Below are 72,089 nucleotides of genomic sequence, written 5' to 3'. Positions count from 1 at the left end.
ACTTCAGTGATGAATTACCTGCCTACGATTTGCTTCTTTACTTTTCTATAAATTACAAGTTCTCTTTTTAAAATGTTACGTAAAACATTTATTCAGCAAGTTTTGTTCGAAACAATCAAGTGTGGCTACTACATGCGAGAGAAGAAATTGAGAATGAGCTGAGCTGCAGCTGGAAGAATTGACAACCAGTTTTGTGACTACTATTTTCATTTCTATATTCATATGTTTGTATATGTAGCAAGCATGCGTACACCCCAGGAAAAGCAGCATCTAAATTTTAGAAACAACCTTTTTCAATTAGAAGAAAATTTTTGTAAGCGGAGTCGCCCCTCGGCAGTGTTCGGCAAGCACTCCGAGTGTATTTCTGCCATGAAATGCTCTCACTGAAAACTCATATGCCTTGCAGATGCCGTTCGGAGTCGGCATAAAAGAAGCAGTTAGCGTCCCGCCAACTTGAAGAGAACTTCGGCCTTAGATCTCTTCGGAGGTTATCGCGCCTTACATTTATTTTTTTTTTATTTATGTGTGCTTTTCCGTATTTAATCTGGTTTTATGACAGTAAACAATAGATCACATAATTACTTTGGGAACAAATATAACTTAATAAGTGGTATATGTGTACTTTTCCGTATTTAATCTGATTTTATGGGAGTATACAATAGATCACATAATTAGTTTGGGAACAAATATAACTTAATAAGTAGATGATTTTCCGTATTTAATCTAGTTTTATGGCAGTATACAATAGATCAAATATTTAGTTTGGGAACAAATTTATCTTAATAAGTGGGGTATGTGTGCTTTTCCGTATTTAATCTAGTTTTATGGCAGTATACAATAGATCAAATATTTAGTTTGGGAACAAATTTATCTTAATAAGTGGGGTATGTGTGCTTTTCCGTATTTAATCTGGTTTTATGGCAGTGTACAATAGATCACATAATTAGTTTGGGAACAGATATAACTTAATAAGTGGGGTATGTGTGATCTTCCTTATTTAATCTGGTCTTATGGAAGTATTCAATAGATCACATATATAATTTGGGAACAAATATAACTTAATAAGTGCGGTATGTGTGCTTTTCCGTATTTAATTTGGTTTTATGGAAATATACAATACATCACATAATTAGTTTGCGAACAAATATAACTTAATAAGTGAGGTATGTGTGCTTTTCCGTATTTAATCTGGTTTTATGCAGTATACAATATATCACATATTTAGTTTGGGAACAAATATAACTTAACAATTGGGGTATGTGTGCATTTCCGTATTTAATCTGGTTTTATCGCAGTAAACAATAGATCACATAATTAGTTTGGGAAAAAATATAACTTAACAAGTGGAATATATGTGCTTTTCCGTATTTAATCTGGTTTTATGGTAGTATAGAATTGAGCACATAATTAGTTTGGGAACAAATATAACTTAATAAGTGGGGTATGTGTGCTTTTCCGTATTTAATCTGGTTTTATGGCAGTATACAATATATCACACAGGCGCGGATCTACGCCTAATTTTATTTTACAAATACTTTACGTAACAAAAATTAAATTTCCAAAGAAAAAAATATTCAAATGTTCAATACTTAAAGTATTTGAAAAATAAAATTTTGTATGGAAAGTCCAAGGTGTGGAAATCAAAATATCTAGCATCAATACTGCGGGCCATTTTTTTTCAACGGAATATCATAGAGAGTAAAATTTTGCGTATGTGCTTTTCCTTGCGTGCAAAAATGTGCTCAAGAACAATTTTTAATTACAAGCAAATTGGTGTTTGAATTGTCGGTAAAAGTTTAGTTGAGGGGTCGACTGCTAATACGCTATCAAAAATATCGAGAGGGGTGTCAAAAGACGCGTATTGACCTCGACAATAATAATGTGAAAAATAAACTCAATTCAGTCAAAAAATAACATAACATACATTAATTTTTCCATTCACATTGTCAGTTTTATTTCATATAAAATAAGATTTACTGGAGCACTTACATAAATGAAATGTTAGATTTCATTGTTTGATTTGCTTACATTAACTTTTTCTAAATATGTACATTTTAAGACCTTGAATCAGCCATGGAAAACCTTCCGTGCTTCTTGGTCTGCGAATATGGAAATTACCGATTCAAAACTAATGCTGCGAGCAAGGCTGGACTCCAACGCCAATTTTCCATGGCTTGTCAAGCGATTGGGGCTCATAATAGAACGTAAACAATTTTTCACGCGAGACAATAGACTAAAAGAATGCTCCCCTTCAGCCACACTGATTGGAAGTGTGCAAAATATTCTTAATGCTATGCAGATGTACTTCCATCTTCAAGTCAGGAAATTTGTTCAGAACTTGAAATGGTGGCAGCGAATCACATCCCAAATTTGCTAAGTGGATGGCTTTGAGATGAATGATTTCATCTATTAGATCCGTATAAATATCGATACCATAAATCGTGTAGAATGCCGCTGCCTTTTCTCTGAGCTCTTCTTCCGTCAGATCCTGATACTTCCACAAAAAACTAAATTTAATCGCAATGTCATTTACGACTTCGAAACGTCTTGTCATGTTACCAATCATGCAGTCCAAACGAACGTAAAAAACTTGCTGTTTGAATTGAGTTTTGGAATCACACTCAGGTGATTCGCCAGGTAATTCATCGAACTAGCGCTTTCTTATCTTCCTTCTTTTCTCTGCGAAGGTATTCACAACTCCTATACTCCCTGCCGGAACCGTACATTCTTGAAGTATGATGGACCGTTGATCCCTGAACTTGTGGCATTTCTAGCTTGCAGTACCAGATTTCGATTGTTGATTACCGTCAACGCTTTGAGCCAAATGGAGGCTATGAGAATACACTCAAATTTCCCCATATATGCTTCAATACCTTCCAAATCCGTTACTGTTTCTGAACTCAGATTTAAAAGCTTGATTTCATCAATAGTTTTCTTGGGGAATGTGAGTTGCGAAAGGTTTCACACTACCACACGAGCAGACCATCGTGTTTGCGACATGCTGTGCAAGGAGCAATTAGTTTTTTCCTTGAGAATTTCCCATCTCTGAGGTCTTGCGCTAAGGATATTATACAATTTCTGCGTAATACCGAAAAATGTGATGACTTCTGCACAACATTCAGCAGCTTGCACTCCACATAAATTTAAACTATGACAAGCACAAGGTGCAAATATTGCCAGGGAGTTATCTCTCAGGATATGACTCTGCGCTCCTTTGTAATGACCGCTCATATTACTGCCATTATCATACCCTTGCCCACGGCAATCATCCAGTGGAATATTGTGCTTTTTTAGAGTGCTGCGAATCAGCTCAGCGATAGCTTCTCCTATTTTTGCGTTACAATCGACAAACTCTAGGAAACGTTCTTGGATTTTCCATTTTCCTGAGTCCCTGTATAATAAAACATAACGCAATATAGAAACAGTCTGCTCACTATGCTCCGAATCAGGGGTCGCATCCACTATTACTGCGTAATACTTGACGGACTTTCTCTCGCCTTCTATATTTCTAATTACTTGACTTGCACAGATTTCTATGAACTCATTTTGTATTCCATCGGACAAATAATGTGCTTGGAGACGATTCTTTTTCGTTTGAGATTCCCTCACCTTCTTCAAATGTTCGTGCAATAGGGGTCATAATTGCTGATCAGCAAGCTGCTTCATTTTTAAGGGTTTCCTCTAAGAGAAAATCCACTGAACTTGCATTTCGAATTCTCATTTCATATTGGCGCCACTCTTTATAGCAAGTTTTATGATTTTGACTATTTTCATATTCAGGAATTTTATCGTGTGACCTCTTCCAACCTTTTTCTTTATAATAACCTGAAGATTTTGTCAAAACTGATCGGGTATTTTCGAAAATTTTGCTGAAAAGCCGGCATGGAAAACAAAAAAGCGCTTATTTTGTTGCACTCCAAACGATCCAATCACGCTTTACTTTTTCTCCGTTTTTTTAGATTAGTATGGAGTGTGATTTGAAGGAAATGGCGACCACTTAAGTCGTTGGGAATTCGAAATAAAATGTGATTTTAAGTTAGTTGAAGCACTTTTGACAGATAGCGCTTATAAAATTGTGTCAGAAACGTTTATCTAACTTAAAATCATTCCTCTCCGCGGCCCTGAAAGTATTTAAAAACAGAATACAGACATACTTTCGAAAATACTTTGAAATTGAAAGCTTACATTTTGGTATTATTAAGCGCTGTATGCAGATCCAAAAACATTCAAGAAAAATTTTGCATTTTTCTTGAGCATGAAAATAGCAGTAGCCACAAAATTTTGGCATTTCACGATGCATGGCAATTTATACATGAATACCGCTTTTATAAAAATAAAAGAAATTTCTGAAACTTTTTGATACCGTATGTGTGCTTTTCCGTATTTAATCTGGTTTTATGGCAGTAAACAATAGATCACATAATTAATTTGGGAACAAATATAACTTAATAAGTGGAGTATGTGTGCTTTTCCGTATTAAATCTGGTTTTATGGCAGTATACAATAGATCACATAATTAGTTTGGGAAAAAATATAACTGAATTAGTGGGGTATGTGTGCTTTTCCGCATTTAATCTGGTCTTATGGCAGTAAGCAATATATCACATAATTATTTTGGGAACAAATATAACTTAATTAATGGAGTATGTGTGCTTTTCCGTATTTAATCTGGTTTTATGACAGTAAACAATATATCACATATTTATTTTGGGAACAAATATAACTTAGTTAATGGAGTATGTGTGCTTTTCCGTATTTAATCTGGTTTTATGGCAGTAAACAATAGATCACATAATTAGTTTGGGAAAAAATATAACTGAATTAGTGGGGTATGTGTGCTTTTCCGCATTTAATCTGGTTTTATGGCAGTAAGCAATATATCACATAATTATTTTGGGAACAAATATAACTAAATTAATGGAGTATGTGTGCTTTTCCGTATTTAATCTGGTTTTATGACAGTAAACAAAGATCACATAATTAGTTTGGGAACAAATATAACTTAATTAGTGGGGTATGTGTGCTTTTCCGTATTTAATCCGGTTTTATGGCAGTAAACAATAGATCACATAATAAGTTTGGGAACAAATATATCTTAATTAGTGAGGTATGTGTGCTTTTCCGTATTTAATCTGGTTTTATGGCAGTAAACAATATATCACATAATTAGTGTGGGAACAAATATAACTTAATTAGTGGAGTATGTGTGCTTTTCCGTATTTAATCTGGTTTTATGGCAGTAAACAATATATCACATAATTAGTTTGGGAACAAATATAATTTAATTAGTGGAGTATGTTTGCTTTTCCGTATTTAATCTGGTTTTATGGGAGTATACAATAGATCACATAATTAGTTTAGGAAAAAATATAACTGAATTAGTGGGGTATGTGTGCTTTCCGTATTTAATCCGGTTTTATGACAGTAAACAATAGATCACATAATTAGTTTGGGAACAAATATTACTTAATTAGTGAGGTATGTGTGCTTTTCCGTATTTAATCTTGTTTTATGGCAGTAAAAAATAGATCACATAATTGGTTTGGGATAAAATATAACTTTGTAAGTGGAATATGTGTACTGTTCCGTATTTCATCTGGTTTTATGGCAGTATACAATAGAACACACAATTAGTTTGGGAAAAAATATAACTGAATAAGAGGGGTATGTGTGCCTTTCCGTATTTAATCAGGTTTTATGACAGTAAAAAATAGATCACATAATTAGTTTGGGAACAAATATAACTTAATTAGTAGAGTATGTGTGTTTTCCGTATTTAATCTGGTTTTATGACAGTAAACAATAGATCACGTAATTAGTTTGGGAACAAATATAACTTAATTAGTGAGGTATGTGTGCTTTTCCGTATTTAAACTTGTTTTATGGCAGTAAACAATAGATCACATTATTGGTTTGGGATATAATATAACTTAATAAGTGGGGTATGTGTGCTTTTCCGTATTTAATCTGGTTTTATGGCAGTAAGCAATATATCACATAATTATTTTGGGAACAAATATAACTTAATTAGTGGGGTATGTGTGCTTTTCCGTATTTAATCCGGTTTTATGACAGTAAACAATATATCACATAATTAGTTTGGGAACAAATATAATTTAATTAGTGGAGTATGTGTGCTTTTCCGTATTTAATCTGGTTTTATGGGAGTATACAATAGATCACATAATTAGTTTGGGAAAAAATATAACTGAATTAGTGGGGTATGTGTGCTTTCCGTATTTAATCCGGTTTTATGACAGTAAACAATAGATCACATAATTAGTTTGGGAACAAGTATAACTTAATTAGTGAGGTACGTGTGCTTTTCCGTATTTAAACTTGTTTTATGGCAGTAAACAATAGATCACATAATTGGTTTGGGATAAAATATAACTTAATAAGTTGGGTATGTGTGCTTTTCCGTATTTAATCTGGTTTTATGGGAGTATACAATAGATCACATAATTAGTTTGGGAAAAAATATAACTGAATTAGTGGGGTATGTGTGCTTTTCCGCATTTAATCTGGTTTTATGGCAGTAAGCAATATATCACATAATTATTTTGGGAACAAATATAACTTAATTAGTGGGGTATGTGTGCTTTTCCGTACTTAATCCGGTTTTATGACAGTAAACAATATATCACATAATTAGTTTGGGAACAAATATAACTTAATTAATGGAGTATGTGTGCTTTTCCGTATTTAATCTGGTTTTATGACAGTAAACAAAGATCACATAATTAGTTTGGGAACAAATATAACTTAATTAGTGGGGTATGTGTGCTTTTCCGTATTTAATCCGGTTTTATGACAGTAAACAATAGATCACATAATAAGTTTGGGAACAAATATATCTTAATTAGTGAGGTATGTGTGCTTTTCCGTATTTAATCTGGTTTTATGGCAGTAAACAATATATCACATAATTAGTTTGGGAACAAATATAATTTAATTAGTGGAGTATGTGTGCTTTTCCGTATTTAATCTGATTTTATGACAGTAAACAAAGATCACATAATTAGTTTGGGAACAAATATAATTTAATTAGTGGAGTATGTGTGCTTTTCCGTATTTAATCTGATTTTATGACAGTAAACAAAGATCACATAATTAGTTTGGGAACAAATATAACTTAATTAGTGGAGTATGTGTGCTTTTTCGTATTTAATCTGGTTTTATGGCAGTAAACAATATATCACATAATTAGTTTGGGAACAAATATAATTTAATTAGTGGAGTATGTGTGCTTTTCCGTATTTAATCTGATTTTATGACAGTAAACAAAGATCACATAATTAGTTTGGGAACAAATATAACTTAATTAGTTTGGTATGTGTGCTTTTCCGTATTTAATCCGGTTTTATGACAGTAAACAATAGATCACATAATTAGTTTGGGAACAAATATTACTTAATTAGTGAGGTATGTGTGCTTTTCCGTATTTAATCCGGTTTTATGACAGTAAACAATAGATCACATAATAAGTTTGGGAACAAATATATCTTAATTAGTGAGGTATGTGTGCTTTTCCGTATTTAATCTGGTTTTATAGCAGTAAACAATATATCACATAATTAGTTTGGGAACAAATATAATTTAATTAGTGGAGTATGTGTGCTTTTCCGTATTTAATCTGATTTTATGACAGTAAACAAAGATCACATAATTAGTTTGGGAACAAATATAATTTAATTAGTGGAGTATGTGTGCTTTTCCGTATTTAATCTGATTTTATGACAGTAAACAAAGATCACATAATTAGTTTGGGAACAAATATAACTTAATTAGTGGAGTATGTGTGCTTTTCCGTATTTAATCTGGTTTTATGGCAGTAAACAATATATCACATAATTAGTTTGGGAACAAATATAATTTAATTAGTGGAGTATGTGTGCTTTTCCGTATTTAATCTGATTTTATGACAGTAAACAAAGATCACATAATTAGTTTGGGAACAAATATAACTTAATTAGTTTGGTATGTGTGCTTTTCCGTATTTAATCCGGTTTTATGACAGTAAACAATAGATCACATAATTAGTTTGGGAACAAATATTACTTAATTAGTGAGGTATGTGTGCTTTTCCGTATTTAATCCAGTTTTATGCAGTAAACAATAGATCACATAATTAGTTTGGGAACAAATATAATTTAATTAGTGGAGTATGTGTGCTTTTCCGTATTTAATCTGATTTTATGACAGTAAACAAAGATCACATAATTAGTTTGGGAACAAATATAACTTAATTAGTGGAGTATGTGTGCTTTTCCGTATTTAATCTGGTTTTATGGCAGTAAACAATATATCACATAATTAGTTTGGGAACAAATATAATTTAATTAGTGGAGTATGTGTGCTTTTCCGTATTTAATCTGATTTTATGACAGTAAACAAAGATCACATAATTAGTTTGGGAACAAATATAACTTAATTAGTTTGGTATGTGTGCTTTTCCGTATTTAATCCGGTTTTATGACAGTAAACAATAGATCACATAATTAGTTTGGGAACAAATATAACTTAATTAGTGGAGTATGTGTGCTTTTCCGTATTTAATCTGATTTTATGACAGTAAACAAAGATCACATAATTAGTTTGGGAACAAATATAACTTAATTAGTGGAGTATGTGTGCTTTTCCGTATTTAATCTGGTTTTATGGCAGTAAACAATATATCACATAATTAGTTTGGGAACAAATATAATTTAATTAGTGGAGTATGTGTGCTTTTCCGTATTTAATCTGATTTTATGACAGTAAACAAAGATCACATAATTAGTTTGGGAACAAATATAATTTAATTAGTGGAGTATGTGTGCTTTTCCGTATTTAATCTGATTTTATGACAGTAAACAAAGATCACATAATTAGTTTGGGAACAAATATAATTTAATTAGTGGAGTATGTGTGCTTTTCCGTATTTAATCTGATTTTATGACAGTAAACAAAGATCACATAATTAGTTTGGGAACAAATATAACTTAATTAGTGGAGTATGTGTGCTTTTCCGTATTTAATCTGGTTTTATGGCAGTAAACAATATATCACATAATTAGTTTGGGAACAAATATAATTTAATTAGTGGAGTATGTGTGCTTTTCCGTATTTAATCTGATTTTATGACAGTAAACAAAGATCACATAATTAGTTTGGGAACAAATATAACTTAATTAGTGGAGTATGTGTGCTTTTCCGTATTTAATCTGGTTTTATGGCAGTAAACAATATATCACATAAAAAGTTTGGGAACAAATATAATTTAATTAGTGGAGTATGTGTGCTTTTCCGTATTTAATCTGATTTTATGACAGTAAACAAAGATCACATAATTAGTTTGATAACATATATAACTTAATTAGTGGAGTATGTGTGCTTTTCCGTATTTAATCTGATTGTATGACAGTAAACAAAGATCACATAATTAGTGTGGGAACAAATATAACTTAATTAGTGGAGTATGTGTGCTTTTCCGTATTTAGTCTGGTTTTATGGCAGTAAACAATATATCACATAATTAGTTTGGGAACAAATATAATTTAATTAGTGGAGTATGTGTGCTTTTCCGTATTTAATCTGATTTTATGACAGTAAACAAAGATCACATAATTAGTTTGGGAACAAATATAACTTAATTAGTTTGGTATGTGTGCTTTTCCGTATTTAATCCGGTTTTATGACAGTAAACAATAGATCACATAATTAGTTTGGGAACAAATATTACTTAATTAGTGAGGTATGTGTGCTTTTCCGTATTTAATCCGGTTTTATGACAGTAAACAATAGATCACATAATTAGTTTGGGAACAAATATAACTTAATTAGTGGAGTATGTGTGCTTTTCCGTATTTAATCTGATTTTATGACAGTAAACAAAGATCACATAATTAGTTTGGGAATAAATATAACTTATTTAGTGGGGTATGTGTGCTTTCCGTATTTAATCCGGTTTTATGACAGTAAACAATAGATCACATAATTAGTTTGGGAACAAATATTACTTAATTAGTGAGGTATGTGTGCTTTTCCGTATTTAATCTTGTTTTATGGCAGTAAAAAATAGATCACATAATTGGTTTGGGATAAAATATAACTTTGTAAGTGGAATATGTGTACTGTTCCGTATTTCATCTGGTTTTATGGCAGTATACAATAGAACACATAATTAGTTTGGGAAAAAATATAACTGAATAAGAGGGGCATGTGTGCCTTTCCGTATTTAATCAGGTTTTATGACAGTAAAAAATAGATCACATAATTAGTTTGGGAACAAATATAACTTAATTAGTAGAGTATGTGTGCTTTTCCATATTTAATCTGGTTTTATGGCAGTATACAATATATCACATAATTGGTTTGGGATAAAATATAACTTTGTAAGTGGAATATGTGTACTGTTCCGTATTTCATCTGGTTTTATGGCAGTATACAATAGAACACATAATTAGTTTGGGAAAAAATATAACTGAATAAGAGGGGTATGTGTGCCTTTCCGTATTTAATCAGGTTTTATGACAGTAAAAAATAGATCACATAATTAGTTTGGGAACAAATATAACTTAATTAGTAGAGTATGTGTGCTTTTCCATATTTAATCTGGTTTTATGACAGTAAACAATAGATCACGTAATTAGTTTGGGAACAAATATAACTTAATTAGTGAGGTATGTGTGCTTTTCCGTATTTAAACTTGTTTTATGGCAGTAAACAATAGATAACATAATTGGTTTGGGATAAAATATAACTTAATAAGTGGGGTATGTGTGCTTTTCCGTATTTAATCTGGTTTTATGGCAGTATACAATATATCACATAATTAGTTTGGGAAAAAATATAACTGAATAAGAGGGATATGTGTGCCTTTTCGTATTTAATCAGGTTTTATGACAGTAAAAAATAGATCACATAATTATTTTGGGAACAAATATAACTTAATTAGTTGAGTATGTGTGCTTTTCCGTATTTAATCTGGTTTTATGGCAGTAAACAATGGATCACATAATTAGTTTGTGAACAAATATAACTTAATTAGTGGGGTATGTGTGCTTTTCCGTATTTAATCTTGTTTTATGGCAGTAAACAATAGATCACATAATTGGTTTGGGATAAAATATAACTTTGTAAGTGGAATATGTGTACTGTTCCGTATTTCATCTGGTTTTATGGCAGTATACAATAGAACACATAATTAGTTTGGGAAAAAATATAACTGAATAAGAGGGGCATGTGTGCCTTTCCGTATTTAATCTGGTTTTATGACAGTAAACAATAGATCCCGTAATTAGTTTGGGAACAAATATAACTTAATTAGTGGGGTATGTGTGATTTTCCGTATTTAATCCCGTTTTATGACAGTAAACAATAGATCACATAATTAGTTTGGGAACAAATATAACTTAATTAGTGGGGTATGTGTGCTTTTCCGTATTTAATCTTGTTTTATGGCAGTAAACAATAGATCACATAATTGGTTTGGGATAAAATATAACTTTGTAAGTGGAATATGTGTACTGTTCCGTATTTCATCTGGTTTTATGGCAGTATACAATAGAACACATAATTAGTTTGGGAAAAAATATAACTGAATAAGAGGGGCATGTGTGCCTTTCCGTATTTAATCTGGTTTTATGACAGTAAACAATAGATCCCGTAATTAGTTTGGGAACAAATATAACTTAATTAGTGGGGTATGTGTGATTTTCCGTATTTAATCCCGTTTTATGACAGTAAACAATACATCACATAATTAGTTTGCGAACAAATATAACTTAATAAGTGGGGTATGTGTGCTTTTCCGTATTTAATCTGGTTTTATGCAGTATACAATATATCACATATTTAGTTTGGGAACAAATATAACTTAACAATTGGGGTATGTGTGCATTTCCGTATTTAATCTGGTTTTATCGCAGTAAACAATAGATCACATAATTAGTTTGGGAAAAAATATAACTTAACAAGTGGAATATATGTGCTTTTCCGTATTTAATCTGGTTTTATGGTAGTATAGAATTGAGCACATAATTAGTTTGGGAACAAATATAACTTAATAAGTGGGGTATGTGTGCTTTTCCGTATTTAATTTGGTTTTATGGCAGTATACAATATATCACACAGGCGCGGATCTACGCCTAATTTTATTTTACAAATACTTTACGGAACAAAAATGAAATTTCCAAAGAAAAAAAAATATTCAAATGTTCAATACTTAAAGTATTTGAAAAATAAAATTTTGCATGGAAAGTCCAAGGTGTGGAAATCAAAATATCTAGCATCAATACTGCGGGCCATTTTTTTTCAACGGAATATCATAGAGAGAAAAATTTTGCGTATGTGCTTTTCCTTGCGTGCAAAAATGTGCTCAAGAACAATTTTTTTGCACGGTTTTTGCAACAATTTTAAAAATAGAAATTTATTTCACTGAAATAAAAAATGTTCTCTTAAAGAGTTTTTAATTACAAGCAAATTGGTGTTTGAATTGTCGGTAAAAGTTTAGTTGAGGGGTCGACTGCTAATACGCTATCAAAAATATCGAGAGCGGTGTCAAAAGACGCGTATTGACCTCGAAAATAATAATGTGAAAAATAAACTCAATTCAGTAAAAAAATAACGTAACATAGATTAATTTTTCCATTCACATCGTCAGTTTTATTTCATATAAAATAAGATTTACTGGAGCACTTACATAAATGAAATGTTATATTTCATTGTTTGAGTTGCTTACATTAACTTTTTCTAAATATGTACATTTTAAGACCTTGAATCAGCCATGGAAAACCTTCCGTGCTTCTTGGTCTGCGAATATGGAAATTACCGATTCAAAACTAATGCTGCGAGCAAGGCTGGACTCCAACGCCAATTTTCCATGGCTTGTCAAGCGATTGGGGCTCATAGTAGAACGTAAACAATTTTTCACGCGAGACAATAGACTAAAAGAACGCTCCCCTTCAGCCACACTGATTGGAAGTGTGCAAAATATTCTTAATGCTATGCAGATGTACTTGCATCTTCAAGTCAGGAAATTTGTTCAGAACTTGAAATGGTGGCAGCGAATCACATCCCAAATTTGCTAAGTGGATGGCTTTGAGATGAATGATTTCATCTATTAGATCCGTATAAATATCGATACCATAAATCGTGTAGAATGCCGCTGCCTTTTCTCTGAGCTCTTCTTCCGTCAGATCCTGATACTTCCACAAAAAACTAAATTTAATCGCAATGTCATTTACGACTTCGAAACGTCTTGTCATGTTACCAATCATGCAGTCCAAACGAACGTAAAAAACTTGCTGTTTGAATTGAGTTTTGGAATCACACTCAGGTGATTCGCCAGGTAATTCATCGAACTAGCGCTTTCTTATCTTCCTTCTTTTCTCTGCGAAGGTATTCACAACTCCTATACTCCCTGCCGGAACCGTACATTCTTGAAGTATGATGGACCGTTGATCCCTGAACTTATTCAACTCATCAATCAGGCTACGTATATTTTCTGTTTCCACGCCCACTGTGGTATTTCTAGCTTGCAGTACGAGATTTCGATGGTTGATTACCGTCAACGCTTTGAGCCAAATGGAGGCTATGAGGATACACTCAAATTTCCCCATATATGCTTCAATACCCCCCAAATCCGTTACTGTTTCTGAACTCAGATTTAAAAGCTTGATTTCATCAATAGTTTTCTTGGGGAATGTGAGTTGCGAAAGGTTTCACACTACCACACGAGCAGACCATCGTGTTTGTGACATGCTGTGCAAGGAGCAATTAGTTTTTTCCTTGAGAATTTCCCATCTCTGAGGGCTTGCGCTAAGGATATTATACAATTTCTGCGTAATACCGAAAAACGTGATGACTTCTGCACAACATTCAGCAGCTTGCACTCCACATAAATTTAAACTATGACAAGCACAAGGTGCAAATATTTCCAGGGAGTTATCTCTCAAGATATGACTCTGCGCTCCTTTGTAATGACCGCTCATATTACTGCCATTATCATAGCCTTGCCCACGGCAGTCATCCAGTGGAATATTGTGCTTTTTTTGAGTGCTGCGAATCAGCTCAGCGATAGCTTCTCCTGTTTTTGCGTTACAATCGACAATTTCTAGGAAGCGTTCTTGGATTTTCCATTTTCCGGAGTCCCTGTCTAATAAAACATAACGCAATATAGAAACAGTCTACTCACTATTCTCCGAATCAGGGGTCGCATCCACTATTACAGTGTAATACCTGACGGACTCGCCTTCTATATTTCTAATTACTTGACTTGCACAGATTTCTATGAACTCATTTTGTATTCCATCGGACAAATAATGTGCTTGGAGACAATTCTTTTTCGTTTGAGATTCCCTCTCCTTCTCCAAATGTTCGTGCAATAGGGGATCATAATTGCTGATCAGCAAGCTGCTTCATTTTCAAGGGTTTCCTCTAAGAGAAAATCCACTGAACTTGCATGTCGAATTCTCATTTCATATTGGCGCCACTCTTTATAGCAAGTTTTATAATTTTGACTATTTTCATGTTCAGGAATTTTATCGTGTGACCTCTTCCAATTGATGAGTGCTTTAGTACAGGGTAGTTTTCATACCTATTGGTGACTAGGGTCTCAATATATAGGCCAAAATGTGGATCAGGGTAACACAAGGGTGTGTGGGTAATATGGATATCAAATGAAAACTGTTGCTGAGAGCTTTAAAGTAGTTTTCATTGTGATATTCTATTTAGTCGCACCAACCTGGGAAAACTGATAAATATGAATGCGAAGCCGAAATTCTTTATTCTTTATTCTTTAAACACACACAACAACCAATGGTTATATTTACAGTTCATGATATCTTGCACACTAACATTTTAAATAAAAATTTATAATATTGAAACTTATTCATGTAGGCCTTCATATCGGGTTACCTGGTTAATAAGTGATAATTTCACACAACACATGCAAATACTCAAATATAAAATAATCATTAACCAGTTAAGTAGATAACTAAGCTGAAGTTTATAACGAGAGAATATTTGAAGAAAAACAATATTCCGAGTACTTAGAATAGATGAAAAACATATATGTACAATGAAGAAATAGAGAGAGAGGTATACAAATCATTTGGCAAAGTGTTGCATAATTTCGTGTTTGAACCGGGTTGTGTTTTTCAAAACTCTAATCGCTATTGGTAGATTATTCCAAAGGCGAACTGTGAAAACAAAAAACTGTCGCTCGGTAACCGAGCAAGTATATTTCATACTACAGATAGCGAGTGATCGAGAGGATCTCATGAAACTAAAACGCTCCTTCAAATAATGTGGCTCATGTGTAACTATGACTTTATGTAATAATGTTAAGCATCTGAGTTTTAAGAGATTTTCAAATGAGATGGAAAATATTTTTAGAGCAAAAATTGAAATGTGATCATAAAGTGACATGAATTAATAACAACGACCTACCTATTTACATACGTCCCATTCGATTTTCCTGAAATTTGGTATATAAATTTGCCTATGTTAGTATTTGTATATTTATTTATTTATTTGTTTCGTAGTAATCTAGAAAATGTAAAAAAATAGACACAAGTATTTAATCGTAAATACTAAAAATTAACTAAAAGTTTACGTACATTTAATATCGATTTAAACATATGTTTTGTGGAGGAAAAGTTCAGACCCACAGGATTTGAAACATATTAAATTCCTTTAAAGCTCTTAAAATCGGAGCATTAGACGCGTAATTTGTGCTAACCGTGTCCAGCCAGAAAGTATCGTGATTGCGTAGACAACTCTGTGGAATATTGAAACAAATTCTGGCTAGCAGAAATGGACAGTCAATCGCTCTACTTATCAAGTCGAACACAACGGTGCGAGACAGAAAAGAACGTCTGCTGTTTAACGATTTTAGGCTTATAAGCAAACAGCGACTACTGTAAAAAGGAATCGGGCCATTGAAGTGCAACGACCGTAAGGCAAAGCCAACAAAAACTTTTTGCACACGTTCAAGCCCGGTAATGTGACAATTATAGTATGGGCTCCAGATAAAAACAGCGTATTCAAATTTAGACCGCACAAGAGAGGTGTATAGCAATTCTAATGTGTAAGGATCAGTAAAATCAGAGCTAAAACGTTTAATGAATGCAAGTGTTGAATATGCTTTCGCAATTATGTAATTCAAATGGGTTTGAGACAAAAATTTACAATCGAATACGACACCAAGATCAGTAATTTCACTTAAAGTGGATAATCGAAGACCATCGATTTTATACGATGTGGGTAGCGGACAGCGAGACTTTGAGTAGCAAACATGTGAGCACTTTTTTATACTCAGAGGTTGCACACAGAGTATATTAACTTTGATTGGATAACGGTTGGTTGTACAGGTATAAAGGAATCGAGATAGATATAGACTTCCATATATCAAAATCATCAGTATTGAAAAAAAAAAAAAATTGATTGAGCCATGTCCGTCCGTCCGTCCGTCTAACACGATAATTTGAGTAAATATTGAGATATCTTCACCAAATTTGGTACACGAGCTTATCTGGACCCAGAATAGATTGGTATTGAAAATGAGCGAAATCGGATGATAATCACGCCCACTTTTTATATATATAACATTTTAGAAAACACAAAAAACCTGATTATTTAGTAAATAATACCCCTAAAATGTTGAAGTTTAACGCCTAGACTGATATTGAGACTCTTAACAAAAATTTTGCAAATTTTTTTAAAATGGGCGTGGCACCGCTCACTTGTGATAAAATTAATTTTACAATTATTATTAATCATAAATCACAAATCTGTAAACCTATAGTAACAAAATTCAGCAGAGAGGTTGCCTTTACTTCAGGGAATGCTTCGAAGAAAAATTAACGAAATCGGTTAAGGACCACGTCCCCTTTTATATAAAAGATTTTTAAAAGGGTCGTAGACGAATAAAATAAGCTATATCTTTGCAAAAAAGAGCTTTATTTTAATGATATTTCATTTCTCAAGTGTATTTATAACAATAAATAGTAAAAACTTCAAATTTTAAAAAATGGGCGTGGCACCGCCCCTTTTATGACTAAGAAATTTCTATGTTTCGGGAGCCATAACTCGCAGAAAAATTAACGGATCGTAATAATATTTGGTACACAAATTTTCCCTATAGCAGGAAATATTTCAAAAAAAAAAATGGACGAGATCGGTTAAAGACAACGCCCACTTCTTTATAAAATATTTTTAAAAGGGTCGTAGACAAAAATAATAAGCTATATCTTAGCGCAAAAAAGCTTTGTGTCAATAGAATTTTACTTTATAAATTGAAATATAACATTAAATTAAAAAAACACTAAAATTTTGTGTGGCACCGCCCCTTTTACGACTAAGCAATTTTCTATGTTTCGGAAGCCATAACTCGAAGAAAAATTAACATATCGTAATGAAATTGTGTACACATATTTTCCTTATAGCAGGAAATATTTCTAGTAAAAATGGACAAGTTTAAAAGGGTCGTAGACTAGAATAATAAGCTATAAATTAACAAAAAATAGTTTTGAATCAATGATATTTCACTTATCAAGTTCTATTGTAAGAGGAAATGGGGAGACATTTTTTTTAAACGGGTGGTGCCAAGTGTTATTTAGAAAAGTAATTTTTCTGAACTGGCGGCCACCGTGGTGTGATGGTAGCGTGCTCCGCCTATAACACCGTATGCCCTGGGTTCAACTCCCGGGCAAAGCAACATCAAAATTTTAGAAATAAGATTTTTCAATTAGAAGAAAATTTTTCTAAGCGGGGTCGCCCCTCGGCAGTGTTTGGCAAGCACTCCGGGTGTATTTCTGCCATGAAAAGCTCTCAGTGAAAACTCATCTGCTTTGCAGATGCCGTTCGGAGTCGGCGTAAAACATGTAGGTCCCGTCCGGCCAATTTGTAGGGAAAATTAAGAGGAGCACGACGCAAATTGGAAGAGAAGCTCGGCCTTAGATCTCTTCGGAGGTTATCGCGCCTTACATTTATTTTTTATTTTTTAATTTATCTGAAATGAAATGTACAATTGAAGCTCACGCTGAATATATAATGTTCAGTTACACCCGAGCTTAGACACCTTTACTTGTTATATTAAGATTCAACTTATTACGTTTACACCAGTCGGCAACATTATATATACTAGATTGTAGGCTTATCATGTCTTCATTGCTTGTAATTATCGAAAAAATCTTAAGATTATTAGCATACAACAGAAAATTTGCGTAATTGAAAGCTGGTTATATCATTGATGAAAATTACAAAGAGAAACGGGCCCAATATGGTACCCTGTGGAACACCGGAAGTCGCAATGAAAGGATCAGATGATGCCCCGTCAATAGTAACCACACATTTACGAGAGGAGAGATAGGATTCAAGCCATTTTAAAAGAGTGGAATGAAATCCTAGAGCTCTCAGTTTTCAATAATAAAATTGTGTGATTCACCTTGTCAAAAGCTTTTGAAAAGTCTGTGTAAACTGAATTAACTTGGAGGCGATTTTGAAACGCAGATATACAGTATTCTGAGGATATCTTTGAAATTGGCCGACAATTCGCAATATTGTGTTTATTACCACTTTTAAACACTGGAGCGATAGAACTGACTTTCCAGGTATCAATAACCACTCCCCGTTCAAGTGATTTATTGAACAGAACCAACAATGGGGAAAGAAGGGCATAACATTTTTTTAATAGGTATGAAGATAAATCATCTACATCGGTTTTAGTAGACGTCTTCAGTTGTCGGATCCCTTCTTCTATATCAGCGAGCGTTAGGGTTAGCGATACAAAATTTATTGGGGAATTTATGTTCGTGGAACACACCTGATCAAGGTCAGCTTCGAAGTTTGACTTGAAGAAATGAGCAAAGAGATTAGCAGCATCAATAGTAGAGTGCGCTTGGTTCTCATTGAGATAGACAACAGAAGGTATACCCGAACAGGATTTTCTGGAATTGACATATCTCCAAAATGATTTCGAATTTTGTTTTATATCCGATTCCTACTTAAGAGTATAACTACGCTTCAAATCCCTGTTCAAGGATTTAAATTTACTTGAATAAAACAGAAATTTCTCATTATATATAACAGATTTGGATAATTTAAACTTCTTGAAATATTTGTTTCTTAAATTTTTAAGTTTTAACAATCGTTTTGTATACAAAGGTATTTTATATCTGGGTTTCTTTAGGATTGGGATATGCTTAGCGCAGATCTCATCTAACTTATATTTAAAGATTCCAAAGCAGTTGGCAACGTAAACGTTAGAAAATATTCAATTCCAATCAATGGCATCAACTGCAATGTTAACCATATCGACATCCATTCTACTGAAGCAAAAACTAGTAGCTTCTTCATCATGAAAGGCGCGTTAACCTCCGAAGAGATCTAAGGCCGAGCTTCTCTTCCAATTTGCGGCGTGCAACTCTTGATTTTCCTACAAATTGGCCGGACGGGACGTACATGTTTTATGCCGACTCCAAACGGCATCTGCAAGGCAGATGAGTTTTCACTGAGAGCTTTCCATGGCAGAAATACACTCGGAGCGTTTGCCAAACACTGCCGAGGGGCGACCCCGCTTAGAAAAATTTTCTTCTAATTGAAAAACCTTATTTCTAAAATTTTGATGTTGCTTTGCCCGGGGTGCGAACCCAGGTCATACGGTGTGCTAGGCGGAGCACGCTACCATCACACCACCGTGGCCGCCATAATGAACCGAATTAAACTCATAGAATTCGACCTTTAAAACGAACGGTATATGATGAATACCAGGAGTAGATAAAGGATCAAGGCGTTCAAATAAAGAAAAAATGTACATTATCATTGACAAAAATTAAGTCTAAAATACTAGAAAGCCGATTCGGAAAACCATTTATCTGAGAAAGGCCGTAACTGGATAAGTTATCAACCAAGTAGGATTCAGATATACTATTTACGTTATTTTCGTATAGCACATTACTATCATCAATATAAGACCAATCATTATTGCGCAAGTTGAAGTCACCCATGACACAGATACTAGGGGGCCTCATGAAAGCATATAAACTTATAAGGTGTAAAATTATATCCATTTGCACACGCTGTTATATGAACGCACCTAATAATATTCTTGATAAACTTAATTGTTTATAAGCTGTATTATTGGCAAACAAAATTTTTTGATTGTTATACAAATTAAAAAATGCCAAGATTAAGTGAAAAATCAAAACTAAAACGTCTTTACTAATACTAATACTATATACTTGTAAATAACTTGCTGATGTTGGAGATTTCTAATGAAAATGCCTGCTGTAATGTCTGCAAGATTGCATTCCGTTGAGTTTACCGCGTTTACACCAGGGATGCACCTTAACGTTAAGCTAATCGTTTATCAAAAAATTTCCACCGTTTCCGTTGAAACACTTCGAAATATTATCGATAAAGAAATTATCAAGATAAATTGTATCTCGTTTTTAAGCGAAACGAAAAGCTTTTGTTAACGTTAAAAACGTTAACGAAAACGTGATACTTTATGTTTGAATTGTGCTGGCAATGCTATAGCCATGGTGAAGCCGTAAGGTGGCAACAACGAGCGCACATACACACACAAACTCTATGTAATTTGTTTGTGTAATTCGTTGGTGGTAATGTCAAAAATACTCTGAGAAATGTTCGTACTGTCAAAATTCATGAGAAAAGTTGCAATCAGCTTGGATAATGCTTTCACCTTTAATGACTCCGCCATCAATCAGCTTTGCCAGCATAGTTTGAAATTAATAATCAACATAAACGATTTGATTTCGTTTTGATATGGCAGAAAACGAAACGAAATCATTTCGTTAATTTGACGATCTTAACGTTAATAAACGAAACGAAATGACTTCGTTTCGTTTATTAACGTTGATTATCGTAACGAAATGATATCGTTTCGTTGGTTAAGCATGCCTGGTTTACACAATGAAATGTGCGCTTAAATTTATACAAATTGTGCAAATGATTTTTCATACAAAATTTGACAGCTCGTTTACGCACTAGATAGATTTATACGCTTACACATTTTATAAGGCATTTATAAGGTTATATGAGTCCCCCTACTATCGTTATTATGACTAGATGCTACTGCTGAATATTGTCCACATGTGCTCGGTGTAGCATATCGTTGCTAGTCGGAGGAATATAAGATGCGCAGATTAAAATATTTGAAACGCCTTTTACTGACACGCAGAGCTGATCCAATAGTGTATCATCATTCTTCAATGTCACCAGCGACGAGCGAAATTTCCGATTAACTGCTATAAGAACAGCTCCGCCTCTACTGTGATCAGTTTTAATATAATCATAAAAATAAATGCAAGGCGCGGTACCCTCCGAAGAGATTTTAGGCCTAGCTTATCTTCCAATTTGCGTCATGCTTGTTTTAATTTTTCCTATAAATTGGCGGGACGACACCTACATGCTTTAAAGCCGACTCTGAAAGGCATCTGCAAGGCAGATGAATTTTCACTGATGAGCTATTCATGGCAGAAATACATTCGGAGTGTATGCTAAACCCTTCCGAGAGACGACTCCGATATGAAAAACTTTTTTCTAATTAAATATTTTCTTCATTTTTGATGCCACTCTGCCCGGAAATTGAACCCAGAACCCTCGGGGTGGTAAGCACCTTAACACCCCGGCGGCCGCCTCGATCAACTTTAGCTTGTGTAAATTTTTGGGTGATATAGGAGCCTAATAAGCCTATTTAATTAATAACTATAATGGAAATTTTTAATTAGCTAAACAAACGGAATTAATTTACGCATATACCAGCGAAATGAAATGAACGTGGCTTTGAGACCGCATTTTGCTATATGTTTACGCGGCGTAGGCTGCCACCCGTTCCATCTCCCTCTTGTACATACGTATATCTATGAATTTATTTATAACCCGTAGTTTGTATTATATTCAATTACATTGAATTGTATTGTACATATTGAATTATATATTATATTGAATTATATCTAATCATACTCCCCAAAAGCAAAGAATATAATTTAACGTTAAATTTCTCACTGGGAACCCTCATGGACGTGTGGCAGCCTCCACCGCGTAAATCCACCAATTTAAATTCGCCGCAAGTACAGGATGGCGATCCGGCATGATCGCCACCTGTCAGAAAACCACCACCTTTTGTATCTTTGCTAAATTGTTATTATTATTGTGGTAATTTTTCTGCTCAATAGTTATATTTTTCGAGAATTTGCTCCGTATAAAAGAAAAAGAATATAAAAAGTACACAGTTTTCTCTTTAATTTATTATAATTAACGTAACCTTTGTGATTCAGTCAATTTGGTAGTTGATGAAATCTCCTGTACAAAATACATGTTCTATGCGAATAAAAGTGAAATCAAAATTCCATGTAAATGAATACAATGCTTTGTTAATTCAATTAAACCAGCATACAAATATACCGGGTCTCCTTGAGGCATTTTTCATCGGAGCTTTCATTGTGAGTATCTCATTCCTTGCAATATCTACGGCGGTTTTCGCTTACATCGAACCGACTTCGGGTGCTTTGGACACATTTTATTATTGCTTCAGTGCACTGACTACGATTGGTCTGGGTGGTTATATTCCCGGCAAGGGTGTTACTGTTGACAATCGTTCCATATCTATAAGCTAGAGAAGCGGTTATTTTATTGGTGCGAAAACATTTGGAGTGGGATTTTGCAAAACATCCGAACCACTACATCGGAGTTGCGCGCGATCGTGGTTTCAGTAAGAGACGCATCCAACACAGCGCCAACGAAGTGTCCACATAGCAGCATCCCCACCATCACCACATCATCACCAAACATCTCCACAAAGCGGCAACTATCCAAAAATTCAAGGTAACTCGTACTTAACTAATGGTCCTTCGTCGCCATTTGGGGACTCCCTCGGGGTAATTTGGGGGACATTCTGGGATAGTTTTGGGGACTCCCTCGGGGTCATTTGGGGGACATTCTGGGATGGTTTTGGGGGCTCCCTCGGGGTAATTTGGGGGACATTCTGGGATGGTTTTGGGGACCCACTCGGGGTAATTTGGGGGTCATTCTGGGATGGTTTTGGGGACTCCTTCAGGGTAATTTGGGGAATATTCTGGGGTGGTTTTGGGGACTCCCTCGGGGTAATTTGGGGGACATTCTGGGATGGTTTTGGGGACTCCCTCGGGGTCATTTGAGGGAATTCTGGGATGGTTTTGGGGACTCCTTCGGGGTAATTTGGGGGACGTTCCGGGATGGTTTTGGGGACTTCTTCGGGGTAATTTGGGAGACATTCTGGGATGGTTTTGGGGACGCCTTCGGGGTAATTTGGGGAACGTTCTGGGATGGTTTTGGGGACTCCCTCAGGGTAATTTGGGGGACGTTCCGGGATCTTTGATGACTCCCTCGGGATCATTTGGGGGTCATTACAGCATCTTTTTGGGGACTTCCTCGGTGATTGGGGATGGTTGGGATGACCACTAAATGTCGCCGGGACGACCCGATGGAGTCCCGAAGCCATCCCGGAATGACCCCCCAATGATCCCGAGGGAGTCCACAAAACCAGCCCGGAACTACCCCCAAATGACCCCGAGAGAGTCCCCAAAAAGATCCCGGAACGACCCCTAAATGACCCCGGGAGGACCTGATGGAGTCCACAAAACCATCCAGGAATGACCCCCAAAGACCCCGAGGGAGTTTCCAAAACTATGCCGAAATGACCCCGAAAAAACCCTGCGAATTATTTTTTCCTATTCCCATTTCGGAGTTAGCAGCATAAAATGAGACATATCGCTCCTATGCGTAGCACGTTCCACTTTTGATTTCCTTGAAAAAGCCATGATTTTAAAATATTTGTTACAAAAAATAATGAAGAATATTTAGTTCTTACGTTTATTTCATTTCGCGATTGTTGCACTAAACAGCTGATTTCTGTTTACTTTATTTAGGTCACCACAGTATGATCAAAAGCACAGGTCGTAGAGCTTTTTAGAATTGTCAAGTTATGCATAGAATAGAAATATTTGTCAACTTGATAAAAATCTTGATTACTTGTCAACTTATTGACAATTTGTCAAGTGCACAGAATAGGGCCGTAAGTATATCCCCCGAATAAATTTTGGTGGCTCCCGCCAAATACAAATTTCTCCCGCCAGAATTATATTTTCCTGCCAAAAATACATTATATATATATATTCTCACCCCAATATACATCTGTACATAAAAGCAGTGCATTAAAAAATTTCGAGGCAAATCCTACACACACTTGCACAAAGTTAGCTCATTGCCCTTTAACACTTGTGTCCCTTGCGGTTTAATTTAAATACATATCCCCACATCTGTGGTATTATTCGTGATACCCAGCAGTAAATTAGGTCACATTTACCTTGCTTGAAATACCCAGCAGTAAATACTGCAGGTCATCCCAACTGGCCCAGACTACTCCCAATTCAGTCTAACTGGTCCTAGCCTACTCCACTATCGACCAACAGGAAAGATTCTGCCTTTGGTATTCCTTCATAAATAAACACCAAGCAGTCCCCAAAAATTCCCAAAATAGCTAAAGTGAAATTAAGCAAGTCCCTTTTTAGAATGGCTACCGTGGTCGCAAATAAATTTATATCCGAAACGGATCTCTTTTAGGATTACTGCGCTCGGTTTGGCACGACCGACATCCAAGATAACACCGAGGCATCCCTAAAACTAAAAGATAAAAATATCGATGTGTTCTGGGAAAGGGTACAGAGCGCATATGACGCCGTCGTAGAGTCAGATTTCAACGACCTTCCCGAAGACTTTAAGGCATCAGCTTTCAACAAATAATGCGCTCCACTAAGGGTACTAAGCAATCCCGTCCCCGCTACAAACACCACTCCCCAAGAAAGTTCCGGGATGCACCTCAAAGTACCCGCCTGTTACACCGAAGTCTTTTACGGGAGTTATGATCAATGGCCGTCTTTCCGTGATATGTTCACGGCGGTCTATATCAACCACCCCAAACTCGCTAGCGCCCAAAAACTGTACCACCTCAGGTACAAGACCCAAGGAAAAGTGGGCCAAATAGTGAAGCAATTCCCACTTAGTGATGACAACTTTGCTCTGGCGTGGGAAGCCCTGAAATCCCGATATGAAAATAAAAGAGTCTTGGTCGATAACAAAATAAAAGTCCTCATGAACCTCAAGGCCATTCAGACTGACAACAGCGAAGACATCCAAAGATTGCAATCTTCCATTAATAACTGCCTCCAGATATTAGCAACCCAACAAGTCTCGACAGATAGTTGGGATCCCATATTAATATATCTAGTAACCTTAAAACTCCCAGAAAACACTGTTGCGCTATGGGAACAATCATTAAGTTCGCGAATAGACCTACCGAACTGGTCCCAAATGGATCAATTTCTGACTACTCGCTACGAGATAGTGGAAAGGGTGGATCAATGGCTACCAGCCAAACCCCGATATAATCCACCCTCCACAAATATCTCAAGGTCTCCCCCAAGTCAGAACAGCTCCCAGTTCAGGCAGGGTCGAATCCAAATCCAAAGCCGCAACCCCCCGCACAATAGCAACTACTCCCAAAATCGAACAAATGCTCATGTGGCAGAGCATCAAAAAATCTACGCCTGCAGAATGTGCAAGCAGTCCTCCCACACGCTACAAAGCTGCTCTCGTTACAAGAAGCTGACAATTCCTGAGCGAAAAAAATTCGTGAAAGGTAACAACCTTTGCGAAAGTTGCCTATCTCAAACCTACCTCTTAAAAGACTGCACAAGCACTAGAACGTGTCTCTACTGCCAAGGTCGCCACAACTCCACCCTCCACGATACCGGACTATCTCACCAAACCAATGGGCCTCGAAGAGCGGCATCCCAAGTAGCAACTAGTCAGGACGTTACCAACCCAGAACCCAACGGAGAACTTCCCACCACCTCAAACGCTGCCCACATCCATTCGTTTCATGCAGAAAACGATAGCCAAATCATCCTCCCTACAGCGATAGTGTCGATATAACACCGAGGGGACTGCTTCAGGCTCAGAGCCTTAGTGGATCAAGGGTCAGAACGTTGCTTCATCTCTTCAAAAGCTCAAATCAAGCTAGGCCTCCCATATACCCACTCCCTATTTGAAATATCGAGCATGGGAGGCGGAGTAGTACAAACCTCCAACAAGTTGTGCTCACTGACCCTAGTCTCAAATGACCACAAGATGAAAATAAAGGCCCAGGCAATCGTGCTACCTCGCCTCACTAGGCAACTGCCAACTATCAGGCTAACTAACGTCCAAATGCGTAAATAGTCCCACCTCAAGTTAGCAGACCAGAATTCTCAGAACCGCTCCCAAATCGATCTGGTGTTAGGCAGCGATCTCATCCCTCAAATCATGCTAATGGTATAGAAAAGATCTCGCCCACACTGCTAGCCCAAAAAACACAATATTTGGGTGGATAATAAGTGGCCAAACCCCCGAAAAGGTCGGATCACACTCCTCTAAAGCGTGGGCAGTGACGAATGTCCAGCTGAATGAACAGCTAAGGCAATTCTGGGAAATCGAAGAGATACCCAGAGTGCGGGTGGAAACCCCAGAAGATAAAATGTGCGAAGACTTTTATCAAAGCACAACCACTCGCATGTATGACGGTCGATATATAGTTCGGCTCCCCTTTAAACCAACATTCCCGAACGATATCGACCTAGGCCAATCCCGTACTGCAGCCCTACGACAGTTTCACGGCATGGAACGTACCCTCTCAAAAAAGGGCGATCTCAAGCAGCAATACAACCAGGTACTCGAAGAATATCTATCCCTAGGCCACATTGAAGAATGTAGTCCCACAGAAGTAGAATCTCGAGGTAAATACTGCTCATTCTATCACCCTCACCATGCAGTCGTAAGGCCAGACAAGAAGACAACAAAAGTCAGAGTTGTATTCAACGCCTCTAAAAAAGTCGGGTTCCGGTCACTCCCTTAACGATGTTTTATGTACCGGACCAACCCTCCAACCCGATCTCCGACTTATGTTGTTGAAATGGCGAACATAAAAATATGTGTTTAATGGCGATGTCGAGAAAATGTACCGCCAAATTCTCTTGCACCCGATGACCGAGACTACCAACGGATAATATTCCGAACCCCCGAACACAGTCCAATAAAGGATTACAAGTTAAAAACGGTCACCTTCGGGGTTAACTGCGCGCCTTTCCTGGCTATTCGCACTCTACACGGGCTGTCGAAAGATATAGCCGATTCCCATCTACGCGCAGCCCCAATGCTAAAATCCGAGACGTATGTTGACGATATTCTATCTGGCAGTCATGATCTCCAATCAGCCGAGCAATCCCTAACATAGACTATAGATGCTCTCAATTCAGCCGGATTTCCCCTAAAAAAGATCACGGCAAACCATCCCGACATCCTCCAAAAAATACCGAAAACGGATTTGCATGAAACCAACTTTCTCGAGTTCGAAAAGACTAGCACCGCCAAGACCCTGGGCATCTAGTGGAACGCCCTAACGGATACATTCTCGTATACCGTCGACACAAATCCGGCATCCACTGCAGCCACGAAGCGGTAAATCCTCTCCACCATTGCGAAACTTTTCGGACCCCGCAGGGTGGCTGACGCCCACAATGATCCAAGCGAAGATGCTCATGCAAGCATTGTGGTTAGACGGGACCGAATGGGACGAGGAGGTTAAACCCAACCATCTAGCCAAATGGGCGCAGTTCTCTCAAAATCTTCCCTCTATCTCAGCCATCCAGATACCCCGATGGATGAATTTTGCGCCCGATCAATATGCTGAGCTCCATGGATTCTGTGACGCCTCAGAAAAGGCGTATTGCGCAACTTTTTACCTAAGAGTACCGTCGGTACTCAGGTCCACTCTCACCTTATAGTGTCCAAGGCAAAGTGGCTCCTCTCAAAACTATTAGTCTGCCACGCCTGGAGCAATGCGGAGCGCTCCTATTAGCAATATTAGTCGCAGTAGTCCAACCCCATCTCGGCCTAAGTCAAAAAAAATTAATCATGTGGTCCGATTCGGAAATCGTGCTACCTGGCTGGAAAAGCCACCCCACTCGTGGAAAACATACGTCTCCAACCGAATAGCGCAGATCATAGACCTCGTTGGAAATATCCCTTGGCGACATGTGCGAAGCAAAGACAACCCCGCGGATCTTGGAACCAGAGGATGTAACCCCGACGATCTCGCTAACTCATTTCTATGATGGAATGGTTCAGAGTGGCTTTCCCGACCCCCCGAGGACTGGCCAACACCAACGGCCAGAAGAGTCAGAAGAGGTCTTTTCACGGTTTTCCTCCTATCCACGCGCCTTACGCGTAACAGCGTACGTGTTGAAATTTATAACTCAGCTTAGAAATGCCGTAGGAGGCAATGTAAAGTCTGCACCATCCATAAGCGACAAACGTAATCCCAAATAATGGCAGCTTTACCCCCCGAACGATGTACTTACGCTCCCCCCCTTTACTACAACTGGCGTAGACTTCGCCGGCCCATTTCAAATAAAAGTTTCGATGCTCCGATCTCCAACCCTCGTAAAAGGCTATGTGGCCGTTTTCGTTTGCTTCACCACCAAGGTGATCCATCTGGAATTGTGTTCGGATCTCACAAGTAAGGCTTTTCTCGCTGTCTTCGCCCGGTTGATAGGCCGTCGAGGGTACCCGAAAAAAATGATGAGCGACAACGGCACAACATTCATTGGTGCTAAGCGAGCTACCGAAGTAGAGTTCGTCACCTTCCTCAACGAAGTCTCGCCAGATATTGTACAAAAGTACGCTCCATAAGGCATCGAGTGGAAATGTATACCCCCGGCGCACCCCACATGGGCGGATTATGGGAATCTGCCATCAAAAGCTTTAAAATCCATTTTAAAAAGGTCGCCGGAACACAAAGCTTCACCTTTGAGGAATTTTCGACTTTATTAATTTGTATAGAGGCCGTACTCAATTCTCGTCCTATCTCCCCGCTCTCTCAGGACCCAGCGGATCTCATCGCCCTCACACCTGGCCAGTTTTTCCGAGGCGCACATCTTCTCGCCATCCACGAACCGAACTATGAACACCTCTCTATGATCTACCGTTGGGAACGCTTGAAAGTTTTACATCACCAATTCAGCAAGCGCTGGAAGAATGACTATCTCATGGAGTTGCACAACATCCGAACCACTACATCGTAGTTGCGCGCGATCGGGGTTTCAGTAAGAGACGCATCCAACACAGCGCCAACGAAGTGTCCACATAGCAGCATCCCCACCATCACCACATCATCACCAACCATCTCCACAAAGCGGCAACTATCCAAAAATTCAAGGTAACTCGTACTTAACTACTATACGTTTTCAAAAGAAAATTTTCTAGGAATTGTTTGTTTATATACGAGTATATGTATATTTGCACAGTTGAATTGTGTTATCAAATTGATATCTGTACAATGGCTGTATTTTTAGTGAATAAATACAGAAAATACAAAGGGTTTACTTAATTAGTTTTATCTGTTTTCAAACTGCTAATAGTTTCTATTGTTTACTGCGAAAAAACCCTAGAGTTGGGAAAAGTGCACGCAATTCTGAGCAACAGCACTGCTCGTTAAGTTTTAATAAGGCGTTAATTTTTTGTGGATTTAAACGTCTGTTCATCTTTCACATATTCGTAAAACAAGCCTAAAACAGCGTCCCAGTCCGCACGATATGCCAAGATATGATCTTGAAAAAATAACGAGGTCATCCAGAAAATAAATAGTACCAACAAATCGTGAAATACTTGCAGTCGCGGAGATAAGCAAAAGGTGATATACAGAAGGTAGGGGTTCCTTAAAAAGGAGGATACAAGCTTCCACTGAAAAACTTTTTGTTTTAGGCGCATTTCTGGATGGATTTCGGGATCCGTCCGGGAGCTAGTCAGGGTAATTTCGGAAATTTTTCAGGATCATTTGGGTACCCTTCCGCGACTATTTGGGTAGTCTTCCGGGAATCGCGCCTTTGTCATTTCAGGGATTTTTGGGGGACTGTTCTGGGATCATTTGGATATCCTTCCGGAAGCATTTCTGGATGGTTTTCGGGATCCGTCCGCGATACCGTCGGAGCCATTTCCTTTCAATCGTTAGGGGACCCTATCAGGCTATCAGCTCATTTAGTTATTTTTTTTTACTCTATTACAAATTCAAACAAATTCTAGAGTCACCCTGGTCCACCTTTATGGCGATATCCCGAAAAGGACCACCCATAGAACTAAGGCCCCCTCCCTTTTAAAACACTCATTAACACCTTTCGTTTGATACCCATATTGTACAAACAAATTCTAGAGTCACCCCTGGTCCACCTTTAGGGCAATATCTCGAAAAGACTTCCACATATAGAACTAAGGCCCATGCCCTCTTAAAATACTCATTATCACCTTTCATTTGATACTCATATCGTACAAACAAATTCTAGGGTCACCCCTGGTCCATCTTTATGGCGATATCTCGAAAAGGCGTTCATCTATAGAACTCAGGCCCACGCCCTTTTAAAATACTCATTAACACATTTCATTTGATACCCATATCGTGTAAAATAAATTCTAGAGTCACCCCTGGTCCACCTTTACGGCGATATCTCGAAAAGGTATCCATCTATAGAACTTAGGCCCACCCCAATTTAAAATTATCATTAACACCTTTCATTTGATAGGATAGGATAGGATAGGTTAGGTGGTAGCTTCCCTGATAAGGATAGCTCACTTGGACAACACGAAGGTCCGTTGTGATACCACATACACCAAAAATAACGGTGACCTAGATCCAGCTACTTAGAGAATCGTTGGGTAGCAACGATAAAGCTCCGAATGATACCGATCTCAACTTTGGATATATCCTCGGGAGATCCAAGTGAGTCGCGACCGAAGTACTTTCGCCTAATTCTGGCAAAAGCTGGACAATCAAGCATAAAGTGATTTGGTGATTCCACCTCATCATCCTCCATACAGCTGCAGCAGGATGGAGTTTCCAGTATATTGAGACGTACCGCATGGATACCCATGGGACAGTGCCCTGTCAAAACCCCAATGACCATTGATAGGTGAGCCTTAGTGAACCCAATTATTTCAGCAGACCTCCTGCCATCCACTTTCGGCCAGAAAGATCTTGCTACCCTGCAAGACGTGGTATCCGCCCAACGTTTGCTGAGCTGATTCGAGGCCCAGCTATGGAGGAGCAATCCACAGGTGGCCAGCGGGATCCCGAAGTCCCTACAGCCATCTTCATCCGGTTCAGTTGTACCGATGCGGGCTAAGAGATCCGCTTGACAGTTACCCGGGATATCACTATGGCCCGGGACCCAGATAATCTTAATTGTAAAATAATTCGATGCAATCGCAAGCGAGGTCAGGCACTCCCAGACCACCCTCGATCGCACTGTAGTTGAGCTCAAGGCCTTGATAGCCGATTGGCTATCAGAGTAGATGTTAAATTCCCTAACCGTGGTAGCACTGGATAGCATTCCATCCACCGCATCCTTACTCGCAGCAATTTCCGCTTGGAATACACTGCAGTGATCAGCCAACTTAAACTTGCGGCTTAAATTTAGCTCTTGACAAAAGACCCCCCCACCAACCTTTCCATCCAGCTTTGACCCATCCGTGAACAAGTTAACCGGTCCCATGCCCCAGATAATTCCTCTTCCCCAATCCTCTCTCTCTGGAATAACTGGGGTGAAGGTTGTATAGGGAGCTGTTATCGGCATACAGTAGTCCGTTCTGTCCGGGATGAAGTCGAAACTGGTAAGAAGGCTAGAGTGTCCGCGGTCAGAAAGTCTATATCCCATATCACGAAGCCTGACCAACGACCTTGCCGCGGCCGCCTTTCCCGCAATATCTACTGGGTATATGTTCAGCATGACGTTCAGTGCCAAGGTAGGCGTTGTTCTGAGAGCGCCACTGATACCGATCAGCGCCGTCCGTTGCACTGACACTAACATTTTGGAGGTGCTCGCCGTGTCCAGTGCTTTCCACCAGACCAGCACCCCATATAGCAGAATCGGTTTGACCACCATCTCATAAAGCCAGTGTACTATTCTTGGCGAGAGTCCCCATCTCTTTCCGATAGCTCCTCTGCAGCAGTACAAGGCAATGGCGGCCTTCCTGGCCCGATCTTCCGCATTGGGTCTCCAGGACAGTTTCTTGTCCAAAACAATCCCCAAATATTTAACCCTATCAGAAAGTACCAACGGTACCCCTGCAATCGAGGGAGTTCTGAAATCGGGCACCTTATATCTTCTTGTGAAAAGGACCAATTCCGTTTTTCCCGGGTTGACCGCCAACCCACATGATTCAGCCCACCTAGCCACAGTATCCAGGTAGCCCTGAAGAACATCGCGCAGGGCGCCCAGAAATTTGCCTCTGACTAGGATAGCGAGGTCATCTGCATAGGCAACCACCCGACAACCATTGGCTTCCAGCTCCACAAGAAGCTCGTTGACTACCACAACCCAGAGGAGAGGAGATAGGACACCCCCCTGTGGCGTGCCCCTGCACACCTTCCTCTTAATTATGGCCCCTCCCCACTCCGCTGCGACAATTCTGCCGCATAGAAGTTTGCTAATAAATTCAACCAGAGCCGCCTCGACTCCTAAACCCACCAGAGCTCTTTCGATTGACCCCGGTAAGACATTGTTAAAAGCTCCCTCGATGTCTAGAAAGGCACCCAGAGCATACTCTTTGTGTTCTAGGGACCCCTCTATTTGCTTTACAATCGAATGGAGAGCCGTTTCCGTCGATCTGCCCTTGCAGTACGCATGTTGTGAAGCCGACAGTAACCCCCGAGGTATCCTTTCCCGTAGGTACAGGTCAATCAACCGCTCAAACGTCTTAAGAAGAAACGACGAGAGACTGATTGGCCTGAAATCCTTAGGTGATACATGAGAGCTTCTGCCGGCCTTCGGAATGAAAATAACCCTAACCGTGTGCCAAGACTTCGGGATATAGTTAAGCCTGAGGCAGTTAGTATATATGATGGCCAACCAGCGGCAGGAAATCCCCAAAGACCTTTGAAGCTGCGCAGGAATGATTCCATCCGGGCCCGGAGACTTATAGGGCTTGAACGACCCTATAGCCCAGGTTATCTGACTTTCCCGTATTGGAATGGCAGGCACTTCTGCATGGCCAACGACCGCCGACCATGCAGGCGAAGATCCCTGCGCAACTCGGACATCGGGAAAATGATTGTCCAGTAAAAGCCTTAGGGACTCCTCGCTACTCATCGACCAGTCCCCACCATCATCTCTCAGATACCCCAGAGGAGCGGGGTTCCTAGAGAGTATTTTTCTAAATCTCGCGGATTCATTGCAGCCTTCTACGTTTTCGCAGAAGCTTCGCCATGCATCTCGCTTGGCTATCCTTATTTCATATTTATAAATCCCCAGACTCACCTTATAGAGCTCCCAGTCCGAGGGTAATTTACTCCTCCTGGCTCTGTTGAAGAGCCGCCGACTGGACGCTCTTAGGTCGTCAAGAGAATCCGACCACCAGGGCGGCTTGCCCTTCCCCCTGTAAGTTTTCAATGGGCAGGACAGCTGAAAGGCGCTATTGCTTGCCGAGGTGAAGTTTTCCACCAGAACGTCTATCTCAGATTCGGACAGGCCCGAACTAATGATAGGCACCGCAGGCAGTAGCTCTCCCAGCTTCCTACAATACAAGTCCCAGTTAGTACTTTTAGGGTTCCTAAAAGATATTTTACCGGGACGTTCTTCGTTCACTGAGAACTGAATATATCGGTGATCAGAGAAGGAGTGCTCGTTGAGAACCCTCCATCCAGATATCCGACCTTCCAGTTCTCTACTAACCAGGGTGAGGTCCAGGACCTCCTCCCTTAACGCAGTAATAAAAGTCGGGTCATTCCCCCTATTACATATACAAAGTCCCTCATCTACAATAAAAGTAAATAAAGACTCACCTCTAGTGTTGGTATCCGAGCTTCCCCAAATGCTATGATGGGCATTTGCATCGGCACCGATGATCACGCCAACACCTCTCCGCCTTGCTTCAGCGGTGATTTCACCCAGTATCGCAGGTGGTGGTCCCACTACGTCCCCGTGGGGCATGTACGCTGAGACCACCCACATTTCATTACTTCCTCGCTCGAGGCAGACCGTGGTTACGTCAGCATTGCTGAAATTAGAGAGAATAAAAGCTTTAATCTCTTTTTTAACAAGCACACAGGATCTAGGCCTACTTGCCTCCGCATGCACCAAGGTGTTGAATTTTCCAGTCCTTAATCCAGAAATCTTACTGCCGTTACTACTCAGCCACGGCTCCTGGACAAGGACTATATCCACTCCGCCTTTTTCAAGGCAGAGCAACAAATTTGCGGAAGCCGCCTTAGAGTGCTGAAGATTGATTTGACGGATTTCCATCAAAAGCGCTCTTCTTCCGCACCCCATCCTTGGCGGATTCGTATTAGTATTGTCCATTCTAAAAAAAAGTCCCCCCTCAAGGCCGCTATCCGGAGCCGATTGTGTAGTCGCCCTTTAATGATCTCGTGGTTATCTATGCTACGCAGGGAGGCCACGCGAGGGTTGACGCATTACCTTATGAGTAATGCGTTCAGAGCCAGACCGGACGCGAAGCGGGAAAATCTTCAACCGCACCTACACCACCAACTTAACGGCGACGGAGCCGGAACGTACCTTGAGGCCCGCCACGGTTTTAACGGGACGTGGGCAGGTGCAGCATTAGCCTACCAGCCATTTTGGTAGGGTTTCACCCCGACCTACTAAAGTGGCAGAATACCGCACCTACCAGCCCAATGTCATCAAGTCAAAATGTAAAGTGAAATCAAAGTCCTTAAACAGTCCAGTTCGTCACCGTTGTGTACCGATCTTGACTCTCCCTCCCCTGAGCTCGGCACAATGACTCAAGGGGTGCGGGTTTTATCGAGTTGTCCTCTCTAGATCCGCCATTATCAGTAGAAGCAGGGGCACCTCGTGCAGGACGTGATAACTAATCACGCGTGACATTCGTCACTATGGCCGGTCTAAGACTGATATCAGTCCCTGATCCAGAGCCTGAAACCACTTATGATATCCAAGCCAAGTATCTTAGCCCCCATTTGATACCCATATCGTACAAAAAAATTCTAGAGTCACCCCTGGCCCACTTTATGGCGATATCTCGAAAAGGCATCCACCTATAGAACTAAGGCCCACTCCCTTTTAAAATACTCATTAACACCATTCATTTGATACCCATATCGTACAAACAAATTCTAGAGTCACCCCTGGTCCACCTTTATGGCGATATCTTGAAAAGGCGCCCACCTATAGAACTAAGGCCCACGCCCTTTTAAAATACTCATTAACACCTTTCATTTGATACCCATATCGTACAAACAAATTCTAGAGTCACCACTGGTCCACCTTTATGGCGATATCTCGAAAAGGCGTCCACCTATAGAACTAAGGTCCACGCCCTTTTAAAATACTCATTAACACCTTTCATTTGATACCCATATCGTAAAAACAAATTCTAGAGTCACCCCTGGTCCACCTTTATGGCGATATCTTGAAAAGGCTTCCTCCTATAGAACTAAGGCCCACGCCCTTTTAAAATACTTATTAACACCTTTCATTTGATACCCATATCGTACAAACAAATTCTAGAGTCACCACTGGTCCACCTTTATGCCGATATCTCGAAAAGGCGTCCACCTATAGAACAAAGGCCCACGCCCTTTTAAAATACTCATTAACACCTTTTATTTGATACCCATATCGTACAAACAAATTCTAGAGTCACCCCTGGTCCACCTTTATGGCGATATCTTGAAAAGGCGTCCTCCTATAGAACTAAGGCCCACGCCCTTTTAAAATACTCATTAACACCTTTCCTTTGATACCCATATCGTACAAACAAATTCTAGAGTCACCACTGGTCCACCTTTATGGCGATATCTCGAAAAGGCGTCCACCTATAGAACTAAGGTCCACGCCCTTTTAAAATACTCATTAACACCTTTCATTTGATGCCCATATCGTACAAACAAATTCTAGAGTCACCCATGGTCCAACTTTATGGCGATATCTTGAAAAGGCGTCCACCTATAGAACTAAGGCCCACGCCCTTTTAAAATACTCATTAACACCTTTCATTTGATACCCATATCGTACAAACAAATTCTAGAGTCACCACTGGTCCACCTTTATGGCGATATCTTGAAAAGGCGTCCACCTATAGAACTAAGGCTCACGCCCTTTTAAAATACTCATTAACACCTTTCATTTGATACCCATATCGTACAAACAAATTCTAGAGTCACCCCTGGTCCACCTTTATGGCGATATCTTGAAAAGGCGTCCACCTATAGAACTAAAGCCCACGCCCTTTTAAAATACTCATTAACACCTTTCATTTGATACCCATATCGTACAAACAAATTCTAGAGTCACCACTGGTCCACCTTTATGGCGATATCTCGAAAAGGCGTCCACCTATAGAACTAAGGCCCACGCACTTTTAAAATACTCATTAACACCTTTCATTTGATACCCATATTGTACAAACGCATTCTAGAGTCAACCCTGGTCCACTTTTATAACGATATTCCGAAAAGGCGTCCACCTATAGAACTAAGGCCCACGCCCTTTTAAAATACTCATTAACACCTTTCATTTGATACCCATATCGTACAAACAAATTCTAGAGTCACCCCTGGTCCACCTTTATGGCGATATCTTGAAAAGACGTCCACCTATAGAACTAAGGCCCACGCCCTTTCAAAATACTCATTAACACCTTTCATTTGATACCCATATCGTACAAACAAATTCTAGAGTCACCCCTGGTCCACCTTTATGGCGATATCTTGAAAAGGCGTCCACCTATAGAACTAAGGCCCACTCCCTTTAAAATACTCATTAACACCTTTCATTTGATACCCATATCGTACAAACAAATTCTAGAGTCACCCCTGGTCCACCTTTATGGCGATATCTTGAAAAGGCGTCCACCTATAGAACTAAGGCCCACGCCCTTTTAAAATACTCATTAACACCTTTCATTTGATACCCATATCGTACAAACAAATTCTAGAGTCACCACTGGTCCACCTTTATGGCGATGTCTCGAAAAGGCGTCCACCTATAGAACTAAGGCTCACGCCCTTTTAAAATACTTATTAACACCTTTCATTTGATACCCATATTGTACAAACGCATTCTGGAGTCAACCCTGGTCCACTTTTATAAAGATATTCCGAAAAGGCGTCCACCTATAGAACTAAGGCACACGCCCTTTTAAAATACTCATTAACACCTTTCATTTGATACCCATATCGTACAAACAAATTCTAGTCACCCCTGGTCCACCTTTATGGCGATATCTCGAAAAGGTGTCCACATATAGAACTAAGGCCCACGCCCACTTAAAATACTTATTAACACCTTTCATTTGATACTCATATCGTACAAACAAATTCTAGAGTCACCCCTGGTCCATCTTTATGGCGATGTCTCGAAAAGGCGTCCATCTATAGAACTTAGGCCCACGCCCTTTTAAAATACTCATTAATACCTTTCATTTGATACACATGTCATACAAACACGTTCCAGGGTTACCCTAGGTTCTTTTTACAACATGGTGATTTTCCCTTACTTTGTCTCCACAGCTCTCAACTGAGTATGTAATGTTCGGTTACACCCGAACATAGCCTTCCTTACTTGTTTATTTTCCCCTTGGGGACGGGGCCGCGGGTAAAGGCTAGTAATATTATAAATGCGAATGCTTTGATGTTTGAATGTCTGTGTATCCAGACGTTTGTCTTTGTGACTCAATCACGCAAGAACGGCTACACGGATTTTGAGGAAATTTGGGACACAGATCGACAATAGCCTACTATCTAAAAATTTTTCGAAAATGGGAAGAATGGGTGAGGGCGTCGACGACCCCTCGAAAAATTACTTCTAAATAATTTTTACACATTGTAACTTTCAGTATACTGACCTTCACCAATATTACAAACTCGATGGGTGACACCCTTATTATTATACCTCAATATAAATTTTCTCCTACATCAATAATTTTTGTTATCGGGCTCGTATAGATCGCGATCTAAATAATTTTGGAAAAACGATCAGTGGTGCTCTCCTTCTCCTTCCGCCATCCGCCATCCTTCAATTGTTTTTGCTAGGACGCTTTTATTAGCTTTACCTGATGTTTGTTTTTAACTCTTCATTCGCTTCAACGCGCCTGTTGCTTTTTAACATGCTTCGATAATTAGCTTCACCTTATTTGTAATCCCGTCAGGGTCATATCGAACCCCTTCCGAGATCATTTCTGGATGGTTTTCGGGATCCGTCCGGGGACCCGTCGGCGTAACTTCGGGACTTTTTCGGGACTATTTTGGGATCATTTTGGGACTCTTCCGGGATCATTTCTGTATAGTTTTCGGATCCGTCCCGGATCCCGCCAGGGTTATTTTGGGACTTTATCGGATTATTTGGGGACCCTTCTGGCATCCATTCGTTTGGTTTTCGGGATCCGTTGTGAATTCCGTGAGGGTTATTTTGGGACTTTTTCGGGAGTATTCCGGTATCATTTCTGGATGGTTTTCGGGATCCCGTCTGGGTTATATCGGGACTATTTTGCGATCATTTGGGGACTCTTCCGGTATACTTCCCGGATAGTTGCCGGGATCTGTCCGGGTATCCCTGAGGGTTATTTCGGGACTTTTTCGGAACTATTTCGGAATAATTTCTTATACAAAAACCGTAACGACCCCCAAATGACCTTCAAATGACCCCAAAGGAGTACCCAAAACATCCCGGAACCGCCCCCAAATGACCCCGAGGGAGTCCCCAAAAGCATCCCGGAATGTGCCCCAAATGACCCCAAGGGAGTCCCCTAAACCATTCTGAGGGAGTCCCCAAAACATCCCGGAACGACCCCCAATATTTCCCGGCAGTACCCCGAGGGAGTCCCCAAAAACATCCCAGAATATCCCCCTCCCCCCCAATGACCTCGATGTAGTCCCCAAAACCATTCCGAAATGACCCCGAGGGAGTGCCCAAAAACATCTCGGAACGACCCCAAAATGATTCCTAGGGAGTCGCAAAACCATTCCGAAATGATACCCGAATACCTCAAAATCATCTCAATATTACTGTAAGAAGCTTCAGTACTACACGCGAACTGTTTCCGCATATGGGTATATTTTCACGGCATCTCGAGGGTTTATTTTTAAACGGTTTTATTTAGGTTGACTTGACAGGCTGCATGGCCGACCGGCCAGCGCGAATTTTGTAATTAAAATTTAAGAAACTTCCTGATAAGCTATAAGCTTGAAACTTGGAATATAGTTCAGAACTCGATGACAATGCAATAATAAAAAAAAATCGCCGCTAGGTGGCGCAAGGATCGAGATATTCACACGTATTTGTGGTCCGATTTCGCTCATATTTGGAACACATAATACATACATGAATAGAAAGCGGCCTATAAAAAATCGCCATTAGGTGGCGCTATGATCGAGATATTCACAAAAATCGTATTTGTGGTCCGATTTGCTCATATTTGGAAATCATATTTGACATACAGAAATAGAAACCGCTTTAGTAAAAAAAATTCACGCTAGGTGTCGCAAAAATTGAGATATTCAAAAAACTCGTACTTATCTGTCCGATTTGGCTCTTTGAACAAACATTATATACAGTCCGGTAGAAGTGACATCAAAATACTTTGGAACACATAAATAAAAGCGTTAGACGCGTGAAATTTCTAAAAATGTGAGGCAGAGCACATAACCTTATTAACGTTCAGTTGATCTTATATATGACTATCAACAGAAATTTTACGCGTCCAACGCTTTTATTTAATTGTCTAATGAGGAGTGGGATGACTAGTACCTAATTCTTTTCTATCTTTTAGTATTATTACTACTTAATGTAAGTATTTTTTTTTCAATAAAACCGTTTAACTTAAACAATTTTTTTTAATTACTTTATTTAATTTTTGAATAACCGAGTAAAAATTTAAATTTTATTTTATTCCATATTTTTAAATGATGAAAGATAACTCAATAACGATTTGGCTCATATTTGGAAATCATACTTGACATACAGAAATAGAAACCGCTTTAGTAAAAAAAATTCACGCTAGGTATCGCAAAAATTGAGATATTCAAAAAACTCGTACTTATCTGTCCGACTTGGCTCTTTGAACAAACATTATATACAGTCCGGTAGAAGTGACATCAAAATACTTTTGAGCACATAAATAAAAGCGTTAGATGCGTGAAATTTCTAAAAATGTGAGGCAGAGCACATAACCTTATTAACGTTCAGTTGATCTTATATATGACTATCAATAGAAATTTTACGCGTCCAACGCTTTTATTTAATTGTCTAATGAGGAGTGAGATGACTAATACCTAATTCTTTTCTATCTTTTAGTATTATTACTACTTAATGTAAGTATTTTTTTTCAATAAAACCGTTTAACTTAAACAATTTTTTTTTAATTACTTTATTTAATTTTTCAATAACCGAATAAACATTTAAATTTTATTTTATTCCATATTTTTAAATGATGAAAGATAACTCAACCCTTAACTTAAAATTTACAAAAATCACTCACGATAAAATGTTATTCATTATTCAAGAAATGCTTCAATAAAAAATACCTTGTTTTTCATCAATCAGAAAATTCAAAATGATGAATCATTTTTTATTTTGATTTCTTTTATTTCAAGATCTGTTAGCATGCCCCATCGCATATCCTATAAAAGCTTTAACATCATTATTATTTATACTTGTATATATAGCCGGATAAAAGCGGTCCAAAGGTTTTACCATAGTTGATAGCACCGCATAAAGTTTATCTTCCGCAACGGCAGGTGCACCAGCATCTCCCCAACACACAGCACTTTTCTCTGCCGGATCTTTTAAACAAATTGCTGTTTTGGGAAATTTGTCCTTGCTTCCGCATAACGAGGCGCATAACAATCCCTACATTGGTTGATTGGGAATACTTCAAATTCAGCAAATTGGAGTATAGGATAAGCGGCCTCAATGTATGGATGCATCGAACCCCATCCACTAACTCGCAATTTTACGCCGGGGCTTAAGTCAGTTTCGCATAAAGTTATTGGTTTTATTAATGAGCTCTCGTAATAAGGTTTTTTCACTGCAATCACAGCTAAATCTATTTCTACGAATTCCGGATTAAAATCACATGGACGAAATATACGCCCCGCTTTGCGTTTTACTCCTTCTCCTGGTTGTAAATTGAATGTACCAGCTATAAAAGTGAAGTGATCTCCGGGTGAAGCTCCAACGCAGGATTTAGATGTAAGCACCCTCTTTGTGGAGATTAAAGTGCCAACACAACGATATTGTCCGTCATATAATATTGCCACTACATGCCTGCTATTCTGCATATCCCAATTAAAAAAGCCGCCTACAATGCGATTTTCCGAAAGCGTATTGTTCAAAAGACTGACAAAAATGGCAAACATCAAACAAATGATCGCGAAAGACTTGCGTAAATACATTTTAGTTCAATAAGATTTTCAATTGGTTTTTAAGTGTAAAGTGAAGGAAGTTGGAATTTGTGGGTGCTATTTATACAAAATTTTGTTGTGTAAATAAAAATTAGTTTTGAATTGAAAAAAAGTCAGCCTACTAAATTTGTGTGATTGTAGCAGCATAAGTGTGACACGAAAAACTTTTAATTTAGGTACATTTGATTATTAAATACAAAAACAAAAACATTAACACAGCAATATATCGGCACTCTGATGTTTGTGAGTGTACCCAGCCTGTAGTAGCAATATAGAAGTATGACATATATGTACATACATATGATAATTGGCGGGTGCCGTGGTGCGGGTGTAGGGTGCTCCGCCTATCACTCCGAGGGTCCTGGGTTCAACTCCCGGGCAAAGTAACATCAAAAATTTAGAAACACATTTTTTCTAAGCGGGGTCACCCCAAAGACTTGTTTTTATTTACACGTCTGTTGGCCATAGTGTATAACCTATAGTTGAATCGGTTGCGGTGAATAGTGGACACACTCCATTTGTAGATGTAATACATAGAGGTAGTGTAGAGGTAAACCATAGACAAGTATTTCAGTTGCATCTGAGTATAGTAATGCGTATTGAAATTGTGAGGCAATTAACAAACCTTCATTCATAATGTTTGACAATGTCCTCGCCCCGCTGCGCTCGCAACGTTTGTTGATTGTTGTTTGGAATAACGACATATTTATTTATTTTTTATATTTTTCTTCTTTGTTTCCAATTCAATCCAAAATCATCAAAACAAGTAAGGAAGGCTAAGTCCGGTGTAACCGAACATTACATACTCAGCTGAGAGCTTCGGAGACAAAATAAGAGAAAATCACCAGGTAGGAAAATGAACCTAGGGTAACCCTGGAATGTGTTTGTATGACATGGGTATCAAATGGAAGGTATTAAAGAGTATTTTAAAAGGGAGTTGGCCATAGTTCTATAGGTGGGCGCCATTTCGGGATATCGCCATAAAAGTGGACCAGGTGTGACTATAGAATGTGTTTGTACGATATGGGTATCAAATGAAAGGTGTTGATGACTATTTTAAAAGGGAGTTGGCCTTAGTTCTATAGGTAGACAAATTGGAACCTTTAGTAATTAAAATATCCAGAAATTAGAATCAACTTTTTCAATACATTACACGTTCTGAAATTAGAATCGATAATTCTAATTTCTGAGCGTACTTTATTATACTCAGTTGAGCAGAGCTCACAGAGTATATTAAGTTTGATTGGATAACGGTTGGTTGTACATATATAAAGGAATCGAGATAGATATAGACTTCCATATATCAAAATAATCAGGATCGAAAAAAAATTTGATTAAGCCATGCCCGTCCGTCCGTCCGTCCGTTAACACGATAACTTGAGTAAATTTTGAGGTATCTTGATGAAATTTGGTATGTAGGTTCCTGAGCACTCATCTCAGATCGCTATTTCAAATGAACGATATCGGACTATAACCACGCCCACTTTTTCAATATCGAAAATTTCGAAAAACCGAAAAAGTGCGATAATTCATTACAAAAGACAGATAAAGCGACGAAACTTGGTAGATGAGTTGATCTTATGACACAGAATAGAAAACTAGCAAAATTTTGGACAATGGGCGTGGCACCGCCCACTTTTAAAAGAAGGTAATTTAAAATTTTTGCATGCTGTAATTTGGCAGTCGTTGAAGATATCATGATGAAATTTGGCAGGAACGTTACTCCTATTACTATATGTACGCTTAATAAAAATTAGCAAAATCGGAGGACCACGCCCACTTTTAAAAAAAAAATTTTTTTAAAGTAAAATTTTAACAAAAAATTTAATATCTTTACAGTATATAAGTAAATTATGTTAACATTCAACTCCAGTAATGATATGGTGCAACAAAATACAAAAATAAAAGAAAATTTTAAAATGGGCGTGGCTCCGCCCTTCTTCATTTAATTTGTCTAGGATACTTTTAACGCTATAAGTCGAACAAAAATTAACCAATCCTTTTGAAATTTGGTAAGGGCATAGATTTTATGACGCTAACTGTTTTCTGTGAAAATGGGCGAAATCGGTTGATGCCACGCCCAGTTTTTATACACAGTCGTCCGTCTGTCCTTCCGCATGGCCGTTAACACGATAACTTGAGCAAAAATCGACATATTTTTAATGAACTTAGTTCACGTGCTTACTTGAACTCTCTTTATCTTGGTATGAAAAATGAACGAAATCCGACTATGACCACGCCCACTTTTTCGATATCGAAAATTAAGAAAAAAATGCCATAATTATATACCAAATACGATAAAAGGGATGAAACATGGTAATTGGATTGGTTTATTTACGCGAAATATAACTTTGGAAAAAACTTTGCAAAATGGATGTGACACCTACCATATTAAGTAGAAGAAAATGGAAAAGTTCTGCAGGGCGAAATAAAAAGCCCTAGAAATCTTTGCAGGTATTACATATATAAATAAATTAGCGGTATTCAACAGATGATGTTCTGGGTCACCCAGGTCCACATTTTGGTCGATATCTGGAAAATGCCTTAACATATACTACTACCACCACTACCTTTTAAAACTCTCATTAACACCTTTCATTTGATACCCGTATCGTACAAATTAATTCTAGAGTCACCCCTGGTCCACCTTTATGGCAATATCTCGAAAAGGCGTCCACCCATAGAACTAAGGCCCACTCCCTTTTAAAATACTCATTAACACCTTTTATTTGGTACCCATATCGTACAAACAAATTCTAGAGTCACCCCTGGTCCACCTTTATGGCAATATCTCGAAAAGGAGTCAACCCATAGAACTAAGGCCCACTCCATTTTAAAACACTCATCAACACCTTTCATTTGATACCCATATCATACAAATTAATTCTAGAGTCACCCCTGGTCCACCTTTATGGCGATATCTCGAAAAGGCGTCCACCTATAGAACTAAGGCCCACTCCCTTTTATAATACTCATTAAAACCTTTCATTTGATACCCGTATCGTACAAATTAATTCTAGAGTCACCCCTGGTCCACCTTTATGGCGATATATCGAAAAGGCGTCCACCTATAGAACTAATGCCCACTCCCTTTTATAATACTCATTAACACCTTTCATTTGATACCCATATCGTACAAATTAATTCTAGAGTCACGCCTGGTCCACCTTTATGGCGATATCTCGAAAAGGCGTCCACCCATAGAACTAAGGCCCACCCACTTGTAAAATACTCATTAACACCTTTCATTTGATACCCGTATCGTACAAATTAATTCTAGAGTCACCCCTGGTCCACCTTTATGGCAATATCTCGAAAAGGCGTCAACCCATAGAACTAAGGCCCACTCCGTTTTAAAACACTCATCAACACCTTTCATTTGATACCCATATCATACAAATTAATTCTAGAGTCACCCCTGGTCCACCTTTATGGCGATATCTCGAAAAGGCGTCCACCTATAGAACTAAGGCCCACTCCCTTTTATAATACTCATTAAAACCTTTCATTTGATACCCGTATCGTACAAATGAATTCTAGAGTCACCCCTGGTCCACCTTTATGGCGATATCTCGAAAAGGCGTCCACCCATAGAACTAAGGCCCACCCAATTTTAAAATACTCATTAACACCTTTCATTTGATACCGATATCGTACAAATTAATTCTAGAGTCACCCCTGGTCCACCTTTATGGCGATATCTCGAAAAGGCGTCCACCTATAGAACTAAGGCCCACTCCCTTTTATAATACTCATTAAAACCTTTCATTTGATACCCGTATCGTACAAATTAATTCTAGAGTCACCCCTGGTCCACCTTTATGGCGATATCTCGAAAAGGCGTCCACCCATAGAACTAAGGCCCACTCCATTTTAAAACACTCATCAACACCTTTCATTTGATACCCATATCATACAAATTAATTCTAGAGTCACCCCTGGTCCACCTTTATGGCGATATCTCGAAAAGGCGTCCACCTATAGAACTAAGGCCCACTCCCTTTTATAATACTCATTAAAACCTTTCATTTGATACCCGTATCGTACAAATTAATTCTAGAGTCACCCCTGGTCCACCTTTATGGCGATATCTCGAAAAGGCGTCCACCCATAGAACTAAGGCCCACCCAATTTTAAAATACTCATTAACACCTTTCATTTGATACCGTTATCGTACAAATTAATTCTAGAGTCACCCCTGGTCCACCTTTATGGCGATATCTCGAAAAGGCGTCCACCCATAGAACTAAGGCCCCCCCCACTTTTAAAATACTCATTAACACCTTTCATTTGATACCCATATCGTACAAATTAATTCTAGAGTCACCCCTGGTCCACCTTTATGGCGATATCTCGAAAAGGCGGCCACCTATAGAACTAAGGCCCACTCCCTTTTATAATACTCATTAACACCTTTCATTTGATACCCATATCGTACAAATTAATTCTAGAGTCACCCCTGGTCCACCTTTATGGCGATATCTCGAAAAGGCGTCCACTCATAGAACTAAGGCCACCCACTTTTAAAATACTCATTAACACCTTTCATTTGATACCCGTATCGTACAAATTAATTCTAGAGCCACCCCTGGTCCACCTTTATGGCAATATCTCGAAAAGGCGTGCACCCATAGAACTAAGGCCCACTCCCTTTTAAAATACTCATTAACACCTTTTATTTGGTACCGATATCGTACAAACTAATTCTAGAGTCACCGCTTGTCCACTTTTATAACGATATCCCGAAAAGGCGTCCACCTATAGAACTAAGGCCCACTCCATTTTAAAATACTCATTAACACCTTTCATTTGATACCCATATCGTACAAACAAATTCTAGAGTCACCCCTGGTCCACCTTTATGGCAATATCTCGAAAAGGCGTCAACCCATAGAACTAAGGCGCACTCCATTTTAAAACACTCATTAACACCTTTCGTTTGATACCCATATCGTACAAACGCATTCTAGAGTCACCCCTGGTCCACCTTTATGGCGATATCTCGAAAAGGCGTCCACCCATAGAACTAAGGCCCACCCACTTTTAAAATACTCATTAACACCTTTCATTTGATACCCATATCGTACAAATTAATTGTAGAGTCACCCCTGGTCCACCTTTATGGCGATATGTCGAAAAGGCGTCCACCTATAGAACTAAGCCCCACTCCATTTTAAAACACTCATCAACACCTTTCATTTGATACCCATATTGTACAAACGCATTCTAGAGTCATCCCTGGTCCACCTTTATGGCGATATCTCGAAAAGGCGTCCACCCATAGAACTAAGGCCCACCCACTTTTAAAATACTCATTAACACCTTTTATTTGGTACCGATATCGTACAAACTAATTCTAGAGTCACCGCTTGTCCACTTTTATAACGATATCCCGAAAAGGCGTCCACCTATAGAACTAAGGCCCACTCCATTTTAAAATACTCATTAACACCTTTCATTTGATACCCATATCGTACAAACAAATTCTAGAGTCACCCCTGGTCCACCTTTATGGCAATATCTCGAAAAGGCGTCAACCCATAGAACTAAGGCGCACTCCATTTTAAAACACTCATTAACACCTTTCTTTTGATACCCATATCGTACAAACGCATTCTAGAGTCACCCCTGGTCCACCTTTATAACGATATCCCGAAAAGGCGTCCACATATAGAACTAAGGCCCACTCGCTTTTAAAATACTCATTAACACCTTTCATTTGATACCAATATTGTACAAATAAATTCCAGAGTCACCCCTGGTCCACCTTTATGGCGATATGTCGAAAAGGCGTCCACCTAGAGAACTAAGCCCCACTCCCTTTTAAAATACTCATTAACACCTTTCATTTGATACCCATATCGTACAAACAAATTCTAGAGTCAGCCCTGGTCCACCTTTATGGCGATATCTCGAAAAGGTTTCCACCTATAGAACTATGGCCCACTCCCTTTTATAATACTCATTAACACCTTTCATTTGATACGCATGTCATACAAACACATTCCAGGGTTACCCGAGGTTCATTTTCCTATATGGTGATTTTCCCTTATTTTGTCTCCATAGCTCTCAACTGAGTATGTAATGTTCGGTTACACCCGAACTTAGCCTTCCTTACTTGTTTTTTGTTTCAAAATAGATATAAAAAGGGGAATCCCCAATTTATTCATGCTTGGGTATATGACTCATTGGGTTTTCGATAGTTGTTGATGTAGTTGCTTCATCTTGCGGTGTAGAGAATGGTGGATTCATTGTAAACTTTTTGATTTGGAATGGTCACTTCACTTATTATTTTTTTGAAATATTTCTTTATCTGAAATTAGCACTTCACACTTTGAGTTCTTCACAACGACTTAATGCATTCACAAAAACTGTTGCGTTATACATATGTACATATATGGTCTACGAGACGGGGTAATAAGAATGAAATGGTAATTTCAATTCTACCTGCTGTGTCTTGTGGTGGCTTAAAAAAACAACACAAGCAATTTTACGACCTGCAATTGTGTCACAGTGATACCTTCATTTTTTAAAACGGTTGAATAAAAAACCCACATAATTATGTTTACGACATGCAAATGCATCACAGTGATGCCTTGGTTTTAAAAAGGTTGTAAAAACGCTAATTTCTAATAATTTGTTTAAATTTCTTTTCTATTACTAAGTTAAATTAATTTTTAGCACGCTTTTATTAGCTTGGCCTGTATGTAACGGAATTTTTAAGCTTAATTTTCGCCGGTTTCTAGAAGTCTGATTAATTTGAAACTTTGCATACGTATCAGGGACCAATGACAATGCATTAATGTGATGGTGTGGTGACATAAGGTCAACGACCATAAGGTCAATTGGCCTTATCACCACTTTGAATGGCGATAAATCTGATTGCAACTTTGCACACCTATCAAGGCTCGAGGACAATGCATTAATGTGATGGTGTGGTGACATAAGGTCGACGGCCATAAGGTCAATTGGCCTTATTACCACATAGCCATTTAGCTGATTTTTTCATGTAAAGTGCAAAACCGGCGATTTTTTGAAATGTTTGTATGGTGAACCCCCAGGGGGGTTCCAGGGGGTGTGCCGCTGGCATCGGCGGGTCGGGCCTCCAAAGTTAGTGGGAGTCGGTCATACATTTGGACTCGATTGGAGCACTCTAAATGGGTCAAAGTGAATATGATTTTCACAGAGCAATGGGCGATTTTTTTGCCTCCCCACAAATCGACCCGGCCTAATATACATATATGTATATTTAATAAAAAACATGTTATATGCATTGTACGGGCGACCGTGGTGTGACGGTAGCGTGCTCCGCCTACCACAATGTATGCCCTGGGTTCGCACCCCGGGCAAAGCAACATCAAAATTTTAGAAATAAGGTTTTTCAATTAGAAGAAAATTTTTCTAAGCGGGGTCGCCCCTCGGCAGTGTTTGGCAAGCGCTCCGAGTGTATTTCTGCCATGAAAAGCTCTCAGTGAAAACTCATCTGCTTTGCAGATGCCGTTCGGAGTCGGCATAAAACATGTAGGTCCCGTCCGGCCAATTTGTAGGGAAAATCAAGAGGAGCACGACGCAAATTGAAAGAGAAGCTCGGCCTTATATCTCTTCGGAGGTTATCGCGCCTTACATTTATTTATTTTATGCATTGTACGGGATTGTTATTTTATGTTTTTAAAGTTTTATACAAATAAAAAAAAAGTCCAGGAATTAGAAATTTTCAGAAATTAGAATCACCCTAAAACAAAGTGGTTCTAATTTGTGAGCGTCTATTGTATCGTCATAAAGGTGGACCAGGAGTGACTCTAGAATGTCTTTGTACGATATGGGTATCAGATTTATATATTTTATTTATTTTATTTATTTACAGTCTTGTAGACTTAATTTCTTAAATTTCTAAAATTACATCTATGAGATCTCTTTATGTTATTGCAATTGCTTTTTGTGTTTATATCATTAAATTATCTAAAAGGCATTGTTTTGCAGTAGTTGAACAATAATTTCTTAAATTGATTGCTATTTCGACATTGTTTTATATCATTTGGTAGCTCGTTGTATTCTCTTATTCCATCGTAATATATATTTTTTTGTCGAATTCCGATCTTACAGCTGGCAAATGAAAATTGTTCCTATTTCTCGTTTGATAAGCATGGACCTCATTATTATATAACACCCGGTCGTTCAAATATGTCGGCAGGTTACCTAGTTGATATTATGTATAAATTTTAAAGTGTAATAAACAGTGAGTTGTTTTACACTCAGCCAAATGAGGCTATTAAGCATTTAATGTATTGGAGTGTCATATCGTTTTTTGAGGATGAACCGCATATCTTTATTTTGCTTCACCTGTAGTTTTGTAATGCTCGAGTCAGCTAACGTAAATAAAATTGTAGGGCAGTATATGAAGTACGGTTCTACAATAGACCTATAGACCATTATTTTGTAATATTTGCTCACGTTCTTGCACGTTCGGAACATAAATCCAATTTTTTTTTGATATTTTTGCCTCTATAATTTGAATTTTGAAATGTCAAACGAGTAAGACGTCTTTTTGTGGTGCTCCTAAATAATTGTGTTTTTCCTCGGAAAGTATCTTTAAAAAATTTCCAAATACTGTGTAATTTGAAGTGGTCATCTGCTGTGAGTTGTTCCTGATATTTTTCCTGCTAGCTGACTTACCTTACTTGCATAAGCGCCAGCTTTTATTTACATTATGTCGGAACGAAAAAATTCTCTACGAAAACCAACAACAACACCCTCAGAAACTCCCCTCACAGCATCATCAGCTATGTCCTAGCGATCAAAGAAGATAGTGGAAAAGGTAATCGAGAGAAAATTAGAAGAGCTCAGAATCTCCATAATTGAAGAGCTGACGGCGGTAATGCAGAAATCTGAGGAAAGAGTTATGCAGAAGTTTGGTGAGTTGACTGCAAATTTAAAACTTTCACTGGCAGCATTTGTAAAAAGAGTATCTCAGGTTGAGAGCACGTGCTCTGATATTATTTCTCTTCGTGGTGAGCTGCACGCCGCTCAGACTCAAATCAGTAGGGCTGACTACATTCACGACGGCTGTGTAGCCGCCACATTTGTCATAATATTTTTACACATGTTCCTATGAGCGTTGTTATTTTCGGCACGACAGAGCAGCACGACAATCAATCACGAAAGCCGTTGCAGCCAAATTGAACCTAATTCTATTTTTGGGAAGCGACAATGAGTGGCGTCTTTTTTATTTTATCAATAAAAACTAAAATAGAAATAAGTAACAGATAATAAAAGCTAAATCATTCTTTTGGGTATTTTTAAACATAATTCATATTTTTTTCAAAATTTTTCGCTACTGTTTGCTGTAATTTATATTGGTGGCTGCCGCTTTCAAAGTAATCTAGAAGCCAATGCTTGGCTACGGTTGTCGTCAAGCTTTGCTTTATTGTCGTTGTGGTCTGTAGACGCCGTGTTGAATGTGATCAGCCCTAGTGCATTAGAAAGCAGCGCAGTTTCAACGGACATTGTAGCAAAAGTTTTGGAATATAAAGATATTGCATGCGCGAACTTCGGTGGAAAGCAGCGGAGCGTAACAAAATTCTAGTAGGTCACTTTCACCACACCAAAAACTTTAACACAATTTTTAACATAATTTAAGCACAGAAATACACTGATTGGAGTTTTAGAGAGTAAAAGTTAAAATTCTGAACACATTCGCTGAATAAAAAGTGTACAAATAATTGTTAAATAACAAATACAGACAGTGGTAGTTTAACAAATTCTGCTGTGGTAAGTGGTGAATGTGACCTACTAGAATTTTGTGAAGCTTGCCTCACACTATTTTTCGTCTATGCAATGTATCTATATTATATCGTTTCTGATTGTAGTGAACGGCATCCCGCATGAAGCAAATGAGTGCCTGTCTAAAATTTTTGAAAAGGTCTGTAATGGAGCGCAGCACAAACCACCACCTCTGCGAGATGCATTCCGGCTGCGAAGTGCAGCAAGCAACGACGGTAAAAATGCCCCCCTAATTTTCAAGCTCTTCTCTCCTCATGAGCGCAATCAACTATTAAAGTCCATCGCTGTTTTTTGCAAAGCGAAGAAGAGGTCACTGGCTTTATTTGATGTTAATTTGCCTGGATATGGCTCTATTTATGTTCACGAGAGCTTAACTAAGACTGGTCGCGATCTGGGGGCCTACTCTGTATTGCGATGCGAAAGCAAAAATACGCGAAATCGCAAAATCGGTACTATGTATCTTGACATTCGCATGCATATTTTGACTTTCGCATTCACAATTTGCCCATTCGCAATTTTTCTCCCTTTTCGCATTGCCGGCACTCTGTATTGCGAAAGGGAATGTCAAACAGCATTCATTTTCGCATTTTTCTTGCTACAAGTAATAGGCATTCGCATTGTACAAATATGTAAGTATTAATTGATGATTTTATAAATTGATATCTTTATATTCATTGTACATTCTTTTGAAAATATATAGGACAACTCAAAAAACAAAACAAACACAAAAGCAACAATTCGAACTCCTAGTGGACTTCATGGCAATATACCCAGATTTGGCCAAAGGGTTACTTAAAACACCCAACGCGAAAACAACGGCCAATAATTTGGAGTTGTCCCTTATAATCCTCCTATCAATTCTTTCTTCATTTAAATCGTCCCATAATGCTACAGAATCCATTTTTTAATTTGTTCAAGAAAAATTAATCGTTAGCCGAAATTGTAATCGCCTTGTTTGTTTTGTTCTCTTTCTTTGACTTTGGTCAGTGATGCATACTCAAGCAAAAAATTAGCGAAAAATAAAAAAGCGACACTGTTAGCAATGCGATAGCGCTACAGAGTTCCAATTACCTTTCGCATCGCAATTTATTTTCGCATCGCACTGCCTTTCGCATCGCAATACAGAGTAGGCCCCCTGATGTCATATGTCTCTGATCAGAGACGTAAAAGAAAATTGGCCTCTGCGTTCTCCAAACGTGGCAAAATTTATGTGCGCATTAAAGCTAATGAGGAGCCAAAGCTAGTGAGCAGCAGATCCGAGGTGAATGCTTTTATTAGCACTCACACCCAATAGCAAAAATTAATATACATATGTATGACTTCCTTAGGCAGTATTATTCTCTGACCATGATCTTCTTTTTTGTGAATTTGATGTTGCGTTTAACTATTCTCCTGAAAATGTTAACTTTTTGTATCGTGATTTGATAAATGTTAACGTTGGTGTACTTTTCAATGACCTGTCTAATATTAACTGGGGTGATTGCTGGTTTCTACCGTCACTAGATGAAAAACTTGATTTTTTAAATAAGACTTTAAACAATGTTTTTTGTAGTCATGTTCCTCTTCGTAGTGCTCATGTCAAGAATATGTCTTGTCCCTGGTACAATCATAGTGTTAAATTAGCTATTAAAGTGCGTAATAGGCTTCGCTCAAAGTGGAGCAGAATCAAAACTGATGTTGCTTGGGCACAGTACAAGGCCGCCCGAAGCAGAGCTACTGCCATAACCAGAAAGGCCAAGCGTAAATTCTGCAATTTTAAGTTGAACCCTTCGCTTTCATCTAAAGATTTATGGCGCAATCTTAGAAACTTGAATGTACATGGAAGACTGAAGTCAGAATGTAGTATTGATCCCAATGTACTAAATGAATATTTTAATAGCGCAAGTAAAAACAGTGAAAGTCCTCCGGCGCAAGACTTCACAGTGCAGCATGAGCTGAGTGAGGAGTTCAATTTCGTTGGTGTCACTGAGACAGAAGTTGTTACTTCAGTCATGGCTATTAAGTCCAATGCAGTTGGAGAGGACGGAATTTCCTTAAAATTCGTCAAGCTGGTATTGCCTTTCATCCTGGCAACGCTAACACATGTAATTAATCATATTTTCACTGTCTCATCTTTTCCTTCTGCATGGAAAATGGCTATCATAATCCCTGTTGCGAAGAAGAATACTCCCATTAACCCTTCTGATTACAGGCCGATAAGTATTTTGCCGACCTTTTCTAAAGTGCGTGAGTCTTTAATGGCCTCTCAAATATTGTCGTTTATACAAAGACATAATCTTTTGTCTCCTTTACAGTCAGAGTTTAGACCTAAGCATAGCTGTGCTACAGCTATGATGAAAATAATGGACGACATTCGTATAAAATTTGATGATGGAGATCTGACTCTTCTTTGCCTTTTGGATTTTTCTAAGGCATTTGACTTGGTTAGCCATGATCTACTTTGTAAAAAGCTGAAATACTACTTTGCATTTTCAAATAGTGCCGTTAAACTTATGGCCAGCTATCTTACAGGGAGATCTCAAAAGATAAAGGGTAGAGCTGAGTCTTCGTTGTCAAGTGGTGTTGGATCCGGAGTTCCACAGGGGTCTATACTTGGTCCGCTCTTGTTTAGTCTTTTTGTTAATGATGTGTTCTTTGTGTGCCAGTATGTCAGTGTGCATGCCTATGCTGATGACATTCAGTTGTATTTGTCCAGTCGAATTGGTCTTGTCGAGGATTTGTGCTTTAAAATAAACTGTGATCTGCTAGCCATTTCCGAATGGGCCCGGAAAAATTGTCTCCGTCTAAACGCGTCCAAGTTGTATGTGTTACCCATCAGTAATAGTACTGTCCATGTTGAAGATATTCCCAAGCTTTTTGTTGGTAATAACTGTCTCATGTTTACTGACAAGATAAAAAATTTGGGTTTTATTATGAATTCTTCGCTGAGCTGTTCGAACCATATAAACAAAGTTGTAAGCAACGTGTACACTGTTTTGCGCAGGCTAAGTATGTCAGCCTCTCGTTTACACCGTTAGACATAAGAAAAAAATTAGCTGTGCAATTAATTCTACCTCATATTACATATTCCGATTTTGTATATAGTAAGCTGGACTCTGTCTCTTCTCATAAAATTCTAGTGCTGTTCAATAATGTTACCCGCTACGTCTACGGCTTAAAGCGATACGACCACATCTGCTTGTGGAAGAATAAACTTCTGGGATGCAGTATCTTAGATTATCTTGCAGCTAGGAACTGTATATTCCTGTATAAGCTTATTGAATTCAAAACTCCTAGCTATCTTTACAAGAAGCTAAAATTCACAAGATCTAGTAGGCATCATAATTTAATTCTCCCTAAGTACTCCTACTTATCTTCTTCGCGGTTGTTCTTTGTTCATGCTGTGAGACTATGGAACTCCATTCCTGAATCTATTAAGGCAATCATAAATCGAGGTAACTATAAGATCGTTATACAGAATTACTTTGTAACTAATGGGTAAATGTAACTGCGGTTTAGCTCCATCCTATTTCTATTTGTATCTCAGTGTGCTATTATAAGTCCTTACTTCTTTGACGTAAAATCTTATTTTCTCGAACAAATACCATATTTAATTCTCATACATACGCAATTAGTTATATATAAATATTTTTAAGTTATTATTTTTTATAATTCCTGTATTTACCTATAAGTTGATGTACTATAAAAGACTATGTCTTAACGATACAGCCATTCTTTACTATATAAATAAATAAATATATATTTCAGATACCCATCAAACTTGAGTTTATCATCAATTATATGATTATATGACATGGCTGCTTTCCATTCCGTTATTACCAAGTTTATGGCAGTTTCACAAGAGTGTTTAGACCTGAAGCCCGATTGCTCATGTATTATAATTTTCTGATTGTTCAGGCACCCTAGAAGCTGGTCCTTCACGATTTTCTTTATAATTTTTTCATCGCTGGGCAACGTATTAATGGGCCGTATTTCCTCCAGGTTTTCCGTCCCTTTGACTTTTTCAACTGGTACAACGGTTGAGATTTTCCAACTTGTCGGAAAGACACCTTTTTTAAAGTTTTCATTGATAATACACGTATATGCGTATCCTAAGTATTCCATACTGTCTTTAAATACACCTTCAGATACAAGCTTTTTTCCTCCATACTTATTTTTAAATTCGCACTTGTTCTCATGAGCTGCTCCATGTTTATTTGTTTAAATTTAAATACACTTCTAATACTATCCTCTGTGGTTTCATCTGGTGTAGTTGATTCAATATTATTGCAAATTGTTCTTATGCTCTCGACGAAGTAAAGGTTTAGTTAGCTTGCAATTTCCTAGTCTTGTTCAATGATCATATTATTTATAACGATGCGTTTTATTTGGGATGCGTCACTGTTCAAGTTTATGGCATCTTTTAGACATTTCCACATTAGTCTTTGATTATTGTAATTTGCCGCTATTTTATTTTCCATAAATTGTTTCTTTTTTATTTTAATTAATTTCTTATAATGCCGTTTTGTATGATTATAATTGTGCCATTCATTTGTATTTTTCGCAAGCTTGAAAAGCTCATATTTTAATTTGTTAAGTTCAGTTAGTTCCCGTGAAAGGTGTTAGTGAGTATTTTAAAAGGGAGTGGGCCTTAGTTCTATACGTGAAAAGCTTTTCGATATATCGTCATAAAGGTGGACCAGGGGTGACTCTATACTGTGTTTGTACGAAATGGGAATCAAATGAAAGGTGTTAATGACTATTTTAAAAGGGAGTGGGCTTTAGTTCTATAGGTGGACGCCTTTTCGAGATATCGCCATAAAGGTGACTCTAGAATTTCCATGTACGATATGGGTATCAAATGAAAGGTGTTAATGAGTATTTTAAAAAGGAGTGGGCCTTAGTTCTATAGGTGGACGCCTTTTCGAGATATCGTCATAAAGGTGGGCCAGGGGTGACTCTAGAACGTGTTTGTACGATATGGGTATTAAATTAAAGGTATTAATGAGGGTTTTAAAAGGGAGGGGCCCTTAGTTATATATGTGAAGGCGTTTTCGAGATATCGACCAAAATGTGGACCAGGGTGACCCAGAACATCATCTGTCGGGTACCGCTAATTTATTTATATATGTAATCACGCGAACAGTATTCCTGTCATGATTCCAAGGGCTTTTGATGTCGCCCTGCAGAACTTTTTCATTTTCTTCTACTTAATATGGTAGGTGTCACACCCATTTTACAAAGTTTTTTCTAAAGTTTTATATTTTGAATACGCGAACTAAGTTTAGTAAAGATATATCGATTTTAGCTCAAGTTATCGTACTAACGGCAGAGCGGAAGGACAGACGGTCGACTGTGTATAAAAGCTGGGCCTGGCTTCAACCGATTTCGCCCATTTTCACAGGAAACATTTATCGTCATAGAAGCTATGCCCTTACCAAATTTCACAAGGATTGGTAAATTTTTTTCAACTTATGACATTAAAAGTATTCTAGACAAATGAAATGAAAAAGGGCGGAGCCACGCCCATATTGAAATTTTCTTTTATTTTTCTGTTTTTGTATTTTGTTGCACCATATCATTACTGGAGTTGAATGTTGACATAATTTTTTGTTAAAATTTGACTTTTAAAATTTTTTTTAAACAGTGGGCGTGTTCGTCATCTGATTTTGCTAATTTTCATTTGACACGTATACAGTGATAAGAGTAACGTTCCTGCCAAATTTCATCTTGATATCTTCAACGACTGCCATATTACCGCTTGCAAAACTTTTAAATTACCTTCTTTTAAAAGTGGGCGACGCCACGCCCATTGTCTAAAACTTTACTAATTTTCTATTCTTCGTCATAGGGTCAACCCACCTGCCAAGTTTCATCGCTTTATCCGTCTTTTGAATTATAGCACTTTTTCGGTTTTTCGAAATCTTCGATATCGAAAAAGTGGGTTCAAGTGTACAGCTGGGTATGTAATGTTCGGTTTCACCCGAACTTAGACTTCCTTACTTGTTGCATAATCGAAATTTTTTCCTGGAGAACGTTTTGCCTTTTTGGCCATCGGAAAAAATAAAAATAAATACATACTGCCTACATCATGTTATAATTAAATATACGACATAAAATAATGAAGTAAAAAACCCCCGGAAGCACAATCCTAGATCCACCACTGACGGCTATTGTACACATTTCTAATTAATAACACAATTCAACTCTGCGAATACATATATAAATAAGTCATTACTAGGTAATTTTCTTTTGAAAAACTAAAGCAAGTGTTTTGTTAAAGCTGAGCTCATTTCATTTCGCAGAAATATACCTTAAAAAATATGCTTGTTCAACAAATTAAAAAAAAAACAAGTAAGGAAGGCTAAGTTCGGGTGTAACCGAACATTACATACTCAGTTGAGAGCTATGGTGACAACATAAGGGAAAATAACCATGTAGGAAAATGAACCGAGGGTAACCCTGGAATGTGTTTGTATGACATGTGTATCAAATGAATTTAAAGAGTATTGTATGAGGGAGTGGGCCATAGTTCTATAGGTGGACGCCATTTAGGGATATAAAGGTGGATCAGGTTTTACTCTAGAATTTGTTTGTACGATATGGGTATCAAATGAAAGTTGTTAATGAGTATTTTAAAAGGGAGTGATCCTTAGTTCCATAGGTGGACGCCTTTTCGATATATCGGCATAAAGGTGGGCCACGGGTGACTCTAGAATGTGTTTGTACGATATGGGTATCAAATTAAAGGTATTAATGAGGGTTTTAAAAGGGAGTGGTGGTAGTTGTATAGGTGGTCGCCTTTTCGAGATATCGCCATAAAGGTGGACCAGGGGTGACTCTAGACTTTGTTTGTACGATATGGGTATCAAAAGAAAGGTGTTAATGAGTCTTTTTAAAAGGGAGTGGGCCTTACTTCTATAGGTGGTCGCCTTTTCGAGATATCGCCATAAAGGTGGACCAGGGGTGACTCTAGAATATGTTTGTACGATATGGGTATCAAATGAAAGATGTTAATGAGTATTTTAAAAGCGAGTAGGCCTTAGTTCTATAGGTGCACGTCTTTTCGAGTTATCGCCATAAAGGTGGACCAGAGGTGACTCTAGACTTTGTTTTAAAAGGGAGTGGCCCTTAGTTGTATATGTGAAGGCGTTTTCGAGATATCGACCAAAATGTGGACCAGGGTGATCCAGAACATCATCTGTCGGGTACCGCTAATTTAATTATATATGTAATACCACGAACAGTAATCCTTCCAAGATTCCAAGGGCTTTTGATTTCGCCCTGCAAAACTTTTTCATTTTCTTCTACTTAATATGGTAGGTTTCACACCCATTTTACAAAGTTTTTTTCTAAAGTTATATTTTGCGTTAATAAACCAATCCAAATACCATGTTTCATCCCTTTTTTCGTATTTGGTATAGAATTATGGCATTCTTTTCGTTTTTGGTAATTTTCGATATCGAAAAAGTGGGCGTGGTCATAGTCGGATTTCGGCTATTTTTTATACCAATACAAAGTGAGTTCAGATAAGTACGTGAACTGAGTTTAGTAAAGATATATCGATTTTTGCTCAAGCTATCGTGTTAACGGCCGAGCGGAAGGACAGACGGTCGACTGTGTATAAAAACTGGGCGTGGCTTCAACCGATTTCGCCCTTTTTCACAGGAATAAATTATCGTCCCAGAAACTAAGCCCCTACCAAATTGCACAAGGATTGGTAAATTTTTGTTCGACTTATGGCATTAAAGTATCCTAAACAAATTAAATGAAAAAGGGAGGAGCCACGCCCATTTTGAAATTTTCTTTTATTTTTGCATTTTGTTGCACCATATCATCACTGGAGTTGAATGTTGACATAATTTACTTATATACTGTAAAGATATTAAATTATTTGTTAAAATTTGACTTAAAAAAAAAAATTTTTTTAAAGTGGGCGTGGTCGTTCTCCTATTTTGATAATTTTAATTAAGCATACATATAGTAATAGGAGTAACGTTCCTGCCAAATTTCATAATGATATCTTCAGCGACTGCCAAATTACAGCGTGCAAAATTTTAAATTACCTTCTTTTAAAAGTGGGCGGTGCCACGCCCATTTTCCAAAATTTTACTGATTTTCTATTCTACGTCATAAGTTTTAAGTGCCTTAGAAAAGGATTCACTTAAATAATATCTTTAAGAAATTAATTTTTACACAATCGAATATTTTCTGAACAACTAAACTTTTTTTTAATCACCAAAAAAATCTTTTCAATATTTTTACAGAAAACTCTTAGCATATTTGTTCAAAAGAAATAATATAAAAGTACAGTGTATTGACAACAAGTATAGGCGCAGCACTACTTCCCCGCCAGACTACGGCAAGTAAATTTAAAGCTAGTTGAATTATGAATAGATTCGTGGGACTATTGATCGAAAGTAGTTGATAAAAATGCTGGCTTTAGACGATCTAGTGAAACATTGACTGGCTTTCCTTTAATAATAATTGTGTAAAATTTCGAATAACGTTTTTTTGACCTTATGCGGACCTCATACGGTGGAGTAAGTGCAGGAGAAATCGCATCATTTCGAACAAAAACATGCGTGGAATTCATTAAATTTGAATTGACAAAAGGCTTTTTAACAGTATGATGTGTGTGATTCCAAGAAGTTTTGATAACTCAGTAAAAACTGTGAATGTAAACTGCCTTCCTTGATCGCAAGTAATGCGAAGTGGTACTCCAAACCTTGAAAACCAATCACTTACGAGTTTGCTTGCCACAGTTTCCGCGCTGATATCAGTAATTGGAAAGGCTTCAGGCCATCTTGAGAACCGATCAGTAACAGTAAGACAATAACGATATCCATTTGATGGGGGTAAAAGACCAATTAAATCAATATTAATGTGCTCAAAGCGCTGAGATGGAAGTACGTACCGATGTAAAGGTGTCGATGTGTGTGTTTGTATTTTTGCGCGTTGGCAATTGATGCAGTTTTTAACGAAAATTGCTATATATTTTTGCATGTGCGGCCACACGAAACGTTTACGAATGGTTTTAGAAGTAGCTTTGATACCGGTGTGTGCTAAGTTGTGTATTTTTGCGATTAAATTGTCTCTGCAAGGACGTGGTATGAAAGGCCTTACATAAGATGTCGAAAAGTCGCAAACGATAGGATTGGACAACTGCGGAAAGTTAAAAGGTTTGAGCTGAAGAAAAGTTGTTTTAGACTCAAGAAAAGCTTTTAGTTCCGCGCATTTGCGCTGTTCTTTTGCTATAGTATCAAAATCTATAACTGTACTCATCGATTGCAAAGCATTTACTCGGGATAATGTATCAGCTGTAATGTTATCTTTTCCCGGAACCTGTTTAATGCATGTTGAGAATTGGCCAATGAAATCTAAGTGACGAATTTGACGAGGTGTTGATGAGTCTTGTTTTTCAAGAAAGCAAATGTTAACGGTTTTTGATCTGTCCAAATGACGAAATCGCGTCCTTCTAAAGCATACCTAAAATCTTTTACAGCTAAATATATTCGCAATAACTCACGATCATATGTGTTATATTTTTGTTAAGCAGCAGATAGTTTTTTCGATAAGAAACCAAGTGGCTGTGGTTGATTTTTGACAATTTGATGTAAAGCCGCACCAACGGCCGTGTTACTAGCATCGCAGCATAATACAATTTCTGCTTTGGGTTGAGGGTGAGTCAAAAGAGTAAAGTTGGCAAGAGTCTGCTTACATTCCTCGAAGTGATATTTTGTTTCTGGCGTCCATGCAATTAGGCTTTTGTCTTTTTTCTTGTTTCCTGGAATTGATAAGGGGTTGTTGATGTACAAATGCATGCGAAATGAATCTCCTATAAAAATTTATCATGTCCAGAAAACCTTTAAGTTCAAAAACTTTCGTGGGTATCGGATAATTCATGATGGTTTCAATTTTTGCTGGATTTGCTGCTATGCCTGCACTGGAAATCACATGTCCTAAGAAAAGTATTTCAGACTTTCCAAATTCACATTTTGAGGGATTAATGGTGAGGCTAAAGAGACGCAACCTTTCAAAAACTCTACGCAAATGTTGTAAATGTTCAGCTGATGATGACAACGCTACACAAATGTCATCCAGATAGCAAAATGTGAATTCTAAACCTGCTAAAACTTCATGCATGAAACGCTGGAATGTCTGTGCTGCATTACAAAGGCCAAATGTCATACGTGAAAACTCGAAAAGGCCAAAAAGTTTTATTATAGCCGTCTTCGGAATATCCTGCGTTCTAATCGGAATTTGATTATAAGCACGATTTAAATCGATTTTACTAAAAATACACTTTCCGTACATAATATTACTAATGTCTTGCATGTGTGGCAACGGATATTTATCTGGCATCGTTTGTGCGTTGAGTGCTCTATAGTCCCCGCAAGGCCGCCAAGATCCGTTAGGTTTACGAACCATATTAAGTGGTGAGGCATACGGACTTTTCGTCGGTCTACATATGCCAAGCTGCATAAGGAAAAAAAATTCTTCCTTTCTTCCTTCAATTACATGCTTGGTTGCCGTAGATGAGGACAATGAAATTTTGTTTAACTGAGTTATGTCAGAAAATTCAGCTAAGAGCTGACTATAGGGTGAGGATAAATCACACGTCTTGATTGAAATTTAGTGAGTGCATCGACGATAGACGAGTTTTTAACATCAACAACTTACCCGAAATTATTTAAAAAATCAGCCCCAATTATATTGTAATGCGTGGTTGTTATTACAAACGGCCATTCGAATTTTCGTTTAAGTCCAAAATCAATCAGTATTGGAATGGTGCCAAAAGTTGGAATAGGGCTGTTGTTTGCTGCGAAAAGTACGGGAGAAGTTCTTGTCAAATTTCCAATACCCGAGGAAGAAATCATAGAAACATCTGCGCCAATATCGATTAAAAACTTGCGTTTGGTGGAGCGATCTGTGATAAAAAGACGTTTCGAAAAAAACAAGTTGTTAGAAAGTCCAGAGCTTGTTGCAATTTCATCATCGACGACGCTATCAAATGACGTCGTCGACGAAACTAGTTTTTTTGATAAGAACAGGGTTTCTTGCATTGCAACGAAACGATCAATGGATTGCTCAATTTGTGAAAATCCATCGTGGTTATGGCGACTGTGATGAACAGCTTCGACATGTTGTTGCGTGCCTACAGCTTCAACATTGCTGTTACGCATAGTGTCAATTATCTCATCAGCAATTTTAGCAAGGCTTTCAACTGACATGGACGGTTGGGTATTAGTTACACCAACAATTACTGCACGTGCTGCAGTTGGTAAACGTTGCAGCCAAAAGTCTTTTATAATTTGTTGATCACGCGTAACATTAGTCCTTTGAAGCTGTGTCAACATATGACTTGGTTTGTTGTCACCTAATTGTATAACGGAGGACAATTGCTCTAGACGAGTTAAAGATGAGGCTGAAAATTTATCAATGAGAGTTTGGTTAAGGACTCCGAACTTGTTGCTGATTGGTGGATTGTCGATAACATCATAAGCTTGATCGAAAAGCTCATCTAAATTGACGATGGTGGCGTTAAACTTACCTTCATCCTGCTGCAATCCATGAATCTGAAAGTATGCTTCTAGTCGAGTAAACCATAATTGGATATTAGTTACTGCATATCCTTATAGTTTTGGTGGCTGTGATTTAATTAACACGGCTGCTGCTGCACTTGATGGGTTGACCATGATGTTGGATGCATCAGCAAAATGTTCCTCTTGTTGTTCCATTTCATGCTGATCAAGTTGTGGGTGTTCGGATTCGTATAAACCACGGCTCGTGAAACTTCTGGTTACTGGCGCTAGTTGCGGAGGGTTGAACATGCTTGAATAATATTCACAAAGCTCTGTCGGGGTCACCAATAAAGTGCCTTAGAAAAGGATTCACTTAAGTAATATCTTTAAGAAATTAATTTTTACACAAACGAATATTTTCTGAACAACTAAACTTTTTTTTAATCACAAAAAAAACTTTTCAATATTTTTACAAAAAACTCTTAGCATATTTGTTCAAAAGAAATAATATAAAAGTACAGTGTAATGACAACAAGTATAGGCTCCACAAGTTCAACTCACCTACCAAGTTTCATCGCTTATCCGTCTTTGGTAATGAATTATCGCACTTTTTCGGTTTTTCGAAATTTTCGATATCGAAAAAGTGGGCGTGGTTATAGTCCGATATTGTTCATTTTAAATAGCGATCTGAGATGAGCGCTCAGGAACCTACGTACCAAATTTCATAAAAATACCTCAAAATTTACTCAAGTTATCGTGTTAACGGACGGACGGACGGACGGATATGGCTCAATCAAATTTTTTTTCGATCCTGATGATTTTGATATATGGAAGTCTATATCCATCTCGATTCCTTTATACCTGTACAACCAACCGTTATCCAATCAAAGTTAATATACTCTGTGAGCTCTGCTCAACTGAGTATAAAAACAAGATGTTGATTCTAATTCGAGCTATTTGAATATCTAATTGCATTAGCAGAAGTCAACTACATTACTAATTGTAAAGGTAACCCAATTTTTTTTGCTAATGGCAACTAATTGCAATTAGATTTACCTGCGAATAAAAATTCCAATTATCTAATGGGAATTAGTTGACTATTTCTAATTGTTTAATGAATTAGAGAATATAAACCAATTGCATCAATTACTAATTCTAATTGCAATTTAACATGTATGATTTATAACAATAAAAAGGAAAAACTTCGAATTTAAATAAATGGGCGTGGCACCTCCCTTTTTATGACTAAGCAATTTTCTATGTTTCGTAGCCATAACTCGAAGAAAAATTAACGGATCGTAATAAAATTGGGTACACAAATTTTCCCTGAAGCATGAAATATTTTTAGAAAAAATGATCGAGATCGGTTAAAGACCACACCCACTTTTATATAGAAGATCTTTAAAAGGGTCGTAGACGAAAATAATAAGCTATAATATATATATAATAAATATAGTTTTGAATCAACGATATTTCACTTACCAAGTTTTTTTGTAAGAGAAAATAGGGAGACATTTTTTTTAAACGAGCGGTGCCACGTGTTATGTAGAAAAGTAATTTATCTGAAATGAAATGCAAAATTGAAGCTCACGCTGAGTATATAATGCTCGGTTACACCCGAACTTATACACCTTTACTTATTTTGTACTATTCCTGAAATCTATAAGAAAAAGTTGTTTATTTTTTACTCACAAGACTCAATTAGGTATACATCGCGTCCACAAAATTTATCATGTAGTACTTTATGCTTAAAAGCACTTTGGTAACAGATAAAACTAATTAAGTGGTCATTTTCTGTATTTATTCATTAATAAAATAATTTAAAAAAATTTTAAGTTAAACGGTTTTATTGAAATCAATACTTACATGTAGTAATAATAATACTAAAAGCTAGAAAATAATTAGGTAGGTCCTAGGTATTAGTCATCACAGTCCTCATCAATCTAAGGCGTTGATCAGACAATTAAATAAAAGGGTTGGACGCGCCAAATTTCTATTGATAGTCATATATAAGACCAACTGAACCTTAATAAGGCTATGCAACGCCTCATATTTTTAGAAATTTCATGCGCCCAACGCTTTTATTTAATTGTCTGGTCAACGCCTTAAATTGATGAGGAGTGTGATTACTAGTACCTAGGACATACTTAATTATTTTCTAGCATTTAGTATTATTATTATTTCATATAATTATTGTTTTCAATAAAACCGTGTAACTAAAAAAAATTTTTTTATTATTTTATTTTCAAGTTTTTAGTCTTTATTTAATTGTCCATTATTTCGCAATCTATTTAGTTCATTTAGTGACTCTTTATTACAAGGACTCTTTCCTGACAATTTGTTACAATCTAAGTTCTCAATACATAATCCTTCCAAAGACTTTACTTGACTCTGCGCCACGTATGCTTGTCACTCCTCCAACTCCAAAATATTTTGATGTCACTTCTACCGGACTGTATGTAATATTTTTTCAAATATGGACCAACTCGGACCACAAATACGATTTTTGTGAATATCACGATATTTGCGCCACCTAGCGGCGATTTTTTCATAGGTCGCTTTCTATTCTTGTATGTATTATGTGTTCCAAATTTGAGCCAAATCTGACCACAAATACGATTTTTGTGAATATCTCGATACTTGCGCCACCCAGCGGCGATTTTTTTCCATAGGTCGCTTTCTATTCATATATCGTCTACCGCTAGCCAGAAGAATGAATGTGCAATTTTGCCGATTTCGTGTTAGACGCCTCTTTGGATTACCCTTTAGCTTCTCTAGGTTCTACTTAAATGTAGAGCTTCCGACGTACATGGAAACCCCAATAATTTGCAATTGCATTCTTTGATATGGCTAAACAATTTTTATAATTTTTGAAAAATAATAAGAACAGCACATATTCGTATGTTCCATCGTTCGGATATACGTGCCTGATATTCTTAAAAAATAATTACACCGATGAAGAATTTTTAATAGCTTAATATCCTTAAAAAAATAGTTGTTCAAATGAATGCAAACCGATTTATTGGAACCCGTTTCTTCTTTGTGAAAAACTGGTTATACCAAAATAATATCATTCTCTTTATAAAAATTTTGAGGGAAACGCTTTTCCTGAACCCAAAATTTCAGAAGATTTTGATTCTTATGAGAATAAGAACTAGTTCTATGTTTGCAATAATATCTTAAATAAAAACATATTAGTGTATATGACATTGAATTGAAGGTGTAACTTTTTTCATTTACATACATACTTTCGATGAGTCAAAGCCGCGGATGTTTTCCCAAGTATTGTGATGCTCCGAATCCCAATCCGCCAACGGAATTGGGCTAGCAGGTCTTGCCTTGGCCCTATCGTTATTCAAAAATCAATATGTAGTGGTTTTTTTACGTCTTTTGAGGTTAAGGCCATACCAAGACCAGTTGGGCCAATTCTTATAGCTTATTCGGATTCAGCGCATAAAAATGCATAGACAGCATGAGCAGATTAACCTGATCGGACTACTTTTAATTTTTATACTCAGTTGAGCAGAGCTCACAGAGTATATTAAGTTTGATTGGATAACGGTTGGTTGTACATATATAAAGGAATCGAGATAGATATAGACTTCCATATATCAAAATAATCAGGATCGAAAAAAAATTTTAGTGAGCCATGTCCGTCCGTCCGTCCGTCCGTCCGGCCCTTAACACGGTAACTTGAGTAAATTTTGAGGTATCTTGATGAAATTTGGTATGTAGGTTCCTGAGCACTCATCTCAGATCGTTATTTAAAACGAACGATATCGGACTATAACCAAGCCCACTTTTTCGATATCGAAAATTTCGAAAAATCGAAAAAGTGCAATAATTCATTACCAAAGACAGATAAAGCGATAAAACTTGGTAGGTGAGTTGAACTTATGGCGCAGAATACAAAATTAGTAAAATTTTGGACAATGGGCGTGGCACGCCCACTTTTAAAAGAATGTAATTTAAAATTGTGCAAGCTGTAATTTGGCAGTCGTTGAAGATATCATGATGAAATTCGGCAGGAACGTTACTCCTACTACTATATGTACGCTTAATAAAAATTAGCGAAATCGGAGAAGGACCACGCCCACTTTAAAAAAAAATTTTTTTTAAGTAAAATTTTAGCAAAAAATTTTATATCTTTACAGTATATAAGTAAATTATGTCAATATTCAACTCCAGTAATGATATGGTGCAACAACATACAAAAATAAAAGAAAATTTTAAAATGGGCGTGGCTCCGCCATTTTTCATTTAATTTGTCTAGGATACTTTTAATGCCATAAGTCGAACAAGCATTTACCAATCCTTTTTAAATTTGTTAGGGGCATAGACTTTATGACGCTAACTGTTTTCTGTGAAAATGGGCGAAATCGGTTGAAGCCACGCCCAGTTTTTATACACAGTCGTCCGTGTGTCCTTCCGTATGGCCGTTAACACGATAACTTGAGCAAAAATCGACATATCTTTACTGAACTTAGTTCACGTACTTATCTGAACTCACTTTATTTTGGTATAAAAAATGAACGAAATCCGACTATGACCATGTCCACTTTTTCGATATCGCAAATTACGAAAAATGAAAAAAATGCCATAATTCTATACCAAATACGAAAAAAGGGATGAAACATGGTAATTGGATTGGTTTATTGACGCGAAATATAACTTTAGAAAAAACTTTGTAAAATGGTTGTGACACCTACCATATTAAGTTGAAGAAAATGAAACAGTTCTGCAGGGCGAAATAAAAAACCCTTGAAATCTTGGCAGGTATTACATATATAAATAAATTAGCGGTATCCAACAGATGATGTTCTGGGTCACCCTGGTCCACATTTTGGTCAATATCTGGAAAACGCCTTCACATATACAACTACCACCACTCCCTTATAAAATACTCATTAACACCTATCATTTGATACCCATATCGTACAAACATATTCCAGAGTCACCCCTGGTCCACCTTTATGGCGATACCTCGAAAAGGCGTCCACCTATAGAAATAAGGCCCACTCCCTTTTAAAATACTCATTAACACCTTTCGTTTGATACCCATATTGTACAAACGTATTCTAGAGTCACTCCTGGTCCACCTTTATGGCGATATCTCGAAAAGGCGACCACCTATACAACTACCACCACTCCCTTTTAAAACCCTCATTAATACCTTTAATTTGATACCCATATCGTACAAACAAATTCTAGAGTCACCCCTGGTCCACCTTTATGGCGATATCTCGAAACGGCGTCCACCTATGGAACTAAGGATCACTCCCTTTTAAAATACTCGCTAATACCTTTCTTTTGATACCCACATTGTACAAACAAATTCTAGGGTCACCCCTGGTCCACCTTTATGGATATATCTCGAAACGGCGTCCACCTATGGAACTTAGGATTACTCCTTTAAAATAGTTTTTAGCACCTTTCATTTGATACCCATATCGTACAAACAAATTCTAGAGTCAACCCTGATCCACCTTTATGGCGATGTCCTTAAATGGCGTACACCTATAGAACTATGGCCCACTCCCTCATAAAATACTCTTTAATGCCTTTCATTTGATACACATGTCATACAAACACATTCCAGGGTTTCCCTCGGTTCATTTTCCTACATGGTTATTTTCCCTTATGTTGTCACCATAGCTCTCAACTGAGTATATAATGTTCGGTTACACCCGAACTTAACCTTCCTTACTTGTTGTATAGATGTGCTTACAAAAAATATATCAGCTTTTTAAATTTTTGTTGTGCCAGAAAAAAGAATATGCTAAATCTCGGAGAATAGAAGGGATGCGAGCAGAACAATTATCTCAGTTAAAAGAGCATAGAGTGAGTATAATATATAAGTACATTTTTACACTAGAAACTAATTATTCTAATTTTGAGTGAGCAATAAACTTTGAAACTCGATTTCCCAACATTTTCATTTTGGCACATTCATGCTTCTGGCAAGCGGACGACGATATGTATAAATACAAATACAGAAAATAAACTTACGTTTTGGTTTCGCCGCTCATATTCGGTTTACTAGGTTACAATGAAATGCAAAACTTTGACAAAGGCGAAGGGAGTTGCCAGATGGGCCAAATTTATAAGTTTGTTTCCATTTAGTACAAGGTGTAGAGAACAGGGTAATACAAATATGAAAAACAGGTAATACAAACATTAAGAACAGAATAATGCAAACATAATTGACAACTAAACTGCTTTAACGATTCTCGCCAACACTACTAATTAGTTCTACTGTATTATCCTGTCACAAACCACAGATGGGAGATTTTGAGCAACTACACTGCTCGAAACTAAATGGGTTAACATAATCAAGATCTTGTATTTAGTGTTAATGGGGCGTTAATTTGCTACTGATTTAAACATCTGATCATCTTTAAAGTATTCGCAAAACTGAGTGAGTTAAGACGGCATCTATAGGAATGGAAAAACATTGTCAAAAAAGATCAGTTTAAATTTTAATAGTTTAATAAATAAAAATGTGTTTCCTCACATTAAGTGTAGCACAAATTCGCGAATTAATCGAATGTTCTTATTTCTAAGTACAACCACATGTACAGAAGAAATATATATATAAGATTAAATTACCTTACCCTACAAAAATTGTTGGATAATGTGGTCCACTTGTGTCATACTGGAGTACTTACCATTATACTCTACTGTAATGCAGCAATGGACCAACTTATGTTTCTACACGAACATATTGTAAGCCGATCATTGCTCGCTTTTAACGATTGTAATCACTACACGATGTTTATTGGTCTGTGGGTACTCCATGGATTACTCTGATGTAATGCGGAGCTGAAGTATGGTCCAGTCCTAGGACATCGCAATATTAATTGGACCATATTTTTTGTATGAATTGTGGTTAATTTTGGAGCACTCGCTTGGTCCGTACCGAGTACTACATAACATGCATGCATGGAGTACTGGCGCTTTTTGCAGGGTAGTGCATAAACATTAGTATATCTATGTAAAAACACTAAAAGAACAAGTAGGGAAAGCTAAGTTCGGGTGTAACCGAACATTACATACTCTGCTGAGAGCTTTGGAGACAAAATAAGGGAAAATCACCATTTAACAAAATGAACCTAGGGAAACCCTGAAATGTGTTTGTAAGGCATGTGTATCAAATGAAAGGTGTTAATGATTATTTAAAACGTAGTGGGCCTTAGTTCTATAGGTGGACGCCTTTTCGAGATATCGCAATAAGGGTGGACCAGGGGTGACTCTAGAATGTGTTTCTACGATATAGGTATCAAATTAAAAGTATTAATGAGGGTTTTAAAAGGGAGTAGCCCTTAGTTGTATATGTGAAGGCGTTTTCGAGATATCGACCAAAATGTGGACCAGGGTGACCCAGAACATCTTCTGTCGGGTACCGCTAATTTATTTATATATGTAATATAACGAACAGTATTCCTGCCAAGATTCCAAGGGTTTTTTTATTTCGCACTGCAGAACTTTTTCGTTTCCTTCTACTTAATATGGTAGGTGTCACAACCATTTTACAAAGTTTTTTCTAAAGTTATATTTCGCGTCAAGAAACCAATCCAATTACCATGTTTCATCTCTTTTTTCATATTTGGTACAGAATTATGGCATTTTTTTAATTTTTCGTAATTTTCGATATCGGAAAAGTGGGCGTGGCCATAGTCGGATTTCGGCCATATTTTATACCAAGATAAAGTGAATTCAGATAAGTACGTGAACTAAGTTCAGTAAAGATATGTCCATTTTTGCTCAAGTTATCGTGTTAAGGGCCATGCGGAAGGACAGACGGACGACTGTGTATAAAAACTGGGCGTGGCTTCAACCGATTTCGCCCATTTTCACAGAAAACAGTTAGCGTCATAAAATCTATGCCGCTACCAAATTTCAAAAGGATTGGTAAATTTTTGTTCGACTTATGGCATTAAAAGTATCCTAGACAAATTAAACGAAAAAGGGCGGAGTCACGCCCATTTTGAAATTTTCTTTTATTTTTGTATTTTATTGCACCATATCATTACTAGAGTTGAATGTTGACATAACTTACTTATATACTGTAAAGATATTAAATTTTTTGTTAAAATTTTACTTAAAAAAAAATTTTTTTTTAAGTGGGCGTGGTCCTTCTCCGATTTTACTAGTTTTTATTAAGCGTACATATAGTAATAGGAGTAACGTTCCTGCCAAATTTCATCATGATATCTTCAACGACTGCCAAATTACAGCTTGCAAGAGTTTTAAATTACTTTCTTTTAAAAGTGGGCGGTCCCACGCCCATTGTCCAAAATTTTACAAATTTTCTCTTCTGCTTCAACCCACCTACCAAGTTTCATCGCTTTATCTGTCTTTGGTAATGAATTATCGCACTTTTTCCGTTTTTCGAAATTTTCGATTTCGAAAAAATGGGCGTGGTTATAGTCCGATATCGTTCATTTTAAATAGCGATTTGAGATGAGCTGTCAGGAACCTACATACCAAATTTCATCAAGATACCTCAAAATTTACTCAAGTTATCGTGTTAACGGACGGAAGGACGTACATGGCTCAATCAAATTTTTTTTCGATCCTGATGATTTTGATATATGGAAGTCTATATCTATCTCGATTCCTTTATACCTGTACAACCAACCGTTATCCAATCAAACTTAATATACTCTGTGAGCTCTGCTCAACTGAGTATAATAAAATACATTGACGAAAAAAATTAGAAACAGATAACTTTATAAGCAGGCTAGCGTGAATAGCCCATATATTTTATTTTCGCTTTGCGGACGGGACCGGGTAAAAGCTAGTCCTAATCTACATATATAAAATTCAAATTATGTATGTGTGTATGTATGTAGGTATAGATCGAGTTGCGCCCTAAACGGATCGACCGACCACAACCAAATTTGCACAATCCACTAGAAACCTTCCAAGGATGGTCATAGGCTAAATATAATATCGATATATAAAAGGGGCGTGGCACCTCCCATGCAAAATGAATATTTGGTACTACATAACTCTGAAGGTATTCATGCTAGAACATTGGAATTCAGTAAGGAGTTATATGAGTTCAATACCTAACACTCCCAAGAAAATGTGGGGTGGGAGAAAAGGGGGCGTGGCAGCTCCCATGTAAATGGAATTTATCATACTGCATATCTCTGGATGTAGTAAAGGATAATGAAAATTGGTAAGGAGCTATATGAGGTTAAGTCCTAACACCTCCAGTAAAATGTGGAATTGAGGAAAAGGGGGCGTGGCACCTTCTTAAAATGTGATTTTTCAAAACTATG

Source organism: Eurosta solidaginis, chromosome 5 (genome assembly GCF_040869045.1).
Source record: "Eurosta solidaginis isolate ZX-2024a chromosome 5, ASM4086904v1, whole genome shotgun sequence".
NCBI lineage: Eukaryota > Metazoa > Arthropoda > Insecta > Diptera > Tephritidae > Eurosta > Eurosta solidaginis.
Note: the sequence above shows the minus strand (reverse complement) of the source record.